The sequence below is a fragment of the Ananas comosus genome, linkage group 22 (genome assembly GCF_001540865.1).
Source record: "Ananas comosus cultivar F153 linkage group 22, ASM154086v1, whole genome shotgun sequence".
Classification (NCBI taxonomy): Eukaryota; Viridiplantae; Streptophyta; class Magnoliopsida; order Poales; family Bromeliaceae; genus Ananas; species Ananas comosus.
Genome location: NC_033642.1, coordinates 7,600,420 through 7,671,582, shown reverse-complemented (window position 1 = coordinate 7,671,582; position 71,163 = coordinate 7,600,420). Strand labels below are relative to the sequence as shown.

Sequence of the window (71,163 nt, the reverse complement as noted above, 5' to 3'; positions counted from 1 at the left end):
AAAGTCCTGATATTTTCAAATATATCTATCTAATTTGCTACCGTTAGAAAATTATTAGAGAACTGTTTATAGTTTCAATTTTATCATCACAAATATATTCCTCCAAAAATCATAATAGTATAATATAAAGAGGGTAAAAATATCAAAAACTAACCAAAGTTAAGTATTTAATCTAGGATTAACTAAATTTTTCTAAGGGATTCTAACAACAGGGACATATTTGAAAATATTTGAACTTTTGCAAAGACAACATATAAAAGTTAAACTTTATAGAGATATATTTGCCATTCACTATATTTGCAATAATTTTTATGAAAGCAACCCTAAAATAACAAACCAATCACAGGTGGCATGCCAAGTTGGTAAAATAAAATGAATTTTAATGAAATAATGGCAAAGATAAAATATACCATCATTAGGGACACTTGGTTTTGGAAGCCTTAGCAATGCTGCTAAGGCTTCGTTTGGGATTGATACTCTGTTTGTTCTGTAACGTAATATTGCGTTCCGCATATCGCGATGAGTAGATTACGATATATTTTCTACGGTCCCACCGAAGACCACATATCGCGATGAGTAGGTTACGATATATTTTCTGCGGCCCCACCGGAGAACACAGAAGCATATTCCTATATGCTTTTTTCTCAACTCCATTCTATTTAATAACGTTAGATAGATCTCAATACCAAACTAAGCCTAACACTATTAAACGAAAATAAGTTGGAATGAAAGCATACTTTCACGCATCTCCATTTTTTAATAAAATTTATATCTTTAATCCAATATGATATTTATGAAAATATGCGGGACAATGGTAAATCTTACGCCCTCTACATTCTACAATTTAGAAAAAATTTAAATAAATTTAGTCATTAGTCAGTAAAAATATAGACTATTAGATAGATGGGATGTATATCTAATAGGCATTTCTAATAACACAATCTCTCCTCAGTTCAAAACAGGAGAAAAAACTTTTTCCCACCAGCTTTCAAATGAAGCTTGGCTGGGAAGATGAGCCTTGGCCAAAAAAAAAAAAAAAACAAGATAAAGAGACAAATCACATCACAGTGAGATGGACTTCAACGCAACCCACATGGAGGAGGAATCAACCTGTCAATTATTTGCAACTACACTTCCTTTGTGTGGAGATGTCGTGCGATCTATTCATTACCGAATTTGAAGTCGATTTAACTTCCCCACCCCCCAAAAAAAAGACAAATAAACATAACAAACAAAAATTGAAAGTTGATTGGATGTTCAACAAGGTGAAAAAAAAATAAAAAACAATATTAAACGCTTCAGTGAAAGGAAAAAAAAAAAAAAAAACCATGTATAGAGCTGCACTTAGAACAAATGAATTAAGATTAAAGGCGAAAAGGTTTGCGACGGTTCACTTAGGAAGTACAGAGAGTGCCGCAAAGATACCAAACTTTTCCAGTAAATAAAGTTACATAATAGCCGTTAAAACCACGTTCACTTTTCAAGTATAGCAGATAACAATTAACAAACAAGATTTTGCCTAATAATACCGTGAACAGATCATTTGAACAACATTGGTGCGCCATATATTACAACCAGTTAGTCACAAGATCATCACACAAGGGAGAGAGGGAGAGGAGATGAAACAGATCACCTGAATGCTCTGATAGATTGTGTTACAGGTGTCAGTAGATTATAGACCGAGGCCGAGATCCTTTGCTGAAGCCGAGGGACTAGCGAGAAGGAGAACTAAAGAAAAGGGTCGCTGTCGTCTGTTCTTTGATCACAAGATGTAGCAGCCCTTCTGCGCCTTTTTCTTTTTCTTCTTTTGCTTTGGAGGCTGGAGAACCACTTTAATAGCTGCATCAAAAACTGCCTTGATGTTCTACAGGAAAAGGGGAAGAAAAGGGGTGTCAGATAGCTCCCAAAGCAACAGGAGCATGATATGCGAGATAAGTAGAGAGAAAAGAACAGAAAAAGAGAAATGAATAACTTGTTGGGTCTTCGAGCTGCATTCGATGTAGGCCGGAGCTCCTATTAGCTTCCTGAGTTCTTCTCCCTTCATGAATTAGCAATTTCAGGTGAGGAAATCTTATATGTGTAGCAGCAAAAGTTGAATCATATGATATATGTAGAAATTTGACCAGCCATATACCTGTGCAGTAGTGATGGGAACAGCGCCAGGGTGATCTATAAAAAACTGCTTATCATCTCGAAGATCTGTGAACAAACCAAGTTCTCAGTTGCATAAAGAATAAAAGAAGAGTATGATCTTAACAACATTTTAACTTGCGATAGACACATCACTACATGGACCTCAAACCCAAAAAAAGAAAAAAAAAGGCGCATCTTCAAACAAAACATGGAAAGACCTGGTTAGTATTGCAATGAAACATTAAAACTATTAAACCCATGAAAAAGAACTCTGAAAACTGTTACTCAATTCAGCCAGCTCAAATTACTGAAAACCCTACATAATGCACACATGAAAATACCAAATATTACATCTTGATAAATTAGCAAATCCACTAAATGATGTCTAACTTCGAAAATAGGTGCACAGAGAGTGTTATCCTGTTGTTTAAGTTGCTCTACAAGTATTGTTGCATAAACATATCACATATCCAGTGATTTGCTATTGAAACATGCAATTAGTGTTTGTTCATAAATGCCCTAACCAAGAATAATCAGGACCATGAAAAGGGAAAAAAAGAATCCACAAAATCAATAATCGATATATGCTTCGCCTTCACTTGGTGGAGATACATTTCTCATCCATAAGGCATGCTTACACAGTTCAGTTTTAGCAGCTTCCAGTTGAATCAAAAACAGTTCATCATTGAAATACTTATCAGAGAATTAGTTTTACTTTAGCAGAGCAGAGCAGAGCAATTTTACTTTAGTTTTACTTCAGAAAGGCCACCAAAGAGAAAAAGAACTACAGATGTATGTATAGATACTTTAGTTTTAACAGAGATATCACTTGAAAGGTATAGCTAAGATTATAAATCATACCAAGCTTTGTTCCAACAAGAATTATAGGTACACCAGGAGCATAATGCCTCAGCTCAGGAATCCACTGAGGATAAGGAAAACAGCAACAGAGATTCAAAGAATCAGAGATCACAAAGGAAGAAAAAAAGAGAGGAAGTAGAGTACCAAGGAAAACAAGCACAATTTTTTTAAAAAAAGGAAAGGACCCTTGCCTTCTTAGCAACATTTTCATAGCTCGCCTTACTGATGAGGGAGAACGCCAGGAGAAAAACATCAGCACCACGATAGCTCAATGGTCTTAACCTATTGTAATCCTCCTGCCCTGTTTCATTAATTAAAGTGCCATATCAACAGGGCCTTCAAAGGAAGATATGCAAATTGATGGAAATAAATAAGGAGCATAAATTGAGAAAGAACAAAACCTACCTGCCGTATCCCACAAACCTAAGTTCACAGTGCTACCATCAACCACCACATTTGCACTAAAATTGTCAAAGACCGTTGGAACGTAATCCTGCATCACAAAAATGTTAAGTAACAATACATATACTTCAAAGAACGAATAATTGACGCATAAAGACGTACTCATCCAAGAACAGAATTATACACAACAATTGAAGAAGAAAGTCACTATGCATTAAATTTCTGCGTCTCCATGGCTAGAGAAAATCAAGATAACTGCAGGACAACCTAAGAATGTAGATCTTTTCATGAAACCATAAATATAGCAATTATACAAGAAAATGCGAAAAGGAGGATGCTGTGACTATACATATTAAGAGCTATATGCACGAATATCGATAACTTTTAAGCAATATTGAGTGCCGTGCATATGAATATCAATATTTTTTAAACTAAGATGTGGAGTGTATACTACTGCAAATATTTAACTGAATGACTGTAACAGCAAGACAGTACATGAGATTTATTATGAGCGTCAAAATGCGCTGATTATACATTTACTATAGGCTTATAGATACATGGTACACAGCGAGGGCCCACAGAAGGCCTCATCCAGTTAAGAAGCATGAATTTCATCCTAGATCTCTCCAAACTGAAAGCAAACAAAACCACCAAAAGGCCCAAATAGCACAAAACACCCCAAACTCACGGATTTAACCCAACATACGATAAGAGAATTTTTGTAAGAAACTGCAATTCTAAGGTGTATATATCAAATTTCATATTTTAAGAGGGATACATATATTTGCACTTAGATGATTCTATTGGGATACATATGTAAACGCCCCAAAGAAACATGAAAACTAGGTCAGATATAGCCTATTTATTTTGGTGCAACTCAGGGTGGTTAGATTTGTTCGAAGTAGAAGACAGTTTTTAGATTTGTCAGGTTCAATGAAAGACATATTTTTATTGCCATTGCATCTAAACTTTTCTTCAGGTTTGTCTACTTTATTCTGAGTCTTAATGAGTCAATTTAGCTAGCTTTTAGTTTGGGTCTAAAATCAAGCCATATAATTCGAGTCCCAGTGGCATCAAAAGTTTTATTCAAAGGTTTTATGTTAGTCACTGTCAAATAGAAGAAACAGCAGGGCCAAATGTTAACAACTGTCCAAACAAAGCCCCTGCATAAGACATTGGCTAGGAGTCCAACCTAAGATAAGTAAAACAGTGTATAGGCAGAAAAAGGGGACCAATACAGACAACAGAGTAGAAAATTTTCATCAAAAACAAAAACTTCACTATCTGCATTTCTTCTTGCATCCTTCTTCTTTGCTCTAGCCTCTCCTTTTCTTCCCTATATCTAATCTTCTTGCAGCAGGAAATCAAACCAATACAACATCAACCGTGATAGAACTCTGTTGCAGCTGATCATCGATTCAAAACAACCGAAATTTTGCAGAATCTTTGGCAAAGTTTGTAGCAGATAAATTCAAGGAAAAATGCGCCGTCAAAATCAAATGCCATAAAAATAGACTTTCCACAAAAACAAAGACCAAAGGAAATTGTTTTATTTGCCGTTTTGATCACGATTGGAGCGGAATGGACCAGATCTAATTTGCTCAAAGATTCCATGTCTTTCAAACCAATTGTCAGCATCCTAATTTACTTCCCCATTTCCTCACCGGCTTAAAATTAACTAGCATCAACTCAATTCGTAAAACGATTCACGAGAGTTCCCGTCAAAATTTTTGAGCAAAACGCACATCAAACAAGCCAATCATCATCGTGTAACTATCACAAAATAGCTTCTTTCGATCAGCACAAGATCCTAATTTACAAAACCCATGCACGCTACATTCTCTCAGATCAAACAACTACAACAACAAATCTTAACACCGACCCCCAAAACAAACGCTTCCCCATCAAAACCCCATCATGCATTCACACAAAACAAATCAACATAAAACAAGAAGAGAAAAAAAGAAAAAGAAAAAGGGAGAGGATCGCTCACCGTGGGGAAAGTGTTGCTGGTGTAGGAGATGAGCATACAGGTTTTCCCAACGGCCCCATCCCCCACCGTAACGCACTTTATAAACCTCGACGCGCTCATCTCCTCCTCCAACCTCCTCCTCCTCCTCCTCCGCTTCAACAACTACGCATCCGGGAGCCCCAAACGCGAGCCCTAATCCCCTCCGCCCCCACCCCCGCCACCTCCATGACAGAGAGAAGAGCGTGAGAACAACAACAACAACAACCACCAAAAAAAAAAAAAAAAAAAAAAAAAAAAAAAAAACCAAAAAAGGCGGAGCCCTAGCCCTAACCCTAGCCGCAGCAACGCAGCAAGATCTACGACGAGATCTCTCCCCAGTTTCTTCCTCTCCCTCTCTCTCTCTCTCTCTCTCTCTCTAGCTTTTTCTCTTCTTTTTCGTTGTTGTTGTTGTGGTTGTAGAGAGAGAAAGAGCGTACCTGAGGGGAAAGAGAGAGGATGCAATGCCAACCAAGGAATGGTGCGGTTGAAGCGGTCGTGTGGACGATGTAATTATTATTTGGCGCACACAAATTGTGAATGGTGATGATGATGATGATGATGATGATGATGATATATAAGAGAGAGATTAGTTGCTATGTTTGTGTGCACACCAACTAATAATTATAATTTATTTATTTTGAATCCGACTACTATATAGTACCAAGCTTCGGTTGCTATCGAATTTTCTGTCATTAGCTCAAACTTTTGATCAGCACTCGGACCACCATGCTTTGATTTTTTTTATTTTTTTTTTCGCCTTTTGCCTTTCGCTATCTCGAAGGTCTAAGCTGCTTCCAACTTGTACGCTCAGTTTATTTTACTTAATGAATGAACCAGGTAGCATGCTATCTATTTCTCAAAAAAAAAAAGAATTTTCTGTTATTAGATTTAACTTTTGATTATTTTCACCGGTTAAATTATGTTACTCAACCAACCAACCACCCACTCAACTCTAGAGGACCACTATTATCTTAACAGCATATTTTTTCATCCAACGGCCGAATACCCAGTAGCACCAAGCGTTTGGTACTATTTTATTGCATAATAGCATAATTCTATTTATTTATTATTTATTTATTTATTTATTATCATTATTAGTAGGTTTTTGAAAATTGTGTGGAGATTTTATGCCACTTTAAAATGTAAAGAATTTATATATTTGGAGTTAGACTAGTGTAATTTAGTCTCAACCAGTATAATTTTTATTTTTTATGATACAAGTTAATGTCAAATAATTTTAAATGGTATAATTTAGTTTGAAACAATGCAATTTTTTCATTTTTTCTTTCTTCTCTGCTTTTTGGATTTCTTGTAGCAACAGCAACGATTCCTAAGAGGGAAAAAATATGTTTTTTTTTTTTTTCTTGTTCTTCTGATTTCTGCACCATTTTTCGCAACACGCCCCCTTTCCTTGCTTCTCTATCGCAAACCGTCGCCCTAGCCCCGACGCACTCTGTCATCTTCAATTCTGTGGCGCTCGTGTTATCGTAGTTATCCACGGTCACGCCCTCAGTAGCAGCAGCCGACGTTGGCTGTCAAACGAGGTGAGAAAGAGGAAAGAAAAAAAGAGTAAGAAGTAAGGGAGGAGGATAAAAAATGAACAAGAGAGAAAAGCATAAAAGAAATAAAGATAACTTAATCAGTTTATAAAAATTTAAATCTAATCTGTAAAAATTTAAAATTTTGGTCTATTCTTGCGAAAACATAAAATTAATAAATATTTTATGCAAATTAACCTTATTATTGTATTATTAGTAGTCTAGAATATTATTAATAGCATTAAGGTTTCGTTTGGGATTGCGGAGAGATTGCGTTACGTGCAGTGAGAAATGACAACGAAAAAATACGATGTACGTAATATTGCGTTTCGCATATTGTGGTTAGTCGGTTACGATATATTTTCTGCGGTCCCATCGGAGAATACAGAAATATATCCCTATATACTTTTTCTCAATTCCATTCTATCTAATAGCGTTAGATCCATTTTTCTCAACTCCATTCTATTTAGATCCATCTCAAGAAAGTATGTTGGCAAAATACCTTGTTTGTTTCCGTATGTAATATTACATTCCGCATAACACGATGAGTCGGTTACGATATATTTTCTGCTGTCCCACCGGAGAATACAGAAGCATATTCTTATATGCTTTTTCTTCAACTCTATTTTATCTAATAGCGTTACATAGAACTCAATACCAAACTGAGCCTAAGTTATTAGTGCTATTAAGTTTTCGGTCATTGAATTAAGAGATATGCGGTTAGAATGATAGTTGTCCCCTAGGATTGCGTTAATAGTTGGTTGAATAGCATGATCTAACGGGTGAAAATGGTTAATGGGATAGATCTAATGGTGGAAAAGTTGGTAGTACTAAGTGCTTAATGCTATCGATAGCATTTTACTCTAACTCTATATTATTATTATATTATAGGACTAATAATTAAACCATTTAGCACACTTCAACGCCCAGCTAGTTTTTCTCCTCTCTTGTCTCTCTCTCTAGCTATTTGTTTGTTGTTTTCTATATTCTTATGAATAAAAAGCTTTTTGTACTCATAAATTTTCGGTCATTAAATCTACTCTTTTGATCAACCGTTAGATCATACTATTCAACCAATTACCCATTCAACCTTAAGGAACCACTATTAATCTAATTAGGAACCACTATCATCCTAACAACAGATTTCTTCATCCAACGGTCGAAAACTTATGAGTACGAAAGAGTCTATACTCATAAGAGTATAGTAGCCAGCCCTAGCCCATATTATATATTATATTCAATTATATTAAGGGCGCATATTTTTTTCTCTGTTGTATCTCTTGTATAAAAAATTATTACACACTGATGACTAAAATATGAGATTCATTTTAATTATATTCATATCATACTTGTTTTCTTTGACGTACATATTTTTCGTGAGTAAATGGCTTGCGTTTGAATTTGGTTCTTTCGACGTGATTAATAATTATGTTATATTTACGTTAATGTTAGTCGATACAAGGATTTAGAATCAACAATTCAATATGAGTTGTAATCCTACAACATTAGCGTCCAAATGTTACGTTTTTTTTTTTAAAACTTGTCGTATTATTTTTTTTGTTTTGCTCCAAATTAAAAAGAATTAGTAAACCCTAAAACCACTGAACTTATTTGTAGTTTGGGATGTGAGCTATACCTTCCGATAAATTCACCATGTTCGAATTCGGATAAAATTTTGAGTATCTGTACTCAATAACATCCCTAGCGAGGAGGGTAGTCATATAATATTTTTTGCCTAAAATACAGAAGATTTTCTTGTAAATACTTGTATTTTTTTCATTTTTTTTCATGACTTTTAAAAATCTATATTTTACTTTCTCAAATTTTAAAGTTGATGCATTTATCGCCACAGGGTCAGGTTCCGTCACTATTCCGTTAAAAAAATTATTTTTTTTCTTTATAGAACAAATAAGGCCAATTTAATTATTTCGTCCTCTCTATTAATGTTGTAACGCCTAAAAATATTTCTAAAATTTTTTTAAAATAAAATATAAATTTTTAAAATTCAAAAAATAAATATTTACCAACAAAATTTTATGTTTCTTATCGCACAAAAATTATTTGAAAAGTCTATTAGGGTGGGAAAAAAAATCTAAAATACACTAGTTATATTACTGATATCGCATAACCAGCCAATCAAATTGTTCCCTTAGATTCATCCGTCCGATCATAATTAATAAAAAGATACTTTTATTATACTTTTTTATTTAGAAAAAATATAATTAATTATTAATTAATAATGTGGTATGACTGATGTATAGTAGAATCTTTTGCGCTCTGCAGGGACCTTGCAGACAGCCTGTGAATAATCAACGAGACGTCTGCCAAAAGAAACATTTATTGGAAAAAATCCAAAAATAACAACTACTGCCAAATGTCTTCTTGTGTTTCGTTTCCTCACCAGCCAACTTGGATGCACCCATTTAATAGTATCTTTCTTAGCTTTCTCCAGGTTCGAAGTCAGAAATTAAAATTTGTCGAGAATAAAATTTAGATTTGATAAAAAAAAAAATTCAACCTCGGATAATAAAAAAAAAAATTTGTCAGATTCACTGATCATTTATTACTAGCAACAATAATGACAATATGCTCAAAGAGGGACAAGACTGTAAGAGTTGAAGGAAAAAACCAAGAAATTTGAAAAAAAAAAATTGAGACACAAATTTTATTAAAAAATTTAGCCCCCTAAAATTAAAATTTATAATATTTTAATTTTTATTACAAAGGACTTTATGCAATTTTAAAAAAGTTAGAGAGGCCATGGCCACTGTGGGCCCCTCAATGACTCCGCCCTTGGTTTTCTCGTTGCATCTAACTCCCTCTCTCTTCCGGTTTCTTTTTTTTTTTTTTTGAGATAAATAGCATGCGACCCGCTTTATTTACTTTATTTAGAAATAAATTTAGTTAGAAATGTGAATTAACTAGAATTCGAACTTGAGACCTCGGGTACCAACCACCAAACCCTTTGCCATCTGCACTAGGAACGGTCGGTCCCTCTCCCAGTTTCTCTTTTACTTCTTTTGTATTATATATATAATTTACAATAATTTTTTAACTTGATTATTTTAGGTTTAGTATGAAATAAATATTCAAAATATTAGAGTAATTCTATCGGTACATCATCCTAAAAGAAATTATAAATCTTACACCCTATCATTCAAGACCTACTATTGAAATATTTGTAAACTGTCGCATAAAAGTTGTAAGGTGTACGTCTTTTTTTGGAATGTACAACTAGCATTTTTTTAAAAAAAAAAAAAATTTCTAACAGCTTAAATTTTTTGAAACACATGTTATAACTAAAAGTTTCAAATCCAGACGTAAAGAAAAGTATTAATATAAAAAGATCAAAAATGTTATGTTCTCGCATTTTTAAGCTTTTAGAAATAAACAATTATTTGGCATCGTTTTCAATTTTGAGAGCTCATTTTGATAACACCATTTTGTTCTCTCTCTCTCTCTCTAGTTGTAACATTTGTCATTTTTTTTCCCAAGCCATCACCAATCTAGCTCCAATGTTATCCATTATGAAAAAAAAAAAAAAAAAAAATAGTGGGGAGCTCCCCAATGAAGCCTCGTTAACGAATTTTTCAATAAATATTTGGATTGAGATAAAACTGACATGCGGCAGCGAATCGAAAACTCCCCAACGAGGCATCGTTAGGGAGTTCGCTACTGAAGTTTCATTTTGTTATCCTAATCTTGTATTATTTATTTGTAGAGTGAGCACTTGATTTTACCAAGTTATATGTATGAATTATTATTAAAATTATTTTTGAAATAAATGCTTTTGTATACACATCTAATTTGAGCTTCTGTATACGAAATAATATTGTCAAAGCAAATACATTACATCTAGTAATAATTTAGACTTTTCCTTATTCCGATAATAATAATAAACTGTTTTGATTATATCAATTCCTCAAATAGCAATAACTTGATGATAAATTTTTTCTTTGAGAATATTCAATTTTGTTGGCATCTTTTTCAAGGTAGATCCACCAAATATGGTGTATTTTTTTTTTTTCCACCTACAAAGTAGCTCTTTTAATCATCAAAAAAAGTGGTTTCCTAACCTAACCCATTCAACAAGGTGCACCAATAATTTCTCCACCTAATCTAGAAGAAAATTAAATAGCTATCTAATCATTTTTTTATATAAAAAATGGTGATAATTTTAATTAATTTTGGCAATTTTCATTTATAGCTACTATAATTTTTTACCCAATGCTTATTCCAGTAAAAATAAGACACCCTTGCTGCAGGAGAATGAATTGTGCATTATTGATCTAGTGAATTTAGTTATCAAAAGTTTAAATCAAGTCATTAAATTCAATTTATTACAATTGATGTACTAAACCTAAAATTTATTTTACTATAATTAGAATCTATTGCGTTATATGAAACAACTATTATTCACTGAAAAAACTTAAGCAGCCAGAGAACGGAGTGGGCTTCAATTGAAAACAAGGAAATTAAAAAAAGTTAAAAGCTTGATAGACTTTAAACTCAATACCTCCTACGGCACAATATTAAATAATGTAACACAACTGTTGTTTCTCAAAAGTTTAAGCTACCCAACAGATTTCTTCATCAAACTTTCTAATCTTTCTCATAAAAGGTTAATATGGTGATAACCAACTTCCTAGGGGCTCACCCATTGAGATGATCATCAGCAGTATAACGCGCCACTTATCAGAAGATCACCTATTCTAAAACTACTCTAGTTCTAACACGCTTAGCCTTCTTAACCTTTTGGACTTAGCCATCATCCAAAATGGTATAACCGGTTTAAGAATTTTAGCTCTATTATATTCCATATTACTATTCAATTGGCAAATAGCCTAATCAGCATTTTCCCTCGTGTGAAGAAAAAAAAGTGGTAAGTGAATTATTTGCCACATCATCTATTTGCTAGCAAACTAATCCAAATTGCTGGGAATAAGCCTAAACTAAATAGAAAATGAACTTCACTTTTTTTCTAAATGAAGTTTAGTCAAAAGCTCAGTGACCTGTGGTGTAATTTACCTGATAATTAGTAGCATATAAACCTTTCAATAAAATGTATAGAGTGGACCAATTTAGATGTAGTGTTATTTAAGCAAATATATAAAAGGGTAATTATAATGCCATGAGGAGAATATCATCATGTAACCTTAACCTACAAGAAGAGAGATCATGCAGGAGTTGTAGTAGTAAATTATAATAATTTGATTTGTAATAATTGATTCACTTTTATTGTTTGTTTGTTGAGAGAAATTATTATGTTTTTGCAACGGTTGGTAGGAGACGTGCCCAACCAAAGTGAGTGTGGGGAACATGATTAGTTCGATTCGTACAATTGTAGTTGAGTGTGATTATTTTTTTTCTTTTTTTCTTTCTCTTTTGTCGAGTCAAATGCATTACCCATCTAACATAAGAGGCTTTTGAAAGCAAAAAGTCGAAGAGTGAGAAATTTGTGAGTCCCACAAACTCAACTTCGTTCTGTTCTGAATTAAAGTTGAAAAGTTGATCTTCGTATTGTGAGTGTGAGTTTATATAATCTCGCGATTTCGATATTGAAATAAACACTAATCTTAATGACTTTTTCGGAGTCATGAGTTCAACCTTCGAGATTTACAAAAATAAATAGGCACTAACCCCTCGTGATTAGTTTTTGTTTTCTTAGTAGTTACCTGTAATTAGGGTCATTGACCTAGTCTTTTCCTGAGATTTAATTAGAATGGCAATTTCGGAAAAGATGCCATAAAAATTGATTGATAGAATTGGAGCTAACCACCTCTTTCTTTAATTGCCTATTTTGTTCTACCCTAAACATAATTTTTCCTCTTAATTGTAAAGCATTTTATTATTGGTACTTACATCTCTTTAATTTCCTTCTTTTTTTCTTTTTTCTTATCGGTCGTCGTCCGCCGATGATCAATCACATCATGAATATAACCATAACAAAAAGGGAAATATGTTTCACGAATAAAAATATCCTCATCCAACTATTATCAAGCAATATTAATCCTCAAAACTCAGATCAAATGCAATAACTTTTTCATTGCCATTTTAAAGGAATCATTACATCGCATTTTCAAGTTCCTCGATCAATCCAACAACAGCGATTTACTTCGAGGGATTCGCCTTCGCATTCCGCCGTGAACATTTAGCTTTGACTGCGAGCGTGCCCGTAGTTCCGGGGCAATTCAAGTCTGTGCCGTAGGCCTGGTGCGAGACGGGCAGAGTGCATGATCTCTTCCCCAGGCATAGCTGCGAATCGAGAAAGAAGAACAATTTAAGATCGCAGTTTGATGAGAACGAACCAAAATGAATACATTTGCGAAAGAAACTAAACTAAACTACCAATCTACTGTAAGTCATCTGAACTAATAATCTGGTTATTTGATGTATTAAGCAAATCACATGGGAGCGAGTTTATACCAAGAGTATATTAGTCGTCTCAAATACCAATCAAATTACTGGATCTATACGGTAAACCACACAGGCAGGTCGTATAGAGAAAGAATATTTACATATAAAAACCGCAAAATTATCATTTTCGTGGTAGTGTTGTGAGTATAATCCCTAGAAAATTTAAATTTTTCATAAATGCCCTTAACAAACTTGATTCCTTGCACATAAATCCATGTACTTGCAAAAACCCCTCTACTTAGAAAAACTTATTCGGATAGAAACGACCTAACCTCCATGAATTGGATCGCTTGCCAACTTAAGAAAAAGGAACTTTGGTAAGAAACTACACTTCCAAGGGGGTACATAATGAAATTCAGATTTTAAAGGCGGATATGTGTAAATAGGTGATTTTGTGTGGATATATACGTATATTTTTGTAGAAGCAGAATAATGTTTACCTTTTCAACGAGGATCTTGGCCTGTGGAGTGTGGCAATTCCCCACGGTGAAATTACCGCAGACGCCCATGAGGCTCCCGAAGCTCGCGAACATAATCTGGTTGATCACCTTCTTCTCAGGGCACTTTAGGGTAGCACTCGGCTTAACATCTATAGCAATTACCCGAATCTGGCTGTCCTGCCTCACCCATGACTTAATGTGTGCAGGGTGGTACTCAGAGACGAACATGCAGATGTTATCCCTCTTCACCTTTACAATTGATATGTCCCCCAGCCTCCCTCCATGTTCCTCGAACATGACCATGAGGTTGTTCTTCAGCCTTAAGAAGGCTTGAGGAAAAGAGAAGCAGAAGTACTGATTGAGTAAAGCTGTTGGAATAATTGACAACTTCTTGTGAAGCTTCTAATTGGGTTTCCACTTTTCAGGCCACATGCACTTTTTAACTTACCACCGTCACAGAGAAAACTCCAAACTCATCTTTTTTGCTTTTTTTGTTGACAAAAACCTGGTTTCCAGAAGTTTCTGATTTTTGGGGAAGAGCTATTTCAGAAGTTGGGCCGAACAAGCACTTGTGAATCACTTACACTGACTGAGAAGGCTGTCCCAACGGAGAAAGGTAGGACACCCAGTATCGCCAAATGCATTCGCCATTGATCCATACTAGCCCCTTCCCCATGCTGCTCATATCTAGGGCAACTGGGTCATTTCCAGTCGGAGCATCAAAGTATCTCTGAGAAGCAGATGAACCAAAACCACATTAACTACCTGCTTTGGCAAAAACGATCTTTATTATTTCATAAAGCTGTACTAAGAACCATTTAGTTATGATAAATAATTATTATTCGTCTTTCCATTTGGTTATAAGACAGAACATCTGCTTCATGTTACTTTGTACCAGGTAATCGGCGAGCCACTTGTAGCCTCTGCCATTGAACACGGCTAGATCCTTCCTCACTGTGGATTCCCAACTTCTCTCCGCTCAATCCAACCTATGGGATGGTAAGTTAAGATTAGTAAGCCACTTAATTAAATAATCAACAGCTTGGTATGTACTTCAATGATAATAATTTAACAGAAAACGGAAGATAAGGTTTGAAACATTCGACGAGTATGTACCTCATGCCCCCAGCCATTTACTGTCAAATCCAGAGTCCCTGTGTTAAGACCTTGAATCATGACTTCGTCAATACCACTATACTTCTTTTCTAACCCAGCTCCACTATCCTAAATATGAGAAATTGAAGATGTTAACAAACATTCTTTTCACAATTAGGAGCGGTAGAATTATAAGGACAGCTTAAGTTCCAAAAATGAAGCGGCCTTTTCAGTTAGGTGATCGGCCTATATCATTACCGGCATTCCTACTGTCAAAAACAAAAGCGCTAGGTGATTAATTCCTGCTTTTAGGTCCATGGCATTCTGGAAGACAAACTTTTTGGCGAGCTTCACTGCATGCGCAGATCCTGCAAGGTGCAATACGTGTGAGAATCACCTAACTTTTATTAATATGGCTATGCTTGGATGGTGACAACAGTAGAGTGCCTAATGCATGAAATAGACATTACGACAAATTTGAAATATATGACTTTGATTTGTATTGACTATTTAAGAATATGCAGAAAATACTTATCTGACTAAAAACACTTGAAAATTTGACATCTATAATGTCAGAAAGTCCTACAACTTAACAACATTTCATATTTACATAGTTTTCTCAACTCTTTTGTATGTTTTCTTTCTATTTATCACATTTTTATATCTAGTAAATTTATTATATTTAATTGTATCTTATTTGAACTGCATATCCACCTGCATATGCACTCAGCTACTGCATATAAAAAAATATATGTATCTCAGCCACCTGCAAACAATTTGCTCTTGCAAAAGATTAATTTCAGTTTTATCTTCGAAATGATTCACTAACCAAAAAAAAAGGTGCCTGACTAACTATTTTGTTATTGATAAGTATAAGGCGGAAGGTCAAAAGATTACCTATGTAAGTGCCATTCACAAAGGCATGCACCACTTGAATCACTGGCCGAATATCGCGTCTCATTGGTAAGTCTTCTGCCTCTAGATAGAAGCTACATTTACAGGAAAAGATAGCAAGCAAATGCACAGTGCCATCAGATGTTTAAAAAAAAAAAAACATATGGAGCCAGAATAATATGCAAAACAAAATCTCTTTCTTAAGGCCAAAAAAAAAAATTTATTTATTGTTCCTCGAATTGTCGAAATTGAGATTATGTAATAAGCAAAAGCTGTCAGAATAAGTTGTGAATTATGTAATCTGATTCAAATATTTCTTTTTCTTTTCTTGATAAAAAATATGATAACAAATTTTGAAGATCATGGTTCTCAGCTCCTAACCATATTCGTCTAGAGGGGCTTCATCGTAGTATCTAGTCATGACGAAAGCAGCACCTGTCCTCCCAAAGTCGGTCCCCTCCATGATACTGAGTGAAGAATGAGCAATAATAACAAAATGTTATGCTGGATAATCCTCCCATTTTCTTTTTTTCCTTTAATTTTAATAAGCACGTTGTGTTACAACAGACACGATGAATTACCATGTAGTAGTTAACTAGAGTGCCAATCTTTGAGAAGAAACGTGCAACACTGAAAGCAAGATCGTCAGCCGATCTTTGAGATGGTGGATCACCAAATACCCTATATCTGAAATGAACAAAATTTGCTCCTTTTTTTAGAACAACATGATCTCTCATCAAAATAAAAAAAAAAACAAACAAACAAACAAATAAAAAAGTAGCTTATGCATGTTTCCTGCAATTTTGGTATATATTGGAACTTACGCACTGTAGTCAGATTGTTTATAGCTGTACTCTTATCTTACTAGATAACTTGCATTTCCTCTGAGGTTAGATAAAAAGAAAGCCAGAAGTGACATATGCATCTGTATTGCCATAGAGAAATTTAATGCAACTCTTTCGCTTGACATCAGTAGACATGACAAATTCAGCACTTGATACATATCAGTCAATGCCCATGTGGCTTCTCCCTTCTTTAGCTACATTATTTTAATTTTCTATTCAGATAAGAAAAGTGATATACTTACTGAGCAGTCAAGTTCTCAGTCCATAGGAGAGGCTTGCTTGGATGCTTTGTGCCAAGAGAAACAGTCTCCACACTTCCTTCCGTTGCATGCATTTATCTGAAAGATCGAAGATTGGAGTTAATATTCCATCGAGAATATCATATATTTTCCAAAGATATAAAATTGTCCTCTGGCTGCCTGATTTATGAACTCAAGAGTTGAGATATTAGAACACATTCCTTTTTCACAAGAAGATTTAATAATAAGAATGCTCACCACTGTGTCAGGAGCATTGTTCTGCTTGCACATCACCCACGGAACTCCAGTATTTGTCTGATTAGCCATATTGCCAGCCCACTGGATATATCTCATCCCTGCTAGCCCAACCATGGGAGCGATGTTATTGTATTCATTCTCAATCTGTTGAAGTCAAGTTCACCACAGAGTTCCCGCAAGGCGAAGGAACAATTTGTCTGAGTTGATCATAGAAAAGATAAAAAGAAAGAGACTAAAGACACCATAAAAAGCCCAGAAAGAACCTGCGATAGAACAATGGGGCCTCCTTGAGAAGCATATAGCTTCTCGTTCTTCATAAGTTGCACTACCTTTTCGACAAACCTCTTCATATGGTACTGTCACAAAAGCGAAATGTATTACTACAATAAAATATTAAGAATTTACATTTATGCAGCACATATTTAAGCTAAATATAGCATGTCAAAACTAAAAGCAACTTCTTTACCTTGAAAGGTTCATTGTCAGTCCGGAAGGCGATGCCCTCAACCTCCCGAAGCCAGTAAGGCAGCCCTCTGAAATCGACCAAGATGCACATTAGCACAGCAAAATTGTAACTTAAAAAAAAATGAATCTCAAGGAGGAAAGTAGGTATAACTGTAAGCTAAGAGGAGAAAGTAAATTGAAACCAACCCATGATTCCACTCAGCCTGGATGAAAGAGCCAATCCTGAGGGTGGCATACATACCCTGCTGCTGGATCAACTTGATGAATTTCACCAAGTCATACTTTCCTTCAAAGTTGAACTGCACTCACAACGAAGACCAACTTTTAATCCTTTATTATGCATATAAATGTGAAAAGTTAGTGCTCATTCAGCACAGCTTTTTGGAACAGCTAATCTGCTAGATAAGCAAAAACAAGCCATTTTCACAAAAATAGGACCAGAATTCGCAGAAGTGAGAAGCCAAAATAGCATTCTGGGGGCCAGAAGCAGAAACTCCTATTTGAATCTTCTGTTACTAAGCACCAGTACGAAGCTGCCGGGTAGTGCCCGTGGAAAAGCAGGTAGAATTACATCGAAAAGAACTAATCAAGCGACAGTTCTGCACAAGTTCTGAACCAAACCAAACAAGCTATTAGCAATTAACCAAGCCATACCTGCCCCGGAACAGGCTCATGGACATTCCAGAGCACGAAAGTCTGAATCACATTGAGACCAAGGATTTAAGTGTCGTGGCACGGGGTCGTGCCGGAAACTTGCCGGCACGGTACGGCACGGTGCGTGCCGAGCCATGCCGATGCGTGCCGGTCAAAAAAATTCTTATGTGCCGACACATAATAGTATGAAATATTTATTTTCTTTAGCAACAAAATATTCTAACTATTTNGCCGGTCAAAAAAATTCTTATGTGCCGACACATAATAGTATGAAATATTTATTTTCTTTAGCAACAAAATATTCTAACTATTTATTATATCTTTTTATCATATCTTTTGAACTTTATTGAAAAAATTACTTACTAATTTTAAAGAATAGAGGGTTTTGAGTTGTGCCATCGGCACGGGGTCTGTATTGTGCCTGTATTTTGTTGGCACGGTACGATAAGGTGGATACGGCCCGTACTAACGGACGCTTAAAACCTTGATTGAGACCCTTGCTTCGCCTTCCAGATGAGGTCCGGCCACATCTGACTCCAAAAGAAACCACCACTCAAATTAGCCATCAACTCTTCACACAGGAATTACCTCAAACATATCCCATGCATACAAAAACTATAGAGAAGGCAAACTTTACGTATAATCCACATATTATACTGATATTGCAACTTGGTACCTGTACTTTTAACTAAACAGTTAAATACCTGAAATTTCATGTATATTATTACACTTCGTCTCTAAACATTTAAAAAAATATATATTTAACGACCAATTTAGTGGCTAGTGTAATACACGTGAAATTTTAAGAACTAAAACATTCACTTCAGAATTACAGGAAACAAGTCGCAATATTGGGATATTACAGGGACAATCTATACATTTTATCACTAGAGAGAGAGAAGATAACCTCAGGCGGGCTCAGAGGGTAATGGACGGATCCCAAGAAGAACAACTCCCTCCGTCTATTAACGACAGGGAGCGGCTATCTTACGCGACGCCGACCTCCGTCGCCCACGACGTGTTCGACGAAATCGCCACAAGAAGTAGCGCCGCGATAAACCAGGCATTCTCTAGGGCTGGGGTATCTCCCTTACGCTCGCTCGTCCTCGAGTGGGGGAGAGGGCGAGGTAAGGGGAGAAGCCAATGTGGAAGCCCCGCTTGGGAGAGTGGGCGGAGGAGGGGGTGTGAGGGGGAGCTTATCGCGAAGAGGGGGAGGAGCGGGGTGGAGGAGACCCCGTCGATGGAGGGAGAGGGAGCGGAGGAACGGGAGCCGAGGAGGAGAGGCGCCATGGGAGGAGAGAGAGAGAGAGAGGGAGGAAGCTCCAGCGAAGGGGAAGGGGTTTTGGTTTTGGCTCTCGAAGTGGAGAGAGAGATGAAAGCGAGTTGAGGTCGTAACTAAAGGTGTAATGTGGGCCGTGCCCACATATTCCGGGCCGAAACGGGCTTGGGGCCGGCCTAGCCCGGCCCGAATTAATTTCGGTCTGGACCGTGCCGACGCCAAGTTGTCTACCTTCTGGCTCGGCACGGCCCTTTGGCCGGAAGGCACGGGCCGTATTTTTTAAATTTTTTTAAAAAAATTTAGTATAAAATTTAAAAATATAAACAATAAGTTTTTTTTATTTAAATTAATATTTTAAATAAAATCTTAAAAAAATATAAAAATAATATAATTATGCAATTTTGCGTGACGCAAAGTACGCTTGCGAGCCATTTGGGGGCCAAGGGGTTCCCCTATCTTAAGACCNTTATAAAAATAATTATACTAAAGTAAATATTTAATTTTTAAAAAATAAATAAATTTGTATTATTTATTTTTTAAAAAAAAAAGAAAACGAAATAGACTTTTGGTCCAATGGACCAAAATTTTTTGGTTCATTGGACCAAAAGTGCTCCTCCCAAGGTCTAAGCTTCTGGGAAGCCCTCCTCCCAAGGAGCTCAAACCCCATGGCCCAAGACAATTGACATCGGGTGCTGGCCATGCTAGCCCGGCTGGCACAGCCCAAACCGATCGGGCCGTGCTGTGCCGGGCCGCCCGCCTCCCTTCAGCCCGGCACGGCTTAGGTACGTTTCGGGCCGTACCAGAACGTCGGGCTCCAAAAAATGGCCCAGCATAGCCCAGAGCCCCGGGCCGGGCCGGTCCGGCACGGGTGCTAGAATACCCATGCCATGTTCTAGCCCGGTCCAAGGCCGTGCTAGGCCAGGCGGCTCACGTGGCATCCGACCCGTTTTACATCCCTAGCTATAACGCGATCGTATTTGACTGAGTAATCGGTAAATAGTGGGGAAAGTATACGCTGGATCCGTTTTGGTTTTGCATTCCTTGCATAACTATCTTTTTTTACTAAATCAATAGTATTTAATTATCTGCATTTAAAATTAAATGCCAGTAAATGTTTTTAAATACTCATATATATCATAATCCACAAATAGGCACATCTAATCCAATAGGCAGTGCGCAAGTAAACTCGAGTTGTAATTTATGTTTATTTGTTTTATAAAAATGACTATTTAATTATAATAAGATTGAAATCATCTAATCATATTCTTTTTTTTCTTTGTATAATGGCAATAATAACATTCCCTCTAAAAAACCACCAAGTAATGAAATACAATCTTCTGAATCGAGCTTTGAGGTTCCACGAAATCAGGTAGTTCTATTTTTATTAATTTATCTTAATGTTCTTGTATAAATTATTATATGCAGTTAAAATCAATATAGATATCCAACATACATTATATTTGAATGCAGGATTATTGAGTAAAAGTTATTGGAAAGGATGTCCATACTATGTTAGATAATGAGGTTATCTTCTATTACTTATTCTCTATTATTTATTCTGATTCTTCTTGTTATTTATTTTTTATGCATACAAATCTCAATTTTTATTTTTTAATTATATTTCAATATTATTTCAATATACTTTTTATGCCATTAATTACGTATATTATTATGATCATATGATATTTACTCACTAATGCAAATTAGTCATAACTTTTTAAAAAAATTAACTATATTTTTTTATTTTTACTGAATATTAGGATAAAGTTGAAGTATATTTAAAGAGTTTGAAAAAAAGTTGAAGTAAGAGTTTGAAAAAACCTCACAAGTATGTTGCATAAGGTTCTTTGTTGAACACAAATCCAACTACTAAAATAGATGGCGTTAAGATCGCAATGCTAGGAAGTTCAAATAAATGTTTCAATAGAGCTTAACGAGCCGTTATTAAGATCATATGTGAGTTTTCAAACAATTATTTATGTTGTGGCAGTAATTGTAGTTTGACCATTTACATTTGTATAAGACTTATTTTTTTATCTTTTAATTTGATTTTATCATCTAATGTATACTATTGACTTGTTAATCCTTAATTTTCTTGCCAGTGACTTATGCACGGACACGGATGATGCTTCAGAAGGCGAGTTCTCTAAACAATTGGAGTTATCTTTCTTTTGCCAATGCAATCGTCTAATATTTAAACTTTGATAGCTAGATTTTGAAGTAGTGGGTTTTTCTTGTCATTTTCTTTTAATTAAACCCTAAAATTAGGTTCGTAAGTATTGTATGTGGATGTAGTTGGGCAATGCCTTTTCTGCTAAAGACAATTGGAAGTACTTTGTATAATTTCAGTTGAATGATCTCATTATCAGATGTAAAGCCCCTTGAGGTTGAGGCAGGGATAAAATCTGTTACTTCTAATGAGTAATCTGCCCTCATTTGGTGATATATGGACTTATTGAATATTGAATGTAATACAGGATTTTAACTCATTTGTTTGTGTAATTGAGAATTAGCTTATTAAATAATTTGTGTTAATTTATTATGTATGATATATATTACTTATTACATAAAAATACTGAAATCACGTATTATTTAATAAAATGCATTATTTTTAAATATTATGGTAAAAATATGATAGTACAAATTATTATTTTTATTATTTTTATTTGTTTAAAAAGCATAATTTAAATAATATTTATATTTGCAAAATAATATAGAATTACCGACATTTATTAATATAATACTAGAAACAAAAATAGTATGCTTACATTTATATAATATTGCAAATTAAATAATAATTACCGGCATGTGCCGGAGATTATTAAATAATACAAGCATTTAAATAATGTCGGTAATAGTTATCTCTATAACGTTATTTATTTAATGTTATTAATTACTTAACATTAACGACAATCTATTTAAATATCGGTAGAAGATTTAACAACACGAGTAAAAGCAGCATTAAAAGCTTAATGCCGCTAATAGTTTTTTGCAGCAAATTTTTGATTTTAGACGGTAATAACTAAATGACGCTAAATCATAATTTTTTTGTAGTACATATCCACAGGTTAGGGACAGAGTCTGCCCTACATAGCTTTAATCCGGGCTGAGCAAATCCTTTAAACTTTTTATTTAAAATATTTTAAAATATATAATTTTAAAAAAAATTAATAAATTATATTTATTTAAATCTAATATTTTGATTAATTTATATTTAAAAAAAATAATTATAACAAAAAAAATCTAAAAAAAAAAAATAAGCGGGAGGGGGCCGTGGGGCGGGCTACGTCCGGTCATGTGGCCCCGCACGTGCCACAGAAAAAATGAGAAACGCCGCGCCACAGAAAAAATGAGAAACGCTGGAAATCGAAAGCGCACGCGCTCTCTGCATCCAGAAGCTGCACCGTTCTTTATTTATAAATAGTAAATTTAAATAATTAATAAATTTATACAATTATTTTATGTTTAGTGAAGGTNAATCAAATTCTTTTTTTCTTTGTATAATGGCAATAATAACATTCCCTCTAAAAAATCACCAAGTAATGAAATACAATCTTCTGAATCTAGCTTTGAGATACGTTCTGGATCTAGTTTTGAGGTATCACTAAATGAGATAATTTTTTTCTAATTAATTTATCTTAATGTTCTTGTATAAAATGTTATATGCAGTTAAGATCAATATAGATATCCAACATACATTATATTTGAATGCAGGGTTATTGAGTAAAAGTTGTTGGAAAGGATGTCCATACTATGTTAGATAATGAGGTTATCTTCTATTACTTATTCTCTATTATTTATTCTGATTCTTCTTGTTATTTATTTTTTATGCATACAAATCTCAATTTTTATTTTTTAATTATATTTCAATATTATTTCAATATACTTTTTATGCCATTAATTACGTATATTATTATGATCATATGATATTTACTCACTAATGCAAATTAGTCATAACTTTTTAAAAAAATTAACTATATTTTTTTATCTTTACTGAATATTAGGGTAAAGTTGAAGTATACTTAAAGAGTTTGAAAAAGAGTTGAAGTATATCTAAAGAGTTTGAAAAAGCCTCACAAGTATGTTGCATAAGGTTCTTTGTTGAACACAAATCCAACTACTAAAATAGATGGCGTTAGGATCGTAATGCTGGGAAGTTCAAATAAATGTTTCAATAGAGCTTAACAAGCCGTTATTAAGATCATATGGAAGTTTTCAAACAATTATTTATGTTGTGGCAGTAATTGTGGTTTGACCATTTACATTTGTATAAGACTTATTTTTTTATCTTTTAATTTGATTTTATCATCTAATGTATACTATTGACTTGTTAAAACTAACTCTTAACATGTTACTTTTCCACAAGTTCTGTGCAAGTAAGGATACATTTGAAATTCAAGAAAATATAAATCATCTTATGCTATTTTGTTATATTCACAAACTACTTTATATTATGTGACTATTATGTATTTGGATGCGTTATTTGTGGATGCATTACTATTTTTGTGTTTAGAAAAATTTGGTGGTCTTATGTTATTTTTTGAATATTGAATGTAATACAAGATTTTAACTCATTTGTTTGTGTAATTGAGAATTAGCTTATTATTTAATTTGTGTTAATTTATTATGTATGATATATATTACTTATTACATGAAAATACAGAAATCACGTATTATTTAATAAAATGCATTATTTTTAAGTATTATGGTAAAAATATGATAGTACAAATTATTATTTATATTATTTTTATTTGTTCAAAAAGCATAATTTAAATAATATTTATATTTGCAAAATAATATAGAATTACCGGCATTTATTAATACTAAAAACAAGAATAGTATACTTACATTTAGGGGCTGTTTGGTTGTACGCATTTGCAACTGCAGTGCAGTTGCAAATGCGTGCAGCCACAATTCCTTTGTTTGGTTTAGTGTAGTTGAGTTCAACTGCTGCAGTTCCAACTGCACAAGAAGGCCCAAATGCTGCAGTTGGAACTACATCCAAATTGATCGTAGTTCCAACTGCAGCAGTTGGTGAGGGATAGGATCACCCACAAATTAATAATAATAATAATAAATAAATAGCTAAATAAATAAATAATATATGTATATAGGTAAATAAAAATACTTATAAATAAACTCATACTAATAAAATTTTTTAGACAATACAAGCTTTGTGCAAAAAATTAATTTTTTTAAATTTATTTATTTAAAATATAAATATAGTTTTTTTTTTCTAAATTTTTATAGAATGTGATCGTGTATGTTAATTTAATAAGTTTTAATTAATTATAATTATTAAAATTGAAAAAAAAATGAGAGAATCGCTTAAATATTTAAAGTTTGATTTACATATTAAAATTAAATAAATTAAAATTTTAAATGTGTCGATTAATAAGTTGAAGAATTATCGAAAAATATAAAAATATTATATATATCTACTTATTTATTTATAAATAGTAAATTTAAATAATTAATAAATTTATACAATTATTTTATGTTTAGTGAAGGTAACCTCACCACTCTATCTGAAGAGGTGACAAAATTCATAAATACAACTATCAGCTTCATATTACCAAACAGAAGAAATGTAACTGCAGCAGTTGCAACTGCGTAAAACCAAACAGACTAGGTGTAGTTATAACTGCAGCATTTGCAACTGCATGTATTTCCAACTACACTGTTTCTGCAACTACATCCAACCAAACGGCCCCTTATAAATATTGCAAATTAAATAATAATTACGCGGCATGTGCTGGAGATTATTAAATAATACAAGCATTTAATATAATGTCGGTAATAGTTTATCTCATAAACGTATTTATTTAATGTTTATTAATTACTTAACATTAACGACAATCTATTTAAATATCGGTAGAAATTTAACAACACGGAGTAAAAGCGGCATTAAAAGCTTAATGCCGCTAATAGTTTTTTGCGAGCAATTTTCCGACTTTAGACGTAAAACTAAATAACGCTAAATCATAATTTTTTGTAGCTACATATCCACAGGTTAGGGACAGAGTCTGCGGACATAGCTTCAATCCGGGCTGAGCGATCCTTTAAACTTTTTATTTAAATATTTTAAAATACTATAATATTTTAAAAAATTAATAAATTATATTTATTTAATCTAATATTTTGATTAATTTATATTTTAAAAAAATAATTATACAAAAAAATCTAAAAAAACGAATATAGGCGGGAGGGGCCGTGGGGCGGCCCGTCCGGTCATGTGGCCCGCACGTGCGACATAGGAATTCGGGTTAGGGAACCCTGTCATTTTATCTTACCATTACCTTCATTTTCCTTTTTGGCCACAGAAAAAATGAGAAACGCCGTGCCACAGAAAAAATGAGAAACGCTGGAAATCGAAAGCGCATGCGCTCTCTGCATCCGGAAGCTGCGCCGTTCTGGCTGCCACAGGGTTCTGGGCGCTGCGGGCGGTAGGGGTGGCAATCCAGCTCACTGTTCACGCGACCACTCGTGTTCGGCTCGAAATGAGCTCGAAATCGAATCGTTTTTTAGTAAACAAAGCCGAACACGAGCTAAATTTATCGGCTTGTTTAATAAACAGCCAAGCCGACACGACGCTCGGTCAGCTCACTCATGTTCGCCGATAACAGCTCGAATACATAATTTTATATTTATATAATTTATTTAATTTTATTTATATATAAATAAATAATTATATATATAAATATATATTTTATTATTTAATTTTTAGCAAAAAAAAATATAAAGCGAGCCCAATCATAAAAAGACTTATTTATATATAAAGTTTCAACTATTACATCAAAGTCTAATGGATAAAATTTTATAAATTTATTTTTTATATATATTCAATCTAATCTTTTATTATTGTTTGGTTGGTTGGCCGAGCTCGGGTTAGCCGCTGTGTCGCTTCGTTATTAACGAGGCCGAACACAAGCTGAATTTTCGGCTCGATACTTTAACAGCCAGCGCTTGTTTTCGGCTTGTTAAACAATACGAGGCCGAAAGAGCGGGCCGCCAGCGCTGTGCTCGCTCCGTGGTTTCGGCGGTTGTCGTATATTGTTGACGTGTTTGCGGGTTTTGGCGACTGGGGTTTTTGCGGTATGGGTTCTCGTTTCCCACATCAAGACTGATATCACACCCCCTAGCGGCCCAGTAGAGCTCACCGCGCTCATGCGCCCCGCCCCCGCTCCTGCCACTGCCGTCGCCTTCAACCATAGCCCTAAAAATCTCTGCCTCTCCGCCAGCACGGCCCATGCAGTAGCGTTTATTTTCGATTGCCGACAACGTGACGTCGATCGAAAATTCGATAATTTTTTATTTCTTTAATTTGTTTTCATTTTTTAGTTTTTAATTAATTTTATTTATTACTTTTTTATTTTTTATTTTATTTTTTTTATACAGTCCCTTCGGATTAAGATCAATGTGTCATGCAATCATTGCCGTGAGAAATTCGAGAAAATCGCGGTCTTAATTCCTACGAAGTCCACCTGACCGGTAATTGTGGCTGCGGTAAAATGTTCCAAATTTACATGGAAACATTAGTATAGTTTTTTTTTTTCCGTTTTCCCCTCTTAGCAAACTGAATCGATTTAGGCTGGAGAGTGGATTGATGACCCGTCATCGTTTTTTTCATTTTATTTTTCGATTTTTCTGGGTATATGGAGATTTTTTTCATTTCATTTTTCGATCCATTGCTCAATGTTGTGTGATATTTGAGAATTTATTATAGTCACTCCACTGTAAGCAAAAATTGCGCTAGACGAATCAAAAAATATAAAGAATATATAAAAATAATAATACTAAAGTCCGGATATCCACATCCATATCCACAGGCTAAGGACAGGGCATGGCTACCCTTCATTCTGATACCAGTTGATACTCTCATGATTAGGATCCTCACAAAAGTACTCCAATTAGGATCTTGAGCTCTGGTAATGACAGAAACATAGAACAGAGAACAAGAAGGAAGAGAGAGAGAGAAAGAGAAGAGAATCAATTTGTCTATATTCATCAGTAATCAGTTATTACATCTCCTCCCCTTTTATAGCTGGGGCAAGGCACGTATGTAAAATAATAACAATGTGAACATTTGGCAGTTAAGCAGTTATAGTAATGAGCAGTTGAGATGGTCCTTCTTCATCTGAACCCAACGACTTCAAGTGTGATTTTATTCAACGGCCCAATTACCCTGATTAGTCAAGTCCACTAGGCCATTTGACAGTTTAACTCTGGCACCTACTTTGGTGAAGTGTATCAGTGCCCCCCTCTTCAAGGGATCCTTGTCCCCAAGGATCAAATTGAGGATATTGGTGCTGGATATCAAAGAGATACTCCCAGGTGGCATGTTCCCTTGGTTGATTCGACCATTGAATTAAAACTTGTGTAGCAGCTCTCCCACGATGCTTAACAAGACGCCTATCCAATATGGTCATTGGTTTGGCCAGTATTTGCCCACTAGAATTAACAAATGTTGGAATATGAGGCGAGGCTGGGGACGATCCTATCTTTTTCTTAAGTTGGGATACGTGGAAGGTGTTGTGGATTTTGGCAGAGTCGGGTAGCCGAAGCTTATACGCGACAGGTCCCACTACGGCCGTTACTTCAAACGGACCAAAGTACCTTGGAGATAGCTTTTGAGAGGTGTGCTTCCGAAGTGATTGTTGCTTATACGGCTGTAATTTAACATAGACCCAATCCCCTACTTGCAGCTTCCGCTCCGACCTTCCTTTATTTGCCATTTGTCGCATTCTATTTTGAGCCTTAGCTAAATTTTCTTTGATCAGTCGCAATGCAGTCTCTCTAGCAGTCAGTGTTCGATCCACCATGTCTATTGATGACTCGCCGGCTAAATAAGGAACATGCAATGGTGGTACCTGCCCATACACTACCTCATATGGCGTTGTCTTGGTTGAAGAGTGAAAAGATGTATTATACCACCATTCAGCTAGGGGTAACCACTTGGACCACTCCTTAGGTTTGTCCCCTGTCATACATCATAGATAATTCTCAATACATCTATTAACCACCTCGGTTTGGCCGTCGGTTTGCGGATGATATGCTGTAGAAAGGTTAATTTTTACATGAAGCCCTTTGAATAATCCTTGCCAAAAGTGACTAACAAATATAGCATCCCGATCGCTTATGATGCTTTTCGGCAAGCCATGCAATTTGTATATGTTGTCTAAAAACACTTGAGCCACTGAAGGAGCAGTATAAGGGTGAGAGAGTGCCATAAAATGAGCGTACTTACTCAATCGGTCCACTACCACCATGATGACATCCTTTCCATGCGACAATGGCAACCCTTCGATAAAATCCATAGAGACTTCAGTCCAAATTCCCTCAGGTATTGGTAGAGGCTGCAGTAAGCCTGCTGGGGCTGATGTTTCGTACTTATTTTGTTGACAAACTACGCATTCCCTTACAAATATACTAACATCTTTTTTTATCCCTTTCCAGTAAAAATAACTTTTTAACCTCTTTGTTGTTACTGCGGCTCCTGAGTGACCACCTAGTCAACTGGAGTGGAATTTGGTGACGACCTTCATTTTTCTTTCCCGCCACAGAAAAAATGAGAAACGTCGGAAGTGAAAAGCGCCCAGAAATAATATAGAATTACCGGCATATATTAATACTAGAAACAAAAATAGAATACTTACATTTATATAATATTGCAGATTAAATAATAATTAGTGCTCGAGATTATTAAATAATACAAGCATTTAAATAATATCGGTAATAGTTATCTCTATAACGGTATTTATTTAATGTTATTAATTACTTAACATTAACGACAATCTATTTAAATATCAGTAGACGATTTACCAACACGAGTAAAAGCGGCATTAAAAACTTAATGCCGCTAATAATTTTTGCAGCAATTTTTTGACTTTAGGCAACAATAACTGAATGACGCTAAGGGTGTGTTTGGTTCCACGTAAAACTGCGGAAAAAAAATTTTCGGTGGAAAAAAAATTTTCGGTGGAAAAAAGTTTTACGTCGCTTGGTGTTTGGTTTGTAGGAAAAGAAAAATAATTTTCCACGATGGTTGTTTGGTTGAAAGGAAAAAAAAGTATAAATAAAAATTATTATATTTTTTTATTTTATATATTTTATATTATTAATATATAATTATTATCATATTACATATCTATTAGTATTATAATTTATATTTATAAATAAAATATATTTAAAATATATTACGCAATAATTAAATATGCAATATAATATATAATACTATAAAATAAATTATTAAATAGTTATAAATAATATTTATAAATAAAATATTATATAATAATATATTTATATTAAAAATAAAATACCATATAATATAAATATAGTATTAATAATATATAGTAGATATATATATATATATATATATATAATAATATATATATATATAAGATCGGGGAGAGAGAGAGGTCCACCTTGGACCTCTCTCTCTCGTGGTCCACGAGATGGGGTGTCTCTCGTGGACCGCGCCCTTGCTGCACCCCGCCCCGGCAATCCAACGCCGCGACTTTTCGTTTTCCGCTCAAAACAAGGCCGCTTTCCGTCCGATTCGTAAAAAAAATTTTCCCAAAAAAAAAATTTTACATTCAACCAAACATTGAAAATTTACTTTTCCACTGAAAATTTTTTTTTCAGTGTGGTTTTACAGCAAACCAAACGCCCCCTAAATCATAATTTTTTTTGTAGTGAGGCCATGAGAATGGTGCCCTAACCCTGGTAAGTAACAAAGACTCTCTCTTTCTCTCACTATTAAACCTCTCTTTATATATATAGAAGACTTTCTTTATATGAGACTGTTGATGCAAAAAATTGAAATTAACATGTCGACCTAATCCACGTGTGAGACAATAAAGACACATGGTACACCAGGAGTCGGCAATAAGACGCCTGAAGGTTTTAGGCGGGAACGGTTGAGAAGTGGGCATAACTTCCACGATGGAGCATAACTTCCATGAGGAGTGGGCGTAACTTTCACGATCATAGTTACAACCACTCCCCCACTACTTTCAACCGACCAATAATGTGGGCTGAGAAGACATCACTATAAATAATAACATCAAAGCCTGTAATAGAGGTCTTTCTCCATCCTAAACGAGAAGACCACCCTTATTTCCTCTACATTTTTATCGTTTTTCTAGGAGTAGTCTAAATGTAATCTTTTTCTTTTTCCCATTTACTGCTTTCCTAGGAGTAGTTCGCTAAGTAGAACCCTGGAGTCTGTCTGCTCCACGGGCATCACTCCGTTGTAGACTACATTTGCAGAGTCTGTCTGCCCCACAGACATCACTCTGTTGTAAACTATATTTCTGAGTCTGTATGCCCTTCGGGCACACTCTTTTTTATTATTATATAAAGGCATTCGGCTCTTTCAACTGACCAGTCATTGTGTACTTCTTCCATTCGGCTCTTTCAGCCGACCAGTCATTGTGTACTTCTTCCATTCAGCTCTTTCAGCCGACCAATTACTATGTACTTCTTCCATTCGGCATTTCTGCCGACATTGATCCCTGCACAGTTCGTACATTCGGCTCTTCCAACCGAACCAATTTTATAGTGAAGGTTTTCGAACCTGGCTGATTTGATCCCTCATCAGCCAAATCGCTTGATCCAGTCGAAGAGCGCAAACTTCGAGGGTCACTATCCGCAGCCGTTTCTCACCCCGACGCGCTCCCCGAGGAGGATTTTTGACCAGGTCAAGGGTCGGGACGATCGGCACTCAACAAAGACTTAAAAAAAGAACCAAATACATATAGGGGTAGAATTAACGCTGACGCACTCTCAATCGAAGAACCCTTTTATTTTCATTCACATATTCATCATATATCATCTGTCATGGTGGCCACCTAATGGTTAGAACATATATCATCTATCATGGTTGCCACCTAATGGTTAGAAAGAAATAATGTAATTTTTTAGAATATGCGGAGAGATCCTCTCTCTCTCTCTCTCTCTCTCACACACACAGCTGTGTCATTTTTATATATATAACAAAATTTATTGAGCTTTATGAATGAAGCACGCAGGTACTTGTTACCTTTCTCTCAACAAAAATTTTAGTTTCTTTTTGTTGCTTTCGTTCGCAGAACTTATTGTTCTAGAACCCTTCTTCCCAAGTATCTATAAATTAACTTGGGGCCGGAGGCACTAGCATAAAGTGAAGGTGCATACATATATATATTTTTTTGATAATTTGCCAGTTCAAAATTGTGAAAAAACTTTAAAAAATTTGACAGCACATATAGTTCATTTTTAACTTGGATATCTCTAAAATCTAAAGTATAGTTTATTTTTCATGTGATTTTTGTTTTGATTTTTTACTTAGAAAAGAAATTAAAAAAAAGAAAATCTTCAAAGAATTTAGTGCCGAAATATGACTATATATTATTATTTTATATTCATTAAAACTGGGCATAGTATATAACCGACCGACCGTCCTTAGAGCAAGACAAAAGACTTGGTGGTTGGTACTCGATGTCGTAAGTTCTATCTATCTATCTCTCTAAAAAAAAAAAAAAAACTAGGCATAGTATAGAGATCATTTTAGAAATCCGAGGATTTCAGAATCCACAAGCTTAATTAAGCTTAATAAGTGGAGAGACCCAATATCATATTATAAGGCTTGGATTAAGTCGAAAGACAGAAATCTCTTTCACATTATATACAGTTCCGAATTTTATTATGTATTCACTAGTAAATTTATATTCTTAACTGTCACTTCATGTGCCAGTGAAGATACTCGCGCGTTATGGCGAATCGATTCCGTGGAAATAAATAAAGTTAAAAAAAAAAAAACAGTAACTACTACCATAAAGGTATAAGAATAAAAATATAAAAATAATAAAAAATAAGGAAAAAATTATAATAATAATAAATTATATTTATAGTAGTAGTAAAAGTTGAGAATTAAAATGTCATATATTTCGTAGTTCGAGTTTGAAATAGCAACTCATTAAAATTTGAGAACTAAAGCTTCACATGTCTAATTTCATTTAAGAAAAAAAAATATTAAATTATTTAATAAATTTTAGAATGTCTAATTATTAAAAATTAAAAGTTGATTAATCCTACTTTCAATATTTTAAAATATTTTAAATATGAAATTGATTGCTCATCAGACTATAAATATGATATTTAAATTTGATATAAAATCAAGGCAAAAATGTACAGAACTTTCTAAACTACAAACTATTGTGAATCAGTTATCCAATCTTTCAAAATTTTATTTTTACTATCTAACATTTTTATATATTAGATTTGAGTTAATTTATAATACTTTTACTTCAAAATTTTAAATTAATTAGTGCTTCTAAGTGATCAATATTTGTCACGTCCCGCGGTCGCCAATTTGGTCGATCTGGGCCCGCGCACAGACGCCGAACGAACAGCACCTCCACTGTTCGCCCAAGGCTCAACAACAACGGATACATGTATAAAGAAATTAAACAATTCCCAGGATCACATTTCAATATACATGGCTTGCACGATGGCAAGCAACAAACACAAGTGATAGTAAAGCTAGCTAAACATGAAATCCACTGTAATTTAAAACTTTACATAACTGAAACATTTAGTTACTACATGCTTTATATACAATCATTTACATGTCTCTGTACATCGAAATAGATAATACATGAACCCAAATGGTATACCACTAGTACTCGGGTGTCCACTAGCTAGGCTGCTGGCTCTTGCCTCGATCCTCGGCCACAATACTCGCACTGGAACCTGTATGGTTAGTGGTGTGAGAACTACAAGAAAGTTCCCAGTGGGTTCGGCCGCCGACCTCGCCGACTCACCCACTAGGTCTACTCAGGCATATGTAGGCAAGAAAAGTAAACAGATAGTAACCAACTATAACATGTAACTACTACAATGCCTGCACAAAGCTGAAAGGAGTAACAGATATGAAAACTGTAAATATGCATGCATGCTTTTCATTAACTTTACCCAATCTTTTGGTTAACCCTCTGGTTAACAGCTGGACAAGTACGTTAGTCCTGGGGCAAGTACGTTAGCCCATAAATTGACCCAATTCAGTGGTTAACCCTTTGGTTAACAATAACTCACCAACGAAATCCCTCACGGGCCCTAAGCTGCCTCCCGATGGGACCGTCTGTCGGACAAGTACGTTAGTCCTGGGGCAAGTACGTTAGCCCAACAAGTGACTACTCCGGAGCTCACTGCCTGGGGGGAGCGACCACCACCAAGCTAAGAAAACAGACTATGTGAGTAAGATCTGATCCCCCTTTAGAGGATTCAACTGACAATAATGTCACAATTTAACTCTAACTAGTTCTTTATACTAGTTTCATAATTACATTTCTTGATGCTAACCAAATCTCTAGTCATGATGTCACCAAGTTTACTATTGTCTTGGTCCATGCATTCATAGGGTTCTATGTCCACATTCTAAGTTCACATATTCAAATATCACTTTCACAATGCCACTACCCTATAATGCATGACTACAAAGTAAATATACTCAACGAATATTCATAGACATAAAAGGTGATTCAAAGACTTCGGATAGCACCACCCACCTTTCTTTGATGCCGGAATGGGAGAAATGCGCTTCTAGCGCTTTCCCGAGAATCGCGACCCGCGCTCGCGACTTTCGACGCCGAAAATCTTCTTTTGGCGATATCTTCGCGTAGGAGCGTCGGATTGCCGAACCGACTTCGCCAGCGCGTTTCTTTTATCCCCAATTAGGTTTACACGCGGTCAATTTCACTTTAGGGCTTCTATCCTCTTTTCTTCTTCTTCTTCTTCTCTTTCTCCTTCTCTCTCTCTCTCTCTCTACGTATGCTGCAAGAAGAGGTGGCAGGGGATAAGGATGGCCCTGGCTGCAGGTTAGTGGAATTCCACTAAGTCATGTGCTAATTACCAAAATGCCCCTCGACTTATACTCCGTTTAGTCGCACGGATTAAATACCTTTCGTAGGCTCTTCCGAAAGTCCGATTGAGCTCAAATTTGGCAGGAATGTTCGTTTTTACTTAACAAGTCCACTGAAATTTTAACATTTCAGTTTCGACCCCGTTTGGTTACTGCGAACTGTCCCGAACTGTAATCTTCATCAGATAACTTTCGGATGCTATTTCTCTCTCTACAGGTGTCAGAAAAATCTGAAACTTCAAAACTAGCCTTATAATAATGTTCCTGACATCTCTGCCAATTTTCGTAATTTTCTGACACTGTACATTTTCTGCTAATTTTCTTAGTCCCGTTCCTTACAGAAAATTCTAAATTTTTCGTTTTCGCTCCGATTTCACCCAAACACTTCTAAAATACACCAAGGGACCTTCCCAAGCTACCAATTTAATTTGGAAGCAATTTCTTTTCATTTCGACATTATTTGAGCCGAATTAGAAATAGAATCGGCTCCAAATCCATTACATGACCTTTTTGCACTACCACTTCGCCCTGAGCTCTTCAAAGCCCTTTGATAACACACCCTTGGCTTTTCCAAGACTTCCCAACTGATTCGGAGATGGCACAATTTATCTTTACGCCTTACTTTCATTTCTTTTAATCAAAGTTAGCGTCGGAAATCCGAAATTCTCTTTATATTTTGTTTCGCGCTCAATTTGCGCCGAAACACTTATTTATCTCCGAAATTCATTCCAACGCATCACAAATCACTCGAGGATGATGTCCAACAAGCTCAATCCTCACTTTGACCCTCTAGGTCAAAGTTGACATCGCGACTCCAAGTTTCCATATGTTACATTTGGAGTTCAAAGCTTTCCTTCAAAAGCCTTGCCTAGCTTGCTCTTCACCTTGGAGAGCTTCTTCTCCAAGCTTGCTCCTCCAAATCCCCTCTTGATCCAAGCCCTAGAGAGAGGGAGAGAGAAGAGAAGGATTTTAGAGAGAGGGGGGAAAGGTTTTGGTGTAGGAGTGAGAGCAAATGAGCTCTCACACTTGCCCTAGCCCATATAACCCTTCACATGTCATATTTGTATTTAAACCCCTCAACTTTTCACCTTTGCAACCAGCCCTCACTGGGCAACTTCGGGCTCGGGGACCGGTCTTTCCCTTCAGGGACCAGTTCCCGAGAGCTATCCTGCACTCTGCGCAACAGGGGACCGGTCTCCCCTCGACGCAACCGGTCTCCCGGGACCGGTCTCCCGCCGAAGAACCGGTTCCCAAGAGCTCAATTTCCAGGACTTAGCCGATTTTTCACTCTGCTCGGCTGATCAACGTTCGGGAACCGGTCTCTCATCCAAGGGACCGGTCCCCGAGAGTAAAAATTCTGGAATTTCACCAGAATTGCAGTTTCACTCTCTTGGGTCCCTTTATACCCTATATATAGGCTCCAATGCACTTTAGCCTATGGTAACTCATTCGTTTCCGCGTTCCGCACATTTCGACGGAACTCGACACGACTTACGGGAAATCGCTATGTTACAAGATATATATTGTAATTAACCTCTTATTCTCTGTTTTCCACAGGCCCTCACTCTTTTCAAAGTCAAATTGTAGATTGAAGCTACTTTCTCTTCTGCATCTTCTTCAAGGTTTGTATTTTTTTTATCAAATTTTAGTCGGGTGTTAATTTTAGTGATCACTACCTGCTTATGTGTTGTTGAAATATTGTGTGAGAAAATGTAATTATGAGTTACATTTTTTATTTTGATGTTGAACAATGTAATTCTTTCTGTTTTCTGCTTTTTTTTCCAAAATGTTTAGTCATTTTGTTATAGCTAATGTTTTAAACATTGAAATGTTAGGTCCTATGTGTTGGCAAGTTTCGTGGGTCGAGTCGGAGTCTTGAAGAAGTCCGGAGCGGAGGATTGAAGATCGAAGAATTCCAAGACTTCGAAGAATCGGAAAGGACGCAAAACACGCAAAACTTGAATCACGATGCGTAGGTAAGTTTTAAATCTTGTTTATGGTGATTCATACTTATTTATAGATCTTAGAATCATATTTTCAAGTTGTAATTGATTAGAAAGTTTCTAAGAGCTTGTAAAACCNAGATATAAATAGATATAGATTTTTATATTATCATAAGGGCGTTCGTAGCCATGTGACATTAAGTAAATTTACAATATGTCACAATTTCTCTTTGAAGCTTTCCTAAAACCTATTTACTAATTGTTTTATAACTAAGGAATTTAGGGCTTAATGAGATTGACAAAAGCAAAAGTGTTGGATGCTAAACTTTAAATGAGAGAATTTGATTTTTTATTTTGAATTTTTTGAAAGGCTTGACTTTCACCATTTAGTAGTATAATAATTCATTTAGTGGTAATTTATTTTATTTCGAAAAAATAACTTAAAAGGTCGAATGTCATATGGCATTTCTTGTGCACTAGATATTTAGTCGCACTTCTTATCTCCCAAATATTACTAAACAAAATGTTCATACATCTAAATAAACCTAAGCAACTCTTCATTTAAGTCATCAAACTTTAATTTGTTTCGGTATGAGTTATCGAAGTTTGGCAAATAAAATAACTGCGGTAAAGAAGATTATTTCCAACTTATATAAGAATCATCATAATAAAGGTTTTCTCCAAAAGACATGTTTGTTTCACTGAAAGTGAATGAGGCCAAAATTGTTTTCAATTGTAAATCTTCACTTTGTATACGTGGTTTGTGTAGGATCATTAGCGCTAAATATTTATTCAAAAAACCCGATCAATTAAAAAGTTTTGTGTAGGATCATTAATGCTAACCATTTATTCAAAAATCTCGATCAATTTTAAAAAAAAATACAACAAATTTATTTAATGCTGCAAACGTAATATTCATGGGTTTTGATTATCACTCAGTCCGCGGAATCGCAGGTCTACAAATATAACTCAACCAACTCGACCTCCCGCCATGTCGAACGGGACTAGACTTAATCTAGTCTTCTGCCATATGGAAAAATACTGGTCCCTTAAGCCAAGAGTTTACTGTAAATTAAATTTATCAGGAACTCATTTTTCCAAAACATTGCTGTAGTGTTTGGCCTGCAGGCTGCATGGTGTTGATGTTAATTACTGGGGAAAAAAATATAGAAAAAATAGTAAGAAATTTAACCACTATAACCCCACCCACCCCTCTGGTTATGTGCTAGTGTAAAAATTTTTAATAAAACAAATAAAAAATTAATTTAACTATACTTTTAAAGCCATTGACTTCTTATCAAGCAAATGACTACAGGAAAAAAAAAAAATTATCAAAGGGGGCGCTTTGTTTGGCATAAAACGAACCACAAAATTATTTTCGGTATGAAAAATACTTTTCTATTTTTTTGGTTCGACACAAAAATATTTTTTTCGTAAAATTTTTTTTATAGATTTGGAGAAAAATTGAAGTTTTCGTTTTCCATTATTTTTACGAAGAATAAAAACTCAAGTTGAATAAACCGACCATCCCTAACGCAAGTGGCAAAAGGGCTTGGTGGTTGGTACCCGGGACCCAAGTTCAAATCCTAGTTGATTCACATTTCCAACTAAGTTTATTTTTAAATAAAATAAACGAAATGAGTAGCATGCTACCTTTCTCTCAAAGAAAACTCAAGCTGAATAAAAATTTTTCTATTCTATTTTCTCCACCAAACGAAACAAATGTAAACTTATTTTTCTTTCGGCCAAACAAATATTGATGATAAACCATTTCTTTTTTATACAAACCAAATATTACAAAATATAAAAAAAAATTTCTACGAAGAATTATTTTTCACGACTTTATGTGGAACCAAACAGATCCTAAACTTCAGTGTAAAGTGAAGATTATTTTCAACCTAAAAATCAGTGTCCCGACAAACAAACAAACAAACAGGCCTTTTAGGCCCAATGGGCTTCACATCTCACTCTCCTCCCTTGTTTACTAACTTAGGGGCTGTTTGGTTGCACGCATTTGCAAATGCGTGCAGCCGCCTTAATTCCTTTGTTTGGTTTAGTATAGTTGAATTCAACTGCTGCAATTCTAACTACACAAGAAGGTCCAAATGCTGCAGTTGGAACTACATCCAAATTGGCCGTAGTTCCAACTGCAGCAGTTGGTGAGAGATAGAATCATCCACAAATTAACAATAATAAATAAATAAATAAATAGCTAAATAAATAAATAATATATGTATATAGGTAAATAAAAATACTTGCAAATAAATTCATACTAATAAAATTTTTTAGACAATACAAGCTTTGTGCAAAAAATTAAATTTTTTAAATTTATTTTATTTAAAATATAAATATAGTTTTTTAAAAAAATTTTTATAGAATGTGATCGTGTATGTTAATTTAATAAGTTTTAATTAATTATAATTATTAAATTTGATAAAAAAAAATGAGAGAATCGTTTAAATTTTAAAGTTTGATTTACATATTAAAATTAAATAAATTAAAAATTTTAAATGTGTCGATTAATAAGTTGAAAAATATTATATATATCTACTTATTTATTTATAAATAGTAAATTTAAATGATTAATAAACTTATACAATTATTTTATATTTAGTGAAGGTAATCTCACCACTCTCTCTGAAAATGTGATAAAATTCACAAATACAACTATCAGCTTCATATTACCAAACAAAATAAATATAACTGCAGCAATTGCAACTGCGTAAAACCAAACAAACTAAGTATAGTTACAACTACAATATTTACAACTGCATGTATTTTCAACTACACTGTTTCTGCAACTACATCCAACCAAACAGCCCCTTAGCATCCACCTCCCCCTCCCCTATAAATCGCGGAGCCATTCGAAAAGGCCACGTCACCCTTCTTCTTCGGAGCTTCTTCCCCATCTCTCTCTCCTCCCATGGCGATGGCCATTCCCCTCCTGAAACCCCGCTCCTCCACTCGCCCCTCCCCCTTAGACCGGGTCCTCCACCCCCACCCCTCCTCTTCAAAGTGGCCACCGCCCCTTCCCCCCTGCCTCGCCCCTCTCCCCCCAAAGGAGAAGCGCGAGCGCAGTCCCATTCCCATCACCCCCAAACCCTAATTCCGAACGAGCACGGGATCGAGGTGTTACCCACTTTCCTCCCCCGTCCCTCCGAACACGAGAGGATAGAGGTCTACGGCAATGGCGAAGGTATCGCCCGAGACGTCGCTGCGGCTCCTCGCCGTGCTCCTCCTCGTCGCCGTCTCCGCGGCGAAGAAGAAGGCCGCCGTCGGCGTCACGTACGACGGCCGCTCCCTCATGATCAACGGCAGGAGGGAGCTGCTCTTCTCCGGCTCCATCCACTACCCGCGTAGCACACCTGAGGTTTTATTCCTTCTGTTTTTTTTTCTATTTATTTATTTCAGGTGAAAAATGCAAAAAAGTTCATCCGAATTTGTCCAACGATGAATTTTGATGATAACAAATAAATTTTAGATTTACCCTATCACTTAGTAATTTCAGATTTTAGTTGGATTTGAAATGACTCAGGTTCTGGTATTATAACACTTGTCGGATCGTTGCGCTTTTGGGATTAATGGTCAGTGCCAAAGATCCGACATGTATATTTCATACAAGTCTCGCAATTATAAATTTATTAAAGTATGTAATTAATTATCTTAAACTGAAGTCAAAGACGCTGTTTACTGACTCAAGTCAGACACATTGAAAGGTTGGATAGTAAAGTTAAAATTTTGAAAGTTTAGACAACCAATTCAAAATGGTCCATAATTCAGATAAGTTTTTACCTTTGTTTTATTTTATTTATTTATTGGGGTTTAGTTGCACAACTAATTCAATTTGTATTTTGATCAAGTTTCTGCCATCATAAAGTCCGTTAAATTGGACAGATACTGCCGTGTGGAAAATGTTGTTTGTTACCGATACGCCCGACTTTTCTCCAAAAGTTTTTGGCATAGAACAAAACGGTGTTTATAATATTTATATTCAAACGACTGGGTTCGAGAATCTTTTATAGGCATGAAATTAGAGGCCGGATAGGGTTCAAACTCCGTACCTCCTGTTCTGATATCATGTAAAAGGAGAAAAGAAAAAATGGAAGAACCGTTGTTTTTCCAAAGCTTAAGCTGCTGAGGACTGTGCTTTTCGTGTTTATATTCAACGGTGATGGTTTTCGTTATTTTTGACGGCAGGGACTTAACTAAAATAAAAATAAGGTGTTAAGGATATGTGAAAAACAGAAACTACGGAAAGGTTGTGTCCAATTGCGCAATCAACCTTCTTTTTGCATGCATCAGATGTGTTTGACATAATGTTTGAGCGGGGGAAGTAGATGGTTAACTAATGGGGAGTGGTGGTTTCGTTTGTTTGGAATCAGATGTGGCCGGACCTCATCCAGAAGTCAAAGCATGGTGGACTGAACGTGATTCAGACCTACGTGTTCTGGAACGTCCATGAGCCTGCTCAGGGCCAGGTAGGTCGTTTAGATGGCTAACAGCTTGTTTGTTTCGCACCAGAGCTTATGTAGAAGTGCTTCTTGAGTAGAGTTCTTCAAACAAGTCCTAACAAACTTTTAATCAATTTTCCCCCTACTTGGTACTGGACCTAGAAGCAAAAGATTCAAGTTGTTGCTTCTCATTTGGGGAAGCTCATTTTGGCTCTGAAGCTTTTGGTTGAAATATGGCCAGTTTCTACTTCTCAAGCAGATAAGCTGTTCTAGAAGCTTAGGCCAAACAAGCACAAAAATTATACATTAAATACATGTAATAAAGTATTATGCTGGTCGTAATTGTAAGTGCAGTACAACTTCGAAGGAAGGTATGACTTGGTGAAATTCATCAAGTTGATCCAGCAGCACGGCATGTATGCCACCCTCAGGATCGGCCCCTTCATCCAGGCTGAATGGAATCATGGGTTGGTTTCAGTTGGCTTTCTCTATAAGTTTATACTTTTAATCTCCTAGAGATTTGGTTTTTTTCTTTTTAATTAAATTAGTATTTTGTTGTGTTAATGTGTTTCATGGTGGATTTCAGAGGATTGCCATACTGGCTCAGGGAAGTCAAAGACATCACCTTCCGGACTAACAATGAGCCTTTCAAGGTAACACCGGTGATTTCAGATTCAACATTGTCTTGCATAGTAATAAACGTGAATTATCTTACTATAGTGTTGTTGAAGACATATAGGTGCACTGTTATGTTACTTTTTTTTTTTTTTTAAGAGGACCTTCTTCAAATTCTATAAATGTCAATTGATTGTATATTTCATTATAGTTATATATAATATACTTAGATGTCTCTTTTCCTATCCAATTCCCTCTAGTTCCATATTCGTAGTTGTGATCAGATCCTTTCTTTTCTTTTACTAGATCAATTTGGTAGAACATCATCTGATTCATTGTCTTAATGTTTTTATCTTTTATCGCAGTACCATATGCAGAGGTTTGTGGAAAAGATAGTGCAGCTTATGAAGGATGAGAAGTTATTCGCTTCTCAAGGAGGCCCCATCATTCTATCACAGGTTCATTTTGAGACAATTTGGTTATTGCATTTAGTCACTTTTTTGCTTTCTTGACTATAATCAGCTATTAATGGTGGATTTGACTTCAACAGATTGAGAATGAATACAATAACATTGGAAATTACTTTAAACTAGAAGGAAAAAAATATATCGAATGGGCCGGCGAGATGGCTAATCAGACAAATACTGGAGTCCCGTGGGTGATGTGCAAGCAGAACAATGCTCCTCAGACAGTGGTGGGTGTTCTTGTTGAATCCTTTTAACCAACAAAAATATTGCTAGCTAGGGAATGCTGAAACGATGTTTTGAGCCCATGAATGTAATTGTTGGAACACGATTGATGTTATATTTCTAGAAGACATGTCTTGATGGAGGACTCCAATTCTTGATCTTTCAGATTAATGCATGCAATGGAAGGAATTGTGGAGATAACTTCGCTGGCCCGAACCATCCAACCAAGCCTGTCCTGTGGACCGAGAATTGGACTGCTCAGTAAGTACATGATGTTTCTCACCCAAAGACGAAAAAGATATGTAGCTAGAGCACGGAGGAACCACATGCTTATTAACTATAAGTATCTACTTTGTCATCGCTATTGATGTTGGGGTTCATAACTAGTACCCCTTCATTTTCAAAAAGAGAGAAGTAAATTTTGCTTATGGAAGTGGGCATTAGTACTACATGCAACTATGCTGTTTCCTGTTTTTTTTAGATTTTAACTTCTTAATTTGGAGGAAATGTAAGTTGTCTAGTATAATGTTTTACAGATATAGGCCTTCGAACAATCTGACTATGGTACCTAAGTTCCAATATTTACCGAAATTCCAATAATTCGTATCATTTACTTGCATATATGTGTTTCTTTGATTCTAATAGTAGATTTTTTTCTTTTGGTTTAAAAGAAACAAAATTTTGTTGGTTTCAGGTATAGAGTATTTGGTGATCCACCATCCCAAAGATCAGCTGAGGATCTTGCATTCTCTGTTGCACGCTTTTTCTCAAAGAATGGCACTCTAGCAAACTATTACATGGTAATCGGTTGTCCTTCCTGTAACATAACACACTATTTAAAGATTGAAGGAGAGGACAAGGGAGTTTTCGCCATCATAACTTACTAATATTTAACATTCTGCATTTAGTATCATGGAGGAACCAACTTTGGGAGGACAGGTGCTGCTTTCGTCATGCCTAGATACTACGATGAAGCCCCTCTTGACGAATTTGGTAAGGAGCTGATAAGCACGATCCTCAAAATTTGTTATCATATCCATTCTATAAAAAAAATTATATGTACATAAAAACTTATGGAATTTTGTACTTCCATCTGATGGCTTCTGCTTGTTTAGGTTTATATAAGGAACCCAAATGGGGTCATCTGCGCGACTTGCATCATGCCTTGAGATTGTGCAGAAAAGGTTTGCTTTGGGGATCATACTCTGTCCAACACGTGGGTAATGGCTTTGATGTAAGAATTTGCAAATATCCTTATCAGTTAAAATTTTTCTTTTTTTGTCATGGAAGATTTTTTTTTTCTAGTGATAATTGATAAATAAAAAAAGGATGGTATGCTAAGTTGCATTTATTGCTGTTTTATTTTGTTTTCCTTTTCGATGTTTTCAGATTAGGCTTTATGAGAAGCCCGAAAGCAACGTATGTGTTGCTTTCCTCCATAACAATAATACCAGAATTGACGGGACAGTGAAATTCAGAGGTGTTGAATACTTCCTGCCTCGTCATTCCATCAGCATCCTCCCAGATTGTAGGACTGTGGTCTTCAACACCCAGAGGGTAAAATAATCCATATCTGATTTTCATCTTTTATGCATAAGTATACAGAAGAAGTATTCACTTTAATCATTCATTAATATGGTAATAGCAAATTGTTGAAAACTAGAATTTGGAAGATGGTCCATTTATAGCTTGAAAAAGATTTTAAAGATGTTCTTGTAAGTAATAACTTTTTATGAATTTGAAACAGGTGAATGCTCAACATAACTCGAGGACGTTCCATGTAGCAAAGCAGAGTCAACAGAACAACAAATGGCAAATGTACCAAGAAGCTGTACCCAAGTTCCGTCAAACTTCGGTCATATCAAGAACACCCTTGGAACTATTTGAGATGACCAAGGACACTACAGATTATTTGTGGTACACCACAAGGTATGCTAACTTTTAGCTGTTACCGTTGGAATTCGTCCATTGAAAGGAGATCATTATCAAATTTGCTAACTGAAGATCTTATTCAAATTTGTCATCCTCTAACACCACTATATCCTAGATTAGGTATCTTATAGTCTAAGCTTGATGTATACGGTTCGAAAACTATGAATGTCTTTATTCTCTTATACATCTAAGCATGCTGTGTTTCCCTGTGTTTTCGGTTTTCACGTAAATGCAGCTTCAGCCTAGAGGATGAGGATTTACCAATGAGACGTGATATCCGGCCAGTGATTCAAATCGCAGGCCCCGGCCACATGGCACATGCCTTTGTCAATGGCATTTACGTAGGTAATCTTTCGCCTCCCATCGACTTGTAATTTATCGATACTAACCAATTACAATAGTTTAGTTTTTATGGTTAACAAATCACTTGCAAAATAAACCCAAAATCTATATTTCGCCAATTGACCGTTCTACTTTTCCCCGTTCTACGTTTCCACCTTTTGGAGCATAGCCATGTTAACAAATATTTGCGTTCTCACACATACTACACTTTTCAGGATCGGGTCACGGAGTCAAATTGGAGAAAAGTTTCATTTTCCAGAAGCCCATGGATCTGAAAGCAGGAATTAATCACGTTGCCATTTTGGCCTTGACAATTGGAATGCCGGTAACAATCTAGGACAATCGCATATCAACCTTTTTTTTATGAACTGGAGCTGCTCTTTCTATTCATCCTCTAAAAAAAAAATAAAAAGGTTAATTTCTTCATGGTCTTCAATTTAGGATAGCGGAGCTCTCTTAGAGAAAAGGATCGCTGGTGTTCATAAAGTTGTGATTCAAGGTCTCAACACTGGAACTCTGGATTTGTCGGTAAATGGCTGGGGCCATAGGGTATGTACTCTTTTAAATTTCAAACCTTCTCTTGGCTATTCTGATAGTTAACTATCGCTAAACTATGCTTTTATGAATTAATTAGCTGCTAACTTTTACTTGCTATGCCACAGGTTGGATTGTCTGGAGAGAAGTCAGGAATCCATAATGAGGAAGGATCTAGCCGTGTTCAGTGGACAGACGCTACGAGCGGAACACCTATTACCTGGTACAAGGTAATATAGCAAACCGATCGTGTTGATGTAACTAAATCCAAAAGGAGATGGCGAATAGTAATGAGCATGATTCTAAATACAGCTTTGTAAAATAACAAAGATCATTATTTTTAAATGCATCGAATTTGATACAACATTTTGGGCTTAATTTCTCAGAGATACTTTGATGCTCCTAATGGAAATGACCCAGTTGCCCTAGATTTGAGCAGCATGGGGAAAGGGCTAGTATGGGTCAACGGCGAGTGCATTGGACGATATTGGACTTCGTACCATTCTCCACTAGGACAACCTTCTCAGTCAGTGTAAGGGATTCCCAAATGCCTTTTTGGCCCATTCCATAACAGCTTTACTATTCTAGAACAAGCTTCCAGAAAACTAGGTGCTTCTCTAGCCAAAGAGTTTGGAGCCTTCTCCGTGGCAGCGAGAGCTAAAATGAGCGTCTAGGTCCCTAATGAAGAAGCCTTGATTTAAAGCTTCTGTTTCTGCTGTAGCAAGAATCTGCCAAAGATATATAAAGAGGGCCAAAAAAAAGAGAGAAAAAGCTGCTAGATCTTTGTCTAAACAGCTCTACTCAAACAACACTACTTCTTTCTTTTTTTCAGCTACCACATTCCCCGCGCCTTCTTGAAGCCGAAGAATAACTTCTTGGTGGTATTCGAGGAGGAAGGGGGGAAGCCAGAGGAGATATTGGTCATGACAGTGAAGAGGGACAACATCTGCACCTTTGTCTCTGAGTTCCACCCAGCGCATATTAAGTCGTGGGTGAGGACAGACAACCAGATCAAGGCTGTGGCCGAAGAAGTGAAGCCGAAAGCTACCCTTAAATGCTCTGACAAGAAGGTGATCAATAAGATTGTCTTCGCAAGCTTCGGGAACCCGATGGGCATTTGCGGTAATTTCACCGCAGGGACTTGCCACTCTCCACAGGCCAAGATCCTTGTTGAGAAGGTAATCACTGCTTTAGTTCTCTTTTGGAGCTTTTACACATGCACTCATGAAAGATCATGTGCTTATCCACATTACCCCTGCAAAATCACAATTTCATGCATAGGCCCCTCGAAACAGCACTTTCTTACTGAAGTACCGTTTTTCTCATGTTGATGAGCCGTCCGGTACCCCCGGGCTAGTTACTTCTATATCGTAGTTAGTTTTCAAGGAGGGGCATTTTTTTGCGTATAAATTGTTTCAAGGAAATATAAGTTTGCAAAGTATATAGTAAATTTTGGGATAAACACATTGCATATAAATATCTCTTCTTTTGAGCTGTCTGTGGTTTCCGTTATAGATCAAAAAATTTAATTGGCAATGCAGTTGACTTGCGCTTTTGCATTTACACGATGTTTGGCTTTTTCTCAAAAATGTGATCTCATTTTGTTCTGCTTTATCGATTCCGCAGCTATGCTTGGGGAAGAGGTCATGCAATCTACCGGTGTCACACAAGGCCTACGGCACGGACGACAGTTGCCCTGGAACCACCAGCACTCTTGCGGTCCAAGCTAAATGCTCGCGGAGGAACGCAAAGAAGTCGATGGAATAAAATCGCGGTCATTAAACTGGTCCTCTTTTTTTTTCGAGGACTCATTAATAAAATGTAATCACTCCCTTTTTTTGGATAATTAAAGATGATTGTATTCGGTCTCGATCCTAAGGATTAAACTTTGCTTGCAATAGATTAATGGGTCTATTACTCCATCAAAATTTTCCCCTTTCTCTTAAGGGAATTGTCATAATGTGATCGATATCGCCGGCCTCTATTGCCTTCCCTGAGCTTTATTACCTATTTAGATCTCTTCCTGTGAGCGGTGTTTCGAATAAGCAATTGAGCTCAGACTCTTAGAAATGTAACTGGATATGATGCCTTTTTCCCAAGAATGATAATAATCGTTTTGGATCTGTTTGGATGCAAAAATCTCTCAGCTATTATCTTGTTCGATTGACGGCCAATTGGATGTGAAATGAGGCGGCTTCTAATAGTGTTTTCTGGGGAATGGAGATTCTTTATTATTATTGTGATTATTATTTTTTGTTTTTGTAAGTTTGTGTGTGTGAATTTGCAATTGCATGTGTGGTTGATGTTCTAGTTACTGTAAATTATTAACAATTTCTATCTCTTATAGGATAATGTGTATTTCAATCAGGCTAAATTGCAGATTACCTCTTTAATTGTATTAGATCACCATCTCAACCTTTACCTGATTTTTTTTAAAAAAAATTTTGGTCTTCAATCTTTTCTATGTTTTGCAATCAAATTTTTGATCTTTGGAATTAATTGCACCATCAGACCCTAATCTTTATTTTATTTTTCTCACTGGCATAGCACCAAGCTATTTTAAAAATTTTAAAAAATTGGTGTCATGTTTGACAGTTTGATTGGCGTATGGGACCATAATATTGATCTATATGAGAAAGCAAGGCAATGTTAAAAAAAAAAAAAAATGATACTTGATATTAAAAAAAAAAAACAAAGAAAAGATTTAGAAACCAATGGTGTAATTAAGCGGTGAACCATTCACGACAGCTGTCGACCGACCTTAGTGCAGTACGCTATAGTGTTAACCGGGCATTTTCATAAAATGACCGCCAAAGTTTTAAAATTAAAAAAATAATTCTGTCAAAATTTTATTTGAAAAAATAACTCTCTTTTCGTCACATAGACATCACGTTAGATTTTTACTATGAATGCGGTGAATTATTCATCGCCTTCACATATATATAATGAAGGCGGTAAATGATTCATCGCCTTTAGTATAAATATCTCAAATTTATCAAAATTTGTCTAAGTTCTAAAGTTAAATACAGATAAGACGATAAATCATCCACTGCTTTTATAGCAAAAATTCAACGTGGCGAAAGAAGGATTAATTTTTTAAATAAAATTTTGATAGAGTTATTTTGTTAATTTAAAATTTTTGAATGGTCATTTTATTAAAAAGCCGGTTGCGGTCGTATCCCAGATTTCAAATTTATAAGTCAATTTTATTTTTCAACCCGTTTTTTTTTATTAAAAAAATTGCTATCTTTTTCTTTAAAAAATTAAAAAATTTGCAGCGAGAACTGTCACAGAGCGGAAAGTGGGGGAGTGGTAATATCATCCGTTTTAGTCGTTCGACAAATTGCGAACGCGAGCACCCAATCCAACCATATCTCTCTCTCTCTCTCTCTCTCTCTCTCTCTCTCTCCTCTTCCTGCACTACGAGGTTCTCTCTCTCTTCTTCTTCTTCTTCTTCTTCTTCTTCTTCGGAGATCTCGGTTTTGATCGGTGGATTGGTGTGTAGGGATCCTCTCGGAGCTACAACCATGGCGGCTCCGGTGGTGGACGCTGGGTACCTCAAAGAGATCGACAAGGCGCGCAGAGACCTCCGAGCCCTAATCGCCAGCAAGAACTGCGCCCCAATCATGCTCCGATTGGCGTGAGTTCCGATCGTGCTTGATCGATCGCTCCCTTTAGATTTTTTTTTTCTCTGTCCTTTTCTTCTTGTTCTTCGTAATCTCAGCTTATCTTATAGAGATTATCGATCTGAATTGTAAGGAGGAGAGTCATTTTGATGCGAAACCGTAGTGTTTTAGGTGCTGTTCGGACGTCGAAATAAGAATTTCAATATGATAAGATTTTCATGTGAAACAAGAAGGTAGGAGTGTGAGTCCTTTTGCTCCATGAAAGGTTTTTATATGTATTATTGGGTAGGACGGCATATTTCGATTTATTACATGAAAATGACTTGCAAGCGGAATATGATATCCGTTTTAGCCATTCGATCACACTCCTGATATGTCACATATAACATCCATTTACTTAAGAAGCATGTTATAATTTAACTTAAGAAGTTGTTCTTCTTATTATTTTTTTTTTGAGAAAGAAAGTAGCTTGCTTCGCGCTTTGTTTATTTTTTTAAAGAAATGAACTTTCATTGAAATGTGAAGCAGCTAGCTTTCGAACTTGGAATCTTGGGTATTAACAATCAAGCCTTCAGGCAACTGCGCTAGGTATGGTCTGTAAGAGATATACTGAATATGACTTTCATGCATCCAAACAGGGGGTTAGTGTGTTTACTAGTCACTGTTATCCCTGCGTTGATGCGCAATCACCTACTTCTAAGGCCAAAAATGGGTGTTTGATGCTTAGTTTGCGTTCTAGCTATTTTGGGATTTTTTTACTATGTTCGGCTCATTATTGATCTGTTAGTTGAATCATGAATGGCCCTCTTTCTTTAATTCTCTCTCAGATCATTGAGCTGTTTGTGTGGAGAAAATCTTTGGTGATGTAAATTTAAACATTGACTTAGCTCAAAAGCTTTAAATTAGCCCAATCGTATTGTTTAAAAACTCTTAACATATTTTAACACAAATACTTTGATTATGGTTTCTATGGAAGTGTTTTAGTGATTCCATTTGATCTCAATAAGTGGTTGGTATATCCAGAAGACTTGCAAAGCTTTTGTGTTCTGTATAAATGGACAGAGGAGTATGAATGCTTTAAGAGCTTTCTTGTTCTTATTGATTTTATCCCATTGTGTCTCAGCAAGGCCTTTGTTTTTTGTATTTTACTTATTGTCAAGTTGCTGCGGATTCCCAAAAGTTTTTCCGACTTTTCAGTCGCTGACTTCCGTTTATCTACTCGTTCCATCAATCTGGTTTATACATTTATGTGCTCTTTAGTTATCAATTTTGGTAAACTTAAAATTTCTTTGGCGAAGTACCAATATTGGTGCACTTAATATGAGGCCATCCTCATCAAACTGCTAAGATACACTTTGATTTGCAATTTGGCATAAAACTAAATCCCTCTTTTTTTTCTTTTTTCTTTTTTTTTTGGTTTCTTTCTTGCAGATGGCATGATGCTGGCACGTATGATGTGAACACCAAAACAGGCGGTCCAAACGGTTCGATTAGACATGAGGAGGAATATAATCATGGTTCAAATGCTGGATTAAAAATTGCAATCGATCTTTTGGGTTAGCTTCTTTTATCTGTATACTCGTGCATGAAAATTTCGCCCCTTTCTGTTTGAAGAATACAGGTGATTCTTTTTTCTGAAAATATAAACTAATGGCTTATTTAAGGTATAGTGGATGATGTGCATCATGCTTGACACTTGACAGTCTGGATTTGATATTTGAAGCTCAATCGTAACTGCAGAATGTGCTTTTGCCCAAAGATATTTGGGATGTAGGATTTATGATGTGTATTATTATGCTCTCATTCAGCATTTTCTGCTGGTGATTCAGTGAGCTGGTGGGGTAATAACCACCTGACTTAAATTTTAGTAGCCTATTAGTTTGTATTACAGTGTCTCAAGTGTGCAAGTGCATAAACAGAGTATGTTTGTTAGACTATGGCATCTTAGAAACTTTTTCTTCTCCGCACTGTAGAAAAACAGCTATGAGCATTAATGCCTAGCATTTAATTGTTTACTGTGCTGTGCATTCTTTTTTTAAACTAGGCTAGTTCTGAATCCTTAAATTGCTGGAATTGCATGAAAGAAAAAAAAAATGGAGATCAAGGAAAACTCATATATCGATTCTTTCTTACTCGTTTAGCAATGTCAAAAGTTATAAGGCTATAATATCTTATTATGCTACATTTGATGTATCAAGTTATCAACCAATAAAGATGACATTGAACTGTTTTTTTTGTTGGTTTTTCTTTCCTTTCCACTGTTATACAGAGCCTGTGAAGGCAAAACATCCAAGGATTACATATGCAGACCTGTATCAGGTAATTCAAGAATAATTGAATTCCATGAAGTTATTTTGTAAATGCATTCAAATATGTGTTGCTTAGCTCCAATATTTCTTTTTACTAGTCAAGCATATTCCACATCTTCTGAAGTTTTAATCATCAAATCTGCTGCCTCTTAAGTGTTAGCCAATCAATCAGCTAATTAATAGGCAAATATAAAATAACCGCTTTTCTAAAAGAATTGTGCTTCGAATTTTAGAGAATGGTGGGGGAAATTCCAATGATTTTTTCTTTTTCCAGTTGAATGCATATGGACTTAAAGGTTCTCTAAGTTTCTCAATTATATCAGACAGAAAAGTCCATGGAAGATAACCGCCATTTTAAGTGACTTTTTGGTTCTCTACGTTTTCATTTGCAAAGGCAATTAATAAGTTGTTCGAAGTTAATGTGTTATAATGATTAGCTTGCTGGAGTGGTTGCAGTTGAAGTTACTGGAGGACCGACCATTGACTTTGTTCCAGGGAGACGGGTACTAAGAACTGCATTTTTTTTTTTTCCAGGTGTAACTTGTAAACTAGCTAAATCATATATTTAGTGCTTCTTCTGCTGTTTCAGGATTCCTCCGTTTGCCCCAAAGAGGGGCGGCTTCCCGATGCCAAGAAAGGTTAGCCACAATGACTTTACCATGTTGATATGCAGTATTGTATCAGTCTGAATTGATAATTAGTAGTGTTGTAGGAAAATTATTTGAGGACGATAGTCACCTTGATCTCTGTTAGATGCATTTGTGAAAGATATTATAAGCATCTCTTTGCATGTACAGATATCTCTATCTATGAGAAGTCGTCGAATCATAAAGCATGGTTAGAGCATTTTCTTTCTCCCCCTCTATACTGGAAGGTTTGGAAACATTGTTAGGCTAGGTGTTCTTGCACTTCGGTTTGATTCCTGGGAAGTGTTTGGACTCCAATGTGTCTCTGTGTCTGTGTCTCTGTATTTCCTTTTCTTCTGAGTTTGTCCGTGCATGCACCTGTGTATTTTATTTTTCCTTTTCTTTAATTTGCATGTGGGCCCTGTGCGAGGGCCGGTTTGTTCATGCTGCTGGAAGCTTTCGTGGATACAGAAGTTATTCTCTCTCAACTAAAAGAAACAAATAGTTTGACTGTTATGACTTATATGTAACAAAAAACGAAGAAAACTGAAGTTCCTAAGAACTCTAGGTTGGGCAACTTTCAAGTTCTTGCAAGCCAGAACTGTTGAGATATCTATGTTAAATTCATGTTGTTTGCTTAGCAAATATTTTTTTTCCCATGAACTCACTGTTTCTTGGTTTATTATGTTTTATTTTTATTTTTATCGTTTGATTTTAGGTTCATCACATCTGAGGGACATCTTTTATCGGATGGGTTTATCTGACAAGGATATAGTAGCCCTATCTGGTGGCCACACTCTAGTAATATACTTATCTCACTGCAAACAAAAGAACCTTGTCATGATTCAAAAGACCTCCCAAAACAATGCATGGTTTTATTTTTCCTGCAGGGGAGGGCTCATCCTGAGAGGTCGGGATTCGAAGGTGCCTGGACAAATGAACCTCTCAAATTCGACAACTCCTACTTCGTGTATGGCTTACATAAAGCTCATTCATCTCAGTGAAAAGAAATTCGATTGATCACTTTATCAATCGTTGTTGATGTAAATTAAATAATTAACCCGATTAATGCATTCAAATTGCCACAGGGAGCTGTTGAAGGAGGAATCCGAAGGGCTTCTTAAGCTTCCTACTGACAAGGCTCTCTTGGAGGATCCTCAGTTCAGGCACTTTGTTGAGCTGTATGCAAAGGTACAGTTAGTCACTGAATTTTTATTTTGCAAGACTAAATGCAATGTATTGGGTGTCAGCATGTGTCAGTACCATTATCATCGAGTTCTTTACTCAAGCAGATTAAGATTTTTTTTCATTAGGCTAAATTGCTGGGAACCCCCTCAAGTATCAAAATTCCACTTTCCCACCTTAAAATATTGGAAATGCCTGTATATTAACTCTGTAAATTACAATATTTCATCACTTCACTATCTCATCCGTACTGCTGTCAATGACTTTCCTGCATTTTCAACCTCCAAATTACCCCCTTTTTTTTAAAAAAAAAAAAAGACCTATCTCAGCAATCCTCTTTATTCCCCTATCTTATTTCTTTCTAAAATCTTTGACAGGATGAGGATGTCTTCTTCAAGGACTATGAAGAATCGCACAAGAAACTTTCCGAACTCGGCTTCACTCCACGACGCACCTCCGGCTCAGCTGCCAAAGCTGATGCTAATTCCAGTGCTGTATTAGCTCATAGTGCTTTTGGAGTTGCAGTTGCCGCAGCTGTAGTTATCGTTAGTTACTTTTACGAAATATCCAAGAGGAGCAAATAAATTGCTCTGTGGAACCATCTATTATGTAGCTTCCGCACTATTTTCTCTAGTACTTAAGAGTTAACTGAATACATTTCCCGAGCAATATGGGACAATTGAATACAGTGTATTACATAGAAGCACTGCACTCCAATTATGTGACCCTGTTAAACTAGTAAAATTATAGTATCCTGCTAGTTACAGTATCCTGCTAGTCGTATATTTACATTAATGAGATTTTGGAAGTACGAGTTTGTAAAGCAATCATAATATTCGTGAGCTTAAGTGGCTAACGCAGAACGTCTGATTTCTACTATTTGAACTGATCTGCTATTTTCTCAGTAAGAGTTGGAAGATAACGAAGATGAATCCTTCTGTTTTGGTGCAGGGATGAAAATTGAAATGGTTATATTCGCTATTGGCTAGTCGTGCCAGAGTTTACAGTTTGTGAAATGTGATCTTGATTGTGTGACTTACGTCAAACATTTCTCGGTGAATAGAGCTTTAATTTAGCACGAGAGAAGCTCTATCAATTTGAGAGCAACTTGCTGTTTGTGCTTTCCTGTCATATTTTTAAAATCTTTATGTACAAAGAGAGAGAAGTCCAATGTAGGATGTGTATCTCGAAAGATCAGTTTGGCTAAGAACAATGTTATTCATGCATCCATCTGGAAATTTACACCCATTCATTTTCCGTCCATCTAATGGATTGGAGTAAATCACACATTCCTAGATGGGGTGTACAGGTATCTTTTTCCTTCCATAAATATTTGGTAAAAATGTGTGGAGACCCCCTCGCATATATGCTTTCAAAAAAATCAAGATTTATTTAGCTAAATTTCATGAATTTATCGATTAACAAAACTAGATATAACTAGGTGTAAAAACTCAAATCAAATCCCCCAACCCAAAAAAAAAAAAAAAGTTGAGAGGGCTGTTTCAGAACCCAAAATCTTTTTCTGATGAAAAAGTATTCGCACAAAATTTTTGTTCCTGTTGCAGCGCACACTTTCATCATCTGCACTTTGGAAAGGATGTCGAGCTCTCCACCCCGTCCACTTTTGACACACCAAATTTCCCTAAAACTGGGGAAGCCAAAACCCTGTTTTCCAAAAGACCACCGACTGAACCTAAATCAGACAAAAAGAAGCCGGTTCGCATTAAAGTTCGTCAAACCGTAAAACATTTTTATCATGGTATGCGATTAAAAGTTCAACTTGTCTAAACAACAATAATAGAAAGTAAATCCAGCAGGATGAGATTAACTGCTAACGAAACAACACATCCATGTCTGATCAAAATAAACAAAGAGTTCGCGCAATTGAGTAGGCCAATCTATAATTTTCAGACCAGGAGACCTAAAATAGCAACAAATCCAATCGGACTGTAACTTAAAGAATTCATCTCACAAGTAAAAGAGACATAAAAGAAAGAGAACAGCTCATAAGGAAATGGTGATCTGAAATTCAGGTTTCTCTCGGAGGGGCTTTCTTAGCAGCCTCAGCTGCAGCCTTCTCTGCCTCAATCTCGGCAACAAACTCGTCAATTTCGGCTTCCTCGAGTTGCTTTAGACCCTCATCGCGTGTCATAACAGCAATTTCTATGTTCTTTCCCCCGCTCTCCACAACCTATAAAAAGAGATTGGGCAATCATTTTCATCAAATATCGCTGTATGTATCTTTCAAGATAAGAAGAAGCAAAAGGCCACTCGTAAATGCTGCTTAAGATAATCTAAAGAAAAAAGTTAGCCTGACGATAAGTCGATACGTGCAGAGTACGACATTCCAGCTAATTGTAGATCACTTTCTGCATGGCTTCCATGGTTTTGACAAAAGAGGTAGAAAAATAAAACGATATTAAAAAAGTTCAACTTAAAGTTCCAAAAGAAGAACAGTCTGCAAACATCATCATAATATGAATCTTGTTTTCTATGTACTAAGATATAAGGGAAAAAAATAGCATGTAAATGAAAGAAATTTCAGAGGAAAAAAAGGGGGGAAAAAAGAAGAAGAAGCAGCCTACTGCTTCTGCTTGGAACAAGATAATATCCACTTCTGCTAGTATTATAAGTAATGGTAAGGCAATAGGCAGTTCATGTCACACCAACCATATTCATGACAGGTGCGAGACATTTCACAATAACTAGCTACACACTAACTAACTAGGAAGAACAATACATGCAAGCAGCAGATGTAATTAATGCATAGAAGAGAAGAGAAGGGAAGAGATGTGATAGTATTTACTTCAAGGAGGGCGCGGATGGCGAGCTTGATGGTGTCCCTGCCGGAGGTTTCCTTGTAGTTCTTCTCCAGGAACTCGCGCATGGAGTTGGAGTTGCGGCCGGTGGCGTTGGCCTTCCAGGCGGAGAAGGTGCCGGAGGGGTCGGTCTGGTAGAGGGCGGGGACGGCGGTGTAGGGGTCGAAGCCGACGATGAGGGTGGAGAGGCCGAAGGGGCGGACGCCGCCGCTCTGCGTGTACTTCTGCTGCAGCCCCGCGATGTAGCGCGTGATGTACTCCACGCTCGCCGGGTCCTCCACCGTCAGCCGGTGGCTCTGGCACTCGATCCGCGCGCGGTTGATCAGCACCCGCGCGTCCGCCTTCAGCCCCGCGCACGCCAGCGCGATGTGCGTGTCCAGGCTCACAATCTTCCGCACCGTCCTGTTCTTCCACCACCATCATCATCATCATCACAATCACAGTACAAAATCATAACCCTAACCGATCAAACCCTAACCCCAACCGATCAAAACCCTAAAGAAAGGAGCGCGGACCTGGAGTCCTGGAGCTTGGGGGTCGACTTCTTCTCGACGCCGAGGACGATGGTGTCGGAGCCGCGCACGCCCACGGCGGCGTTGCCCTTGCGCACGGCCTCGAGCGCGTACTCCACCTGGAAGAGGTGCCCGTCCGGGGAGAACACCGTGATCGCGCGGTCGTAGCGAGCCATGGCGCCGATCCCTCTCTCTCTCTCTCTCTCTCTCTCTCTCTCTCTCTCTCTCTCTCTATTCGCTTTTTGTGGATGCTAGGGTTTGGAGTTTCGGGGGTGGGGGGAGAAGAGGGGTTATGACGATGATGGAGAAGACGAGTGAGAAGAAGACCCCCTTGCTTGGGGAGAAAGGTACAGAGATTGGGTTCCAAGTTCCAACCAAAGTAACAAAATTTTTCAAATTTTTAAACAAAAAATTTCAAAAAATATTTACAAATAGTTCACAAATATTTAGTTATTAAAATTATATTTCACAATCCAATAATTTATAGTGCCCTACGGATAGTAACTAAGAATACTATCAATAGCATCAAACACTTAGTGCTATTAAGTTTTTCGCTTTTAGATGAAAAAATATACGGTTAAAATAATATGGACCTCCTAGGGTTGAGTAAGTTGTTGGTTAAATAGCATAATCTTACGAATGAAAATAGTAAACAAGTTAAATCTAACGGTGAAAAATTTAGTTACACAAGTGCTTGATGCTATCGATAATATCCCAGCTAAACTCCAACGAATAGTCCACCAATTGGTTATTGGTGGTTGTGTGTCACTAACATAAAGCTTAAAAACTTTTACTTGTAATTAAATAGTTATGTATCACTAATATGAAAATGATCTAGCAGTATTGTAATTATTGAGCTAATTTAAATATTTTTTGTATTAATCAATACCAAATGAATTATGTCTTATGTTTTAGATTTTGTATTTTTTTTACATGTTTTAAGCTTTATGTAATTAATTATATTATATTTTATTAACTGAACTATTATGGAGTTTTGTATCCTTTTTTCCAATTTTAAAGTTTTTCAAATTCTCTCTTTTTTTTTTTGTAAACCTTAAATTATCCCTATATGATTTAACTCATTTTTACTTTATTATTCTTTGGTTCAAAAAACTACACTTTATTTTCCTACAATTTAATTTCTATTTTACTAAAAAAATTACATATCAAATAGGATACTAAACCACATGAGAGCAAAGTTACCTTTATGAACCACGATCTGACTAAACTACAGCAAAATAAAATACAATTTTTTGAACCATAAGATTACTTACAAAGTAAAAAATAAGCTAAACTAGATTGAGACCCGAATCAAATCACATAATTTGCCTTACAGGCCAATATTACTAGGTATATAGATGATGTACAATCCGACCCGCTTGACAGGTGTAAACAAGCCGAACGCGGGCGAGCCAAGATTTAACTCGAGCTCAGCTCAAAAGCATTTCGTGCCGGCTCGTGTTCGGCTCAGAATTTTTCAACTCATTTTCGGCGCTCCAAAATAAATTCATCATACATTCCATTACAAGCTCGGCCTCCAAAGTCAAATAATATATCAAGTAATTAAGCAGCATTGCTGCTAACAACGTCGCAAAATAGGCCGATTAATTTAATTATATACACCCTAATCAAACACCAAAATGCACCAAATCCTTGATACACCTTACACCACTGCCTCGATCTTATTATAGTAATAATAATCACCAAGAAAATGTTGTTTAATTTTCTCCCTCACAAAGTGAGGAGATCGTTCTGCAGCAGCGGCAGCGGCAGCGGCAGCAGCGTTGCGGGGTTGGAAAGCATGTGGACGACCTCGCGCATGGTCGGCCGGGCCGTGCTCTTCTCCTCGACACACAGCATGGCCACCTTGAAGAGGTTGGTGATCAGGTCCGGTGGGCTCGGCGAGAGGCGGCGGTCCACCACGGAGAGCGCCGCAGCTGCTGTGTCAGACGAAGCACTGTCGGTCATCTCGGCGGTAGTTTTTCGGACCCAGAGGACGATGTCGATGCCGTCCCCGAACCCGCCCACGGGCCGGCGGCCCGTGAGCAGCTCCAGGAGCACCACCCCGAAGCTGTACACATCGCTCTTTTCGTCCACCCGAAGGGTGTAAGCGTATTCTGTCAAAGAATGCAGTTGATTCGTCAGCTTGTCAATAGAATGGTTCTCATCAATTCAAACAAAAAGGAGTGATGCAATTAACAGAACCAATCATATTATTGACAAAAATATATGTCAATAACTCATATACATAATAGCAAGAGAATAGAATCAACTAGGGATCCTATTGATAAGCAGCAGAATTATACTAAAGGATTATTTGGTCGCACGCAGCTGCAACTACATATGCAAATCTAAATATGCTGTTTGATTTGATCCATTTGAATTTAATTAGATTTATGCGAGAAGAGGAGGCTTAAATATATGGAGCAGCTGGAGAGAGCAACAGCATATAAAGAAAAGCTTACATTCTTAATAGCCTTTTAATTAATATTATTTGAATGTACGTTCAAATACACGTAATAATTATTTTAATTTATTTTAAATTAATATAAATTTGTATATTATATTTATCCAAACATTTACAATAAAAATCATATTTTATAAATTTATATGTTATAATTTATTAGAAAATATTTGCAACATCTCATATTGTTCTTTATTATATGCATTGAATAATTTTATATAATTTTTTATTTTTGATTATTCTAAAATTTAAGTATGTATTTTAAACTAAAAGCATCTAAATTTAAATTACATTTTACTTTAAAATTTAAAATTAAATTTTGATCCACTATAGTTATTTTTTTTAATTATTAATTCAAATTTGATATCAAAAATTAAATTTAATTCATGATTTAAGCTCAATTTTTGTTTTGATTTAAATATATGGATTGAAATGCTATTTTTTAATATGATTTATATTTATAATATTTTTTAGCAAATCAATCATATCCGTTTTAAAAAAATATTCTTCTATTCTTTTTTTTATTCCGTCCATCATTCCTATATTTTTTTTATATACAGTATAGATATAATAATTTTTTTCGGTAATCCACCGTATATAAAATAATAAATTTTTATAAATACACTTGTCAACTCAAACTATTTATAATTATGATATTCTCTTTTATATTCAACTAAACAAAATATAGATAATTAGAACTAGGCTGGAATACTATTAATAGCATTAAGTCATCAGTCTATTAAATTTTCAACCCTTAAATAAAATAATGCACGGTTAGAATGATAGTGGCCCTCAAGGGTGGAATGGATGATTTGTTGAATAATATGATCTAACAGATAGAAATGATCAGAATGATAGATTTAACGGCAGAAAACTTGATAACACCAAGTGCTTGGTGCTATCGATAGCATTATAGCCGAACTCTAGATAATTATAAGTATTATATTTTTCAATTGTATTTATCTATAACTATAATATATTTATGATTATGTTTTAGGTGAAGAAATTTTTACGCACTATGATGGTGCCTCAAAACACTTTACACTCCTCTACTCTAGACGAGTATAAATCAACAGGTCCTCGGGATGCAGCAAAACTTGCGACGAGACACACAATTTTTTAGCGAAAGATGCACGCAACTTTAGACGCATTGGAAACACACTTTATAGATCTTTAGCTTAAAATCCTAAGATGGAGTGATTACATATATTTTCGGTGGTGGTGTGTTCACTGGAATGTCATGAAATTAACACCATATAAGAGGTGGCGTTGACTTCTCAGAATAAAAAATACAACAAAATAAAATAAAAATAAAAAATAATAATAATAATAGAAAAAATGATAAAAAAAAAAAAGAAAAAGAAGTACCCGGAGCGATGTAACCGTAGGAGCCGGCGATGGCGGACATGCACTCGGAGGCGGCGGAGTCGCGGAGGAACTTGGCGAGGCCGAAGTCGGCAACGTGCGCCTCGAAGTTGGAGTCGAGGAGGATGTTGTTGGACTTGACGTCGCGGTGGATGATGAGCGGCGAGCAGTCGTGGTGCAGGTAGCAGAGCCCCCGCGCCGCCTCCGCCGCGATCCGGCACCGCGCCTCCCACCCCAGGTGCGCCCCCTTCCCCCCGTGCAGCATCTCCCCCAGGCTCCCGTTCGGCATGTACTCGTACAGCAGCAGGTTCGCCTCCCGGTTCGCCACGAACCCTGTCAGGTCGGTCACACACCCACAGCATAGAATAGAATATAAATTACGGGCGGATTTATCTATTATTTTTAAGCATATAAAGAAGAACGGTTGTTCACGTACGTACCTAGTAGTCTCACTATGTTCCGGTGCCGAATTCGCCCGAGCGTGGTGATCTCGGCGGTGAACCCGCGGTCGTGCTCGCCGGCACCGCCGCGCCCCACCAGATGCTTGATCGCGACTTCGGTGCCGCTGGGCATGCTGCCGCGGTAGACGATCCCGGCGCCGCCCTTCCCGATGACGTTGTCGTCCTTCAGGCACTCCATCACGTCCTCCGCCGTGAAGTCGAGCCGCTGGAACGCCGTCATCTTCCACGCCCCCGATCGCCGCCGCCTCGCCTCCCGCCACGCCTCCCATCCGCGCGTCCCCGCGAAGCACGACAGAACGCAGGCTCCCGCCACCAGCCCGATCCCCAGCACGATCCGCCTCGCGCGCCACCGATGCGCCATCGACCCGAATTCCCCGCCGCCGCCGCCGCCGCCCCCGGCCGCCGCCGCCGCCGAGCACGGGACGGTCCCGCCGCCGCCGCCGCCGCCGCAGAGCGCGGGGTTCCCCGCGAACGAGCTCGCGTTGAACACCAAGAATTGGCCCTGGGCCGGGATCGCTCCGGAGAGGTTGTTGAAGGAGAGGTCGAGCACGGTGAGGCTCGTCATCGTCGCTATCTGCTTCGGGATCTCGCCGGAGAGCCGGTTCATCGAGAGGTTGAGCGTGCTGAGCACGCCGAGCTGCGTTATCTCCGCCGGTATCTCTCCGGTGAGCCGGTTGCGGCTCAAATCGATGGCGGCGAGCGACGAGCACCCCGCGAGGTCCTTCGGGATATCGCCGGCGAGGGAATTGCCGCTGAGGTTCAGTTTGGACAGGTGCTTGAGCCGCCCGATCTCCGGCGGTATCGATCCCGACATCCGGTTCGACTCCAGCGACAGCGTCTGCAGCGCCGCGGCGTCTCCGATCGCCGCAGGGATCCGGCCGGAGATCAGATTATCCGCCAGCAGCAGCATGCTCAGTTTCGCGCCCGAGATCGCCGGCGGGATCTCGCCGGACAGGTAGTTGTCGCTGAGCTCGAGCATGTTGACGTCGGGGAGGGCGAAGAGGCCGGCGGGGATCGACCCGTTGAGGAAATTCTTGCTGAGGCGGACGCGGCCGAGGGACCGGCACTCGCCGAGGCTGCCGGGGATGGGGCCGAAGAACGCGTTGTCCATCAGCACCAGCAGCTGCAGCCTGCCGCCGGCGCACAAGTCGGGGGGGATTAGCCCGGTCAGGTGGTTGCTCGTCACGTCGAGCTTCAGCAGCCGGCCGTTCGTGCCCAGCGACGCCGGCAGCTCCCCGGTCAAGTTGTTCTCCCACGCCTGCAGCACCTCGAGGTTCGGCAGCTGGGCGACGAACGCCGGCATCCCGCCGCGGATGTGGTTGTGGAAGAGGTTGAGCAGCTTCAGCTCCGTCAGGCCGGCGAAGCTTTCCGGGATCTCCCCGGTCAGTTCGTTGAGCGAGAGGTCGAGCGATTCGAGCCGGGGGAGGGCGCCGAGCTCCGGAGGGATCGGGCCCGAGAGGCGGTTCATCTGCAGAAACAGCGTGTCGAGAAACTTGAGGTTGCCGAGGGTGCGGGGGATCGGGCCCGACAGCCCGCAGCCTCCCATGTCCAGGCGCACCAGCGAAGTCAGCATCCCGAACTGCGGCGGAATCCCGCCGTCGTAGGTGTTGAAGTACCCGATGTATAATTCGCGCAGCCTCGACAGCCTGCTCAGGCCCGGGGGGACGCGGCCCGACAGCGAATTCCCGTTGAGGCCGAGGTACTCGAGGGCGGCCAAGTCGGCGTAGCTGTCGGGGATGGGGCCGGTGAAGTAGTTGCCGCCGAGGTGGAGGTGGCGGAGGCGGGGGAGGGAGGAGAGGTCCGGCGGCAGCGGCCCGGAGAAGTTGTTGTTGTAGACGTCGAGGATCTCGAGGGCGGGGAAGCCGCCGCCGGGGAGGGGGGGGAGGTCGCCGGTGAGGTTGTTGTTGGAGACGTTGAGGAGGCGGAGGGAGGGGAGGGAGGCGAGCTCGCGGGGGATCCCGCCGCGGAGGAAGGCGGAGGAGATGGTGAGGTCGACGAGGCGGTCGAGGAGGGCGGCGTCCGCGGGGAGCGAGCCGCGGAGGGGGACGAAGGACAAGTTGAGGGCCACCACGCGCGACTCGGCGTCGCAGGTCACGCCGGAGAAGCCGCAGTGCGTCGACGGAGAGTCCCAGTCGCCGAGCCCAGATCCCCCGGGGCCCAGCAGAACCGTCTTCATCCTCGACAACGTGTAGTAATCTCGATCTTTCGGATCTGAAAACGAAGCGGCAGCTTCAAATAGTAAGAAGGAGAACAAGATCAAGGTCGACATGAAATAAGTCGGTATCATTTTTTCTCTTCTGATTTCTCAATTTAGAGGCTTATGGTGCGTCTTGGAGCGCGGGGAAGGGAGTAGCTAGTAGGGATGGGAATAAAAAGGGTAGTGGGTGGGGAAGGAGGAGGAGGAGGATCGGGGAATAAGAATCAAGTGGGGATCGAGTGGTGGTGTTGGTAATGGGGAGAGAATCAGAGAATCGAGTGAAATGAGTGGGAGTAATGAGAGTGTGACGAGTGAGAAGAGGGGAGGGGAGTGAGCAGCAGGCAGGAGTCGTCGTCTGCATGCGCGCTTCTCATGATGCGCGTAGGGTGGCAGGCAGACGTCGACCGCTAACGACGGCTTTGTAATGCTGTTGAATAAATTAATATATTGAGAGAAAAGTAACACGCTATTCGTTTTATTTATTTTATTTAAAAATAAATTTAGTTAAAAATGTGAATCAACTAGAATTCGAACTTGAGTCTCGGATACCAATCATCGAATTCTTTATCACTTGCTCTTGAGACGGTCGATTTTTTAATAAGCATACAAGTAACGTTACTCGTTGTTATTTATGGAGTGAAAAAATTATTGCTCTGATATTTATAAATATAGATATAACAATACTCAATTCTCTATTTGTAGAGTGAAAAATTGTTTAAATATTATAGTTCATTACGAGCTTATTTTTTAAAAACAAATGTATAACCTGATTAATTAAATAGATTTTATATTTTTTTATGCTAGCACCCTGGAAAGTATATAGAAGTCCTTTTTCCTTTCCATAAAACTGAGCCGGTGCATGAATTATAGCGAGGATTTGGGCTGCCGTCACCGTGAAGTCTCGGGCGTCGCTCAGTCCAGTCAGAGGGGAGGGGGGTTGTGCGGGCGTACGGCGGGGGCAACCCTGACGGGTTTGACGGCGTCAGCTGGCTAGCTCGCTGGCACAACGGGGATTATGACGTGACACGCGGCATCATTTCCTGCGCTCGACCTTTTTAGTATGGTGTGGGTCGGCCCAAATATTGCCTGCACTCGGTGCACCATATAATTTACGCATCAATAATTCTATCCCCGCTTACGTCCGTCAACGAGCGCCGAATTTCGTTCATGTTCGCTCGTTTGATTTTTTTTTTTTTTTTTTTTTTTTTTTTTTTTTTTTTTTTAGAGATAGGTAGCACAGTTATTCATTTCGTTTATTTTATTTAGAAATAAATTTAGCTAGAAATGTGAATCAACTAAGATTCGAACTTGGGACCTTAGATACCAACCATCAAGTCCTTTATCACTTGCTTTAGGGACGGTCGGTCACTCGTTTGAATATTAAAAGATTCGAATATGAGCAAGTCAGTTGGAATATTATATTAAAAAATTTAACTTGCATTCAGCTTGTTCATTAATAAATCAAACACGAATTAGCTCACGAACAATAAGCTAAATTCGCAGCATTACTACTTGATAAAAAATTTTAAAAAATACAAAATTAGAATCTTAATTTAATAATTAAATTTATATAATACAAGTTTCTTCACATTTTTTGGTTAAAAAATTATTTTATATATATATTAGAGCTATATCGAGTTAAACACGAATGAACTTGTCTTATATCATAATTTCGACTCATTTATTAAACGAGCGATGGATCTCAAATTTACATATAAACTGATTCACGAACAATGAGCCGAATTGTTAGTCTTATTCTCACAACCTTTATACTATTTTACTGATATTTTTATTGCATAATTGTTATTATTTATGAAGAAGATAGCGATTTAATTAATGGGCAAAATGGCGCTTATGAAGAATTGTAAAGATTACACTCAGAAGTTACTAGTTTAAATTAGCTTTACTCCTATAAATATATAAGATAAGATGTTGGGAGTTGGGACACCAAGATATAACCTATAAATAAAATTATCTAATGAGATATTACGGTTTCAAAGAAAAAAAATAGAAAAAACTTCAAAAACCCCCTGTGGTTTCGTAGTCTCACATTTTGCCCCAAATCAGTGATAAAGTTAAAATTAAAGGGTACTAAAATAAATATTTGATAAATCTAGATAGGTATCTGAAGTTTTTTGTATATAATTTAATAAAATATTAACAAAAAAGCTATCGAAAAGATAAAAACGAAACTACAGGGGAGCAATTTGATACATTTTAAATTATAGGGGAGCAAAGTGAGAAACTATGAAACTACAAAGGAGTTTTTGAAGTTTTTCCAAAAAAAAAAAAACCTAGGGGGTTCAAAAGCCGGAGTGTACGTTGCACCAGGCGCATGCACCTCCGAATCTCTAGTCTTCCTCCAAGAACGTTTCGGAACGTTTCAAGCCTCTTTAAAAAATATATATGAAAATCGAAGTGGATTTTATCTTTATCATCTTTACGATAGGGGAAAAGGCGATCGAAGAGAAAAGAAAGGAAGAGAGAGAGAGAGAGAGAGAGAGAGAGGTGGGCCCCAACCTGGAGTGAGAAGAGACGTTCCCTTCCTTTCTCTCTCTCTCCACATCTTTTTCTCTCTCTACTCTACTACGTACGTACACCCCCATCGATGAGAGAGAGAGAGAAAGAGTGTGCGTGTGTGTGAGAGAGAGAGAGAGAGAGAGAGAGAGAGAGAAAGAGGCTTCTTTTCCACGCTACGTACGAAGATGGTGTTTTGTGTGCGCAGGCGCAAGGACAAGGACCCAGACTGAAAGTCTAAGTAAAACGAGACAAGCCTCTTTAAGAGCTTCTGCTTCCAGTAGTGGCAGCTGCTTTGTGGGCCTGCTGTCTGCATGCCTTGGCCGTTGCCCACTTTGGCCTATCTGGTGTCTCGGGGACAGTTGACATTTAATGCATTACGAATTTTAGCCTACACCAGGTGCAATGATTCAAACATACTGTACTATTAGTCTAAATTACAAAAAAAAAATATTTATGTTAGTATTTTTTTTTTTCTTACTGTCATTGGAAAATCTACGTTTTATATCTTTAGAAAATAAAAAAATATTCACCTCGGCTCCCACTGTCTTTGTTCCGTTAGGATTCCGTTTATATCTTATTTTTTATATCCAAAATATCTCAGAAATTCTTATCTATACCCGCACACATGTCCTTGGCTATCGCCTCGCACTTCGTCGCCACCTCGCCCTCTCCTACCCCTGTGCCCATGTCTAGACACACACCTTCACCCTACTCTGCCGCCGAAATGAGCAAGATTGGAGAGGAGGAGATGAAGAATATGAGGACAACTTGATCATTTTGTCACACCATACCTTCTGTGAATATTTTTTATTTTTTAGAGATGTAAAGCGTAGATTTTTAATGACAAGAAGAGAAGTGAAAAAACGGATATTGATAGAAGGTCTTATGTAATTTAGCCTTGCAATTATCATTTAATCTAACTCTAATATCAATTGTAACTAGTGAAATGCTCGTGCGATGATGCGGATATAAAAATATTTTTATAATAAATTTTACTTTTTTTAATATTTTTATATAGTTTTATAAGTCTAATTATTAATTAAACAAAAATTATATAAAAATAATTTAGTAGTTAAATCTATTTAAATAAAAGTCATTAAAATTGATATATGCGCAAAGTAAATTTATATAATAATTTATTTTATAAAGATACATATGAAAAGGATTTGAGATAAATCTATCAAAATAATTTTAAAAAATCAATAAATAGAAGGAAAATAAAATTGTAAATGAAATTGTTTAATAAAATTAATTATATATACACAGAAATACACTATATTTCTAAAATTTTACTCCTAAAATTTAAATACTATATTTTTTTTATACAACGATATTTTACGTGATTTAAATTGTATCTATCAGGTTAGATTTTATTACGTGATTTATTATGCGTATTATTAATAAAATTAATTAATTATATTATATATAATGAATTATTAATAAAATTAATTAATTAATTTCATAGAGTTTAGAGATTTAAAATTTTAAATTTTGAAGTTTAAAATTTGAAAATAAATATTATAAATTAAATTTAAAATTTAAAATTTAAAATTTGAAAGTATCAAAATTTTAAATTTTGATATCAATATATATATATACATCCTTTGGTTCCCCCAAACCCTTCTTTAATTTAGAGAAATGGATATATATATATACATAGAGGAAGAGAGAGTAAAGGAGGGTTTGGGGGGACACGTGTCACCCTTTGGTTCCCCCAAACCCTCCTTTAATGTAGAGAAATAGAAATAGATATTTGGTTAAAATATATCGAAAATTATTTTTCTGATTGAAAAATTATCTTTTAGGTGTTTGTTTTATAGTAATTTTCTTTTCAGAAAATTATTTTTATAGATTTGAGGAAATAGTGCATTTAGATGTAATTTAACATTACCCATCGATATAAGATCTAGCTTAATTATATTATCGGTTGGTAATTTGACTCCAATATTAAATATAATAACTCAACCCTATTGTCACTTATAATTTGTTCGATCCAAATCATCAGTCCACCCAGCATCATTTATCCGATTTTGAGATTTGTGCCATTTATACGATGGACGGTAGACAGTCTCTGGAGCGTAACTCCTCAATACTTTTGTTTGCCAAATAATAGTTCCCTTAACTTTGATTCGAACTCATGACCCCTCACACTCTACCTACATACTCTTGTCACAAGGATGTTAATAAATTTGGCACATAACACTTTTTTTAATAACATGTACAATCTATGAAGAGTCGTATTAACTAATTAGAAATAGAAAAAATTTGTTAAATTCGACCAGACTCATTTGAACAAATAATCAGTAAATTATATTAAGTGAATCAATTAAGATTAAAATTATTTGTTTTTTAAAAATTAGAGTGAGGATGAATATTGAGATTTGAGAGGTTAGATAAACTTTGACTTTTTGAAAGGATGAAGAGGTGACTTCGTATAGTGTAGTCAACAATATATTACAACATAGAGGAGATTAGTGCGGAGTTAGTGATAGATTAACAGAAAAAAAAAAAAATCAGTAGGAGCTTCCTAACAAAGTCTCGTTGAGGAGTCCTTGATTTGTCATCAGTTGTCAGCTTTGTTTCTACAGATCAGGAACTCTCCAATAAGGCGTCATTAGGGAGCTCTTCACTAAAGTTTTACCCGGATTAATATAAGAGTTTGGCTCCGTTCGTTCCATCTTAGTAATTGTTCGTTCAGTCCGAAAAGAATACTAAAAATTGAACTGAACTGATTGACGCTCTCGCCCCAGTAGTTAAAAAGATAAAGAAATAAAAGAGAGTAATGAGGGAACAATATGGGGAGCATTTGAGCCTAAAAAATTCTGGCACTATGAAATGGTATTTATTCTTCCATAACAAAAGGAATCCAACTTTTGTTAGGGAGAGATGCTTATTCTCACTCTTGAACATGCAATGGTGGTTGAATAAGTAAAAAAGCACTCCAATAAAAAAAAAAGTAAAAGAAAAAAAAATTAGGTTAAAGTTAAGTGGAAGCTAAGGTGGTGTGGCTTTTGTACATTCAAAGTGGGGGTGGAATACATGCAGCTTTTGGAAACTACTTTTAATTAACACCAGAGAAACAAATTATTGAAGCTTAACAAAAGCAAGAGAATATATCNTATATATATAGCGAGGTAGTACGCTATCCGTTTCGTTTATTTTATTTAGAAATAAACTTAGCTGGAAATGTGAATCAATCAGGATTCGAACTTGAGTCTCGGATACCAATCATCAAATCCTTTGCCACTTGCTTTAGGGACGGTCGGTTTTTTTAGAAGCATACAAGTAACGTTACTCGGTGTTATTTGTGGAGTGAAAAAATTATTGCTATGATATTTATAAATATAGATATAACAATACTCAATTCTCTATTTGTAGAGTGAAAAATTGTTTAAATATAGTTCATTACGAGCTAATTTTTTAAAAACATATGTATAACCTGATTAACTAAATAGATTTTATATTTTTTTATGCTAGCACCCTGGAAAGTATATAGAAGTCCTTTTTCCTTTCCATAAAACTGAGCCGGTGCATGAATTATAGCGAGGATTTGGGCTGCCGTCACCGTGAAGTCTCGGGCGTCGCTCAGTCCAGTCAGAGGGGAGGGGGGTTGTGCGGGCGTACGGCGGTGGCAGCCCTGACCGGTTTGACGGCGTCAGCTGGCTGGCTCGCTGGCACAACGGGGATTATGACGTGACACGCGGCATCATTTCCTGCGCTCTACCTTTTTAGCATGGTGTCGGTGGGCCCAAATATTACCTGCACTCAGTGCACCCGAGATCCAATTTCGAATTCTAGTTGATTCATATTTCCAGCTAAGTTTATTTCTGAATGAAATAAACGAAGCGGGTAGCGTGCTATCTATGTCTCAAAAAAAATAAATAAATAAAGAAAAGATTCGAACATGAACAAGTCAGTTGAAATATCATGTTAAAAAATTTAACTTGTATTCAGCTTGTTCATTAATAAGTCAAACACGAATTAGCTCACGAACAACAAGCTAAATTCGTAGCATTACTACTTGATAAAAAATTTAAAAAAATAAAAAATTAGAATCTTAATTTAATAATTAAAATTTATATAATATAAGTTTCTTCCCATTTTTTGGTTAAAAATTTATTTTATATATATATTAGAGCGATATCGAGTTAAACAGGAATGAACTTGTCTCATATCATAATTTCGACTCATTTATTAAACGAGCGATCGATCTCAAATTTACATATAAACTGATTCACGAACAACGAGCCGAATTGTTAGTCTTACTCTCACAACCTTTATACTATTTTACTGATATTTTTATTGCATAATCGTTATTATTTATGAAGAAGATATTGATTTAATTAATGGGCAAAATGGCGCTTATGAAAAATTGTAAAGATTATGTATTCCTTTACACTCAGAAGTTACTAGTTTAAATTAGCTTTACTCCTATAAATATATAAGATAAGATGTTGGGAGTTGGGACACCAAGATATAACCTATAAATAAAATTATCTAATGAGATATTACGGTTTCAAAGAAAAAAAATAGGAAAAACTTCAAAAACCCCCTGTGGTTTCGTAGTCTCTCATTTTGCCCCCCCGTGGTTTAAAATGTATCAATTTGTCCTCCTGTGGTTTCTTTTTTCTCTTTTTTTTTTATCAATTTCATTATTATTTTTTAAATCAGTGATAAAGTTAAAATTAAATGGTACTAAAATGAATATTTGATAAATCTAGATGGGTATCTGAAGTTTTTTTGTATATAATTTAATGAAATATTAACAAAAAAGCTGCCGAAAAGATAAAAACGAAATCACAGGGGGACAATTTGATATATTTTAAATCACAGGGGGACAAAGTGAGAAACTACGAAACCACAACGGGAGGTTTTTTGAAGTTTTTCCTTAAAAAAAAAGGGAAACTTCAAAAATCCCCCTTGTGGTTTCGTAGTTTCTCACTTTGCCCCCCCCCGGTTTAAAATGTATCAATTTGCCCCCTGTTGTTTCTTTTTTTTCTTTTTCTAATCAATTTTATTATTTTTTTTCTTAAATCAGTGATAAAGTTAAAATTAAAGGGTACTGAAGTGAATATTTGATAAATCTAGATAGATATCTAAAAATTTTTGTATATAATTTAATAAAATATTAACAAAAAAAACTATCAAAAAGATAAAAACGAAACCACGGGAGAGTAATTTGATACATTTTAAACCACATGGGGGCAAAGTGAGAAACTACGAAACTAAAGAGGGGGTTTTTGAAGTTTTCCCAAAAAAAAACCTAGGGGGTTCAAAAGCCTGAGTGTACGTTGCACCAGGCGCATGCACCTCCGAATCTCTACTCTTCCTCCAAGAACGTTTCGGAACGTTTCAAGCCTCTTTAAAAAATATATATGAAAATCGAAGTGGATTTTATCTTTATCATCTTTACGATAGGGGAAAAGGCGATCGAAGAGAAAAGAAAGGAAGAGAGAGAGAGAGAGAGAGAGGTGGGCCCCAACCTGGAGTGAGAAGAGACGTTCCCTTCCTTTTTCTCTCTCTCTCTCTCTCCACATCTTTTTCTCTCTCTACTCTACTACGTACGTACACCCCCATCGATGAGAGAGAGAGTGTGTGTGTGTGTGAGAGAGAGAGAGAGAGAGAGAGAGAGAGAGAGAGAGAGAGGCTTCTTTTCCACGCTACGTACGTAGATGGTGTTTTGTGTGCGCAGGCGCAAGGACAAGGACCCAGACTGAAAGTCTAAGTAAAACGGAGACAAGCCTCTTTAAGAGCTTCTGCTTCCAGTAGTGGCAGCTGCTTTGTGGGCCTGCTGTCTGCATGCCTTGGCCGTTGCCCACTTTGGCCTATCTGGTGTCTCGGGGACAGTTGACATTTAATGCATTGCGAATTTTAGCCTACACCAGGTGCAATGATTCAAACATACTGTACTATTAGTCTAAATTACAAAAAAAAAATATTTATGTTAGTAATTTTTTTTTCTTCTTACTGTCATTGGAAAATCTACGTTTTATTTTTTTAGAAAATAAAAAAATATTCACCTCGGCTTCCACTGTCTTTCTTCCGTTAGGATTCCGTTTATATCTTATTTTTTATATCCAAAATATCTCAGAAATTCTTATCCATACCTGCACACATGTTCTTGGCTGTGGCCTCGCCCT

The 71,163-nt window shown here is 36.8% G+C and overlaps 5 protein-coding genes, 1 long non-coding RNA gene and 1 pseudogene across 6 annotated transcripts; 2 read left to right on the top strand and 5 right to left on the bottom strand.

Moving 5' to 3' along the window:
- Positions 1,345-5,923, bottom strand: LOC109727693 (rac-like GTP-binding protein 5). Its single transcript, XM_020257871.1, has 8 exons — positions 5,845-5,923; positions 5,390-5,589; positions 3,400-3,487; positions 3,186-3,295; positions 2,995-3,058; positions 2,135-2,199; positions 1,973-2,038; positions 1,345-1,864 (listed from the first exon to the last, which is right to left on the bottom strand). Exons 2-8 carry the CDS (start codon positions 5,486-5,488, stop codon positions 1,763-1,765), a joined length of 594 nt encoding a protein of 197 aa, XP_020113460.1. The 5' UTR covers positions 5,489-5,589; positions 5,845-5,923; the 3' UTR covers positions 1,345-1,762.
- On the bottom strand, positions 12,908-19,542 carry LOC109727109 (annotated as a pseudogene).
- Positions 33,061-34,289, bottom strand: LOC109727465. Its single transcript, XR_002220781.1, has 2 exons — positions 34,081-34,289; positions 33,061-33,265 (listed from the first exon to the last, which is right to left on the bottom strand). It is a non-coding gene; the product is annotated as an uncharacterized LOC109727465 (long non-coding RNA).
- LOC109727642 (beta-galactosidase 11-like) lies at positions 39,381-47,062 on the top strand. The gene is made up of 19 exons (XM_020257802.1): positions 39,381-39,746; positions 40,759-40,854; positions 41,182-41,294; positions 41,414-41,480; positions 41,808-41,900; positions 41,993-42,136; positions 42,298-42,392; positions 42,826-42,931; positions 43,040-43,124; positions 43,247-43,365; positions 43,521-43,688; positions 43,879-44,060; positions 44,299-44,408; positions 44,621-44,730; positions 44,847-44,954; positions 45,068-45,169; positions 45,326-45,471; positions 45,772-46,117; positions 46,566-47,062. The coding sequence occupies exons 1-19, from the start codon at positions 39,564-39,566 to the stop codon at positions 46,704-46,706; spliced, it is 2,514 nt and encodes an 837-aa protein (XP_020113391.1). The 5' UTR covers positions 39,381-39,563; the 3' UTR covers positions 46,707-47,062.
- Positions 48,228-53,515, top strand: LOC109727181 (probable L-ascorbate peroxidase 4). Its single transcript, XM_020257140.1, has 10 exons — positions 48,228-48,366; positions 48,445-48,579; positions 49,997-50,121; positions 50,835-50,884; positions 51,312-51,377; positions 51,464-51,512; positions 52,219-52,301; positions 52,391-52,470; positions 52,589-52,691; positions 53,063-53,515. Exons 2-10 carry the CDS (start codon positions 48,467-48,469, stop codon positions 53,267-53,269), a joined length of 876 nt encoding a protein of 291 aa, XP_020112729.1. The 5' UTR covers positions 48,228-48,366; positions 48,445-48,466; the 3' UTR covers positions 53,270-53,515.
- On the bottom strand, positions 54,481-56,374 carry LOC109727182 (proteasome subunit alpha type-7-B). The gene is made up of 3 exons (XM_020257141.1): positions 56,020-56,374; positions 55,492-55,906; positions 54,481-54,876 (listed from the first exon to the last, which is right to left on the bottom strand). The coding sequence occupies exons 1-3, from the start codon at positions 56,190-56,192 to the stop codon at positions 54,715-54,717; spliced, it is 750 nt and encodes a 249-aa protein (XP_020112730.1). The 5' UTR covers positions 56,193-56,374; the 3' UTR covers positions 54,481-54,714.
- On the bottom strand, positions 57,331-62,694 carry LOC109726954 (leucine-rich repeat receptor-like kinase protein THICK TASSEL DWARF1). The gene is made up of 3 exons (XM_020256780.1): positions 60,286-62,694; positions 59,849-60,178; positions 57,331-58,133 (listed from the first exon to the last, which is right to left on the bottom strand). The coding sequence occupies exons 1-3, from the start codon at positions 62,591-62,593 to the stop codon at positions 57,748-57,750; spliced, it is 3,024 nt and encodes a 1,007-aa protein (XP_020112369.1). The 5' UTR covers positions 62,594-62,694; the 3' UTR covers positions 57,331-57,747.

What these genes read in the sequence shown, in the direction of transcription:
- LOC109727181 (XM_020257140.1), top strand. Translation starts at nt 48,467, where the DNA reads ATGGCGGCTCCGGTGGTGGACGCTGGGTACCTCAAAGAGATCGACAAG. An exon ending in AATTGCAATCGATCTTTTGG is followed by an intron (nt 50,122 to 50,834) that starts GTTAGCTTCTTT and finishes ACTGTTATACAG; the next exon opens with AGCCTGTGAAGGCAAAACAT. An exon ending in TTGTTGAGCTGTATGCAAAG is followed by an intron (nt 52,692 to 53,062) that starts GTACAGTTAGTC and finishes AATCTTTGACAG; the next exon opens with GATGAGGATGTCTTCTTCAA.
- LOC109726954 (XM_020256780.1), bottom strand. Translation starts at nt 62,593, where the DNA reads ATGATACCGACTTATTTCATGTCGACCTTGATCTTGTTCTCCTTCTTA. An exon ending in GAACATAGTGAGACTACTAG is followed by an intron (nt 60,179 to 60,285) that starts GTACGTACGTGA and finishes CCGACCTGACAG; the next exon opens with GGTTCGTGGCGAACCGGGAG. An exon ending in CTACGGTTACATCGCTCCGG is followed by an intron (nt 58,134 to 59,848) that starts GTACTTCTTTTT and finishes ATTCTTTGACAG; the next exon opens with AATACGCTTACACCCTTCGG.
- LOC109727693 (XM_020257871.1), bottom strand. Translation starts at nt 5,488, where the DNA reads ATGAGCGCGTCGAGGTTTATAAAGTGCGTTACGGTGGGGGATGGGGCC. An exon ending in TCTTGTTGGAACAAAGCTTG is followed by an intron (nt 2,200 to 2,994) that starts GTATGATTTATA and finishes GTTTGTTCACAG; the next exon opens with ATCTTCGAGATGATAAGCAG. An exon ending in TTCCCATCACTACTGCACAG is followed by an intron (nt 2,039 to 2,134) that starts GTATATGGCTGG and finishes TAATTCATGAAG; the next exon opens with GGAGAAGAACTCAGGAAGCT.
- LOC109727182 (XM_020257141.1), bottom strand. Translation starts at nt 56,192, where the DNA reads ATGGCTCGCTACGACCGCGCGATCACGGTGTTCTCCCCGGACGGGCAC. An exon ending in CCCAAGCTCCAGGACTCCAG is followed by an intron (nt 55,907 to 56,019) that starts GTCCGCGCTCCT and finishes GTGGAAGAACAG; the next exon opens with GACGGTGCGGAAGATTGTGA. An exon ending in CCATCCGCGCCCTCCTTGAA is followed by an intron (nt 54,877 to 55,491) that starts GTAAATACTATC and finishes CTCTTTTTATAG; the next exon opens with GTTGTGGAGAGCGGGGGAAA.
- LOC109727642 (XM_020257802.1), top strand. Translation starts at nt 39,564, where the DNA reads ATGGCGAAGGTATCGCCCGAGACGTCGCTGCGGCTCCTCGCCGTGCTC. An exon ending in AGCCCCTCTTGACGAATTTG is followed by an intron (nt 43,125 to 43,246) that starts GTAAGGAGCTGA and finishes CTGCTTGTTTAG; the next exon opens with GTTTATATAAGGAACCCAAA. An exon ending in CCTTGACAATTGGAATGCCG is followed by an intron (nt 44,731 to 44,846) that starts GTAACAATCTAG and finishes TCTTCAATTTAG; the next exon opens with GATAGCGGAGCTCTCTTAGA.